The following is a 72,089-nucleotide window of genomic DNA, read 5'->3' on the forward strand; positions in this document are numbered from 1 at the left end:
CAGCGCTGACCTATTTCTGGCTTCCCGTACCCCCTCCTCCTTCTCTCCTCACACATCCCAAGTTCAGCCCAACTGGACTGGGTGCCATGTCTGGAATCTCCCTTCTCGTCTGTGACTTTCAGCACTGTTTCCTCCTGGGAGTGTGCAGCACCAACCTGCCCCTTGCCCCATCTGCCACCTTCACCTCATGAAACCTCCTCTCACTCCACTCCCAATGGAAGTAATTGCTCCATCTCTGGGACCCCCACGCAGTTTCTCGGTGACCCTGTTCTACATTGGGGGGATCTACATTAGGCCTTAGTGTTTTCTCCCCTGGTGGGGGTTGCAAACTTTCTCAAAAGCAGAATACAAAATCAACCTTTCTGTGTGCTTCCCACAGGCCCAGGATACTACCTCTTGCTCATCAATTCATTCTTTCTTTCATTGATACTTCCTTGAATGGAATTTTAGAATCTAATAGACCTAAGTATGAGTCCAAGCTCTATCACTTGCTAGTGGTATTACCGTGAGCAAAGTATTTAACCATTAAGAGCTCCTCAGTTTCCCATCTTTGAAAGGGGGATAACAACACCTATTTCGGTTCGGCACCCCATAGCACAGTGTTTACGGCATCAGCCACATATACACTGAGGCTGGCAGGTTCGAATCCAGCCTGGGCCAGCTAAACAACAATGACAACTACAACCAAAAAATAGCCGGGTATTGTGGCAGGTGCCTGTAGTCCCAGCTACTTGGGTGGCAGAGGCAAGAGAATCACTTAAGCCCAAGAGTTGGAGGTTGCTGTGAGCTGTGACACCACAGCACTCTACCCAGGGTGACATAGTGAGACGCTGTCTCAAAAAAATTAATAAATAATACCTATTTCACAAATTTATCATTGTGATTAATGAGAAAATATACAGTGTATGCTTAGTTCATTGCCTGGCACATAGTAAGTATTCAATTAATAAGCCAATACTGTTACTAATAATTATAATACGTATAGCTTCTGTGATGTCCCTGGAATTGTGATGAATGCTTAGGATACAGAGATAAATAAAACTAGACTTGTTATCTAGAGACTAGGAGGGACACAGACAATAAGGAAACAGCTGACCTTCACATGTGCACCGGACGATAAATACGATAATAAAGATATCCACATGTCCGGAAAGGGCGCTGCTCAGCCTCCCCAGAAGAGCGATGTGAGCAGCATTTGGAAAAACTAGTGAGAATGATCCAGGGGAATGGGGCAAACTGGAAAAGCCAGACAGAGGGCGCAGCACTAGCCCAGGAGCACAGAGACAAGTTGGAGCACCACTGCATCCCTCAAACAGCTGGTGCTCAATTACTGATTTGCCAAATAAGAAGAAACAGATTTTTTGGCACAGTCAATGGTATGTGACCTTGAGTGAGCCTCACCCCTGTCCTGGGCTCGGTGTCCTCAGGTGACTGGTGATGATTTCGAGAGATGGAAGTAACATCAGACCTTTGGATTAACTCCTCCCTTCCTCCAGCTCAGTCAGGCTGAGGCATGCTTCACCTGCTGTTTCAGAAGTGTGGCCCGCAGATGCTGGCACCACCCTCTTCACACCAGCCTTACGGGTACTGTCACACCCTCTCATGCTGGGAAATCTAGAGACTCCTTTTCCATTTCAGAGCTGAAATAAGGAGGCCAGAGATTCACAGGAGCTACCTGGCCTCAGAGTCCATTCAAAAAACACCAGGCATAGAACAGGAGCCATCATCGAATTTGAGGTAAAATTAAGCTTTTTCAGTGAGTACAAATAACAAATAAATTACACTTAGAGGCAATCATTTTGGGTTGGGTGTGGTGGCTCTCACCTATAATCCCAGTACATTGGAATGCTGAGGTTGGAGGATCCCTTGAGCTCAGGAGTTCAAGACCAGACTGAGCAAGAGCGAGACCCCATCTCCACAAAAAATAGAAAGATTAGCTGGGCATAGTGGTGCACACCTGTAGTCCCAGCTACTTTGGAGGCTGAGGCAGGAGGATTGCTTGAGCCCAGGAGTTTGAGGTTGCATGAGCTATGATGATGCCGCTGCACTCTACTCAGAGCAACAGAGTGAGACTCTACCCAAAAAAAAATAAAAATAAAAATAAATGATCATCTTGAAAGGAAAAACACTGAATTATGTGAAACTAGTCAACTTTGTCAATTAAGTATTAAATTATTTACTTACTTTTTTTTTTTTTAATACTCGTTCTATTTAATGGAAAAATTCTACCTAAATTATTTGCATCATGTTAACCCAAAATGATGTAACCAAAAGATCTGGCTCATTCATTCTATTTTTTCTTATTGTGCCAGTGTTGTATATGGTCCTAGAGACAAGGCAACAGACTAGGTCTCAATGACTACCGTCCACACTGTGATTCAGAAATGCAAAATAAACACTTTTTTTTTTTTTTTTTGAGAGGGAGTCTCACAATGTCGCCCTCCGTAGAGTGCTGTGGCTCACAGCAACCTCCAACTCTTGGGCTTAAGCGATTCTCTTGCCTCAGCCTCCCAAGTAGCTGGGACTACAGGCACCCGCCACAACACCCAGCTATTTTTTGGTTGTGTTGTGCCCAGGAGTTCCATAAAGACCACACTGCCAAATAAGCCAAATTTACAGCAGAGTTCTTTTCTTGAAGAGCCAGCTGGCGACTGCCTCTGTGTCCCAACAGGGGGTTTCTGAGAGCGACTTCGAGGGCTTAAGGGGCCAGGATTTTAAGGCTTGGTCTGCATCCTGGTTGGCACGCAGGCTGTCCAGGTACATTCAGGTGGGGTAGCAAGCAAGCATTGTACAGAAGCAGAATTTTGCAGTTAGTTAGCTATATATCATACATCTTTGTTTTAATATTTTCCCATATGTCTTAGTTCCAATATTCTTTCCACCTGGCATTGTTTAAAGGTCAGTCTGGGGATAGGTCGTTTCCCAGGGAGTTAGTCAAGCAAGAAGTTAGTGAGTACTTTCCCATCTATCCTGGGAGTGTACCAGACTTACTCCATTTTGTTGAGGGCTTGCAGCCCAGGAATTTGCCAGGAGTTAATTGGTTTTTTTTTTTTGAGACAGAGCCTCAAGCTGTTGCCCTGGGTAGAGTGCTGTGGCATCACAGCTCACACCAACCTCCAACTCCTGGGCTCAAGCGATTCTCCTGCCTCCACCTCCCAAGTAGCTGGGACTACAGGCGCCTGCCACAGTGCCTGGCTATTTTTTTTTTTTTTTTTTTTTTGGTTGCAGCTGTCCTTGTTGTTTGGCGGGCTGGGCTGGATTCAAACCCACCAGTTCAGGTGTATGCGGCTGGAGCCTTAGCCACTTGAGCCATAGGCGCTGAGCCAGAGTTAATTGGTATTTTTCTGCTTTAACTTAGGCCTAACAGTGGCAGTTGTCATTGATGTCTAGCAGGCCCAGGCTGAGTGGGAACCCACCAGCTTCCATGTATGTGACTGGCGCCCTACTCCCTGAGCTATGGGTACTGAGACAAAATTAGCATCTTAAACATCCAACTGCTGCAAGAAGGAAATGAGGTGAAGACAGAGGAGGACAGGTGTACTATTTTCCTATGCTGCCATAACAAATTACCACAAATTCGATGGCTTAACATAACATAAATTTGATTCAAATGATGGAAACTACATTTAAACCTATACAGGGCATCCATAAAGTTCATGTGCAATTTAAATGGATTAATAGTTTAATATTAAATTGATAATATTAATAAATTAATATCCATTTATATTATTAACGTATATTAATATTAAATAAATAAAATATTGATAAATTAATATTAAACCATTTTAAATTACACACAAACTTTATGGACACCGTGTATAAGAGGCCAGGTGCAGTGGCTCACACCTGTAATCCTAACACCCTGGGAGGGCAAGACGGGAGGAGCACTGAGGTCAAGAGTTGGAGACCAGCTTAAGCAAGAGCAAGATCCTGTCTCTACAAAACAGAAGTATTAGCCAGGTATGGTGGCATGCGCCTATAGTCCCAGCTACTTGGGAGGCTGAGGCAGGAGGATCGCTTGAGCCCAAGAGTTTGAGGTTGCTGTGAGCTGTGATCAGGCCACTGTCCTTGAAAAAGACATTCTGGGGGCGGCGCCTGTGGCTCAGTCGGTAAGGCGCCGGCCCCATATACCGAGGGTGGCGGGTTCAAACCCAGCCCCGGCCAAACTGCAACCAAAAAAAAAAACTAGCTGGGCGCTGTGGTGGGCGCCTGTAGTCCCAGCTACTCGGGAGGCTGAGGCAAGAGAATCGCTTAAGCCCAGGAGTTGGAGGTTGCTGTGAGCTGTGTGAGGCCATGGCACTCTACCAAGGGCCATAAAGTGAGACTCTGTCTCTACAAAAAAAAAAAGAAAGAAAAAGACATTCTGTTTATAGAGATCTTTCACGTTCTTTGTTAGATAAATTCTCAAATATTTCATCTTCTTTGGCACTACTGTGAATGGGATAGAGTCCTTAACTGTTTTTTCAACTTGACTGTTGTTGGTATATATAAAGGCTACCAATTTATGAATGTTGATTTTGTAACCTGAGACGCTGCTGTATTCCTTGATCACTTCTAAAAGTTTTGTAGTAGAGTCCCTAGTGTTTTCCAGATATACTATCATATCATCTGCGAAGAGCGAAAGTTCGATCTCTTCTGACCCTATATGGATACCCTTGATCGCCTTTTCTTCCCTAATTGCAGTGGCTAAAACTTCCATTACAATGTTAAAAAGCAATGGAGACAATGGGCAGCCTTGTCTGGTTCCTGATCTGAGTGGAAATGATTCCAATTTAACTCCATTCAATATGATATTGGCTGTGGGTTTGCTGTAGATGGCCTCTATCAGTTTAAGAAATGTCCCTTCTAGACCGATTTTCTTAAGTGTTCTGATCATGAAGGGATGCTGGATATTATCAAAAGCTTTTTCTGCATCGATTGAGAGAATCATATGGTCTTTGTTTTTCAATTTGTTTATGTGCTGGATTACATTTATAGATTTACGTATATTGAACCAGCCTTGAGATCCTGGGATAAAACCGACTTGGTCATGACGTATAATTTGTTTGATGTGTTGCTGGATTCTGTTTGTTAGGATCTTGTTGAATAAAGAGAACTATGAAACTCTAAGAAAAGAAATAGCTGAAAATATTAACAAATGGAAAAACATACCCTGCTCATGGCTGGGAAGAATCAACATTGTTAAAATGTCTATACTACCCAAAGCAATATATAATTTCAATGCAATCCCTATTAAAACTCCACTGTCATACTTTAAAGATCTTGAAAAAACAATACTTCGTTTTATATGGAATCAGAAAAAACCTTGAATAGCCAAGACATTACTCAGAAATAAAAACAAAGCAGGAGGAATTACGCTACCAGACCTCAGACTATACTACAAATCGATAGTGATCAAAACAGCATGGTATTGGCACAAAAACAGAGAAGTAGATGTCTGGAACAGAATAGAGAACCAAGAGATGAATCCAGCTACTTACCATTATTTAATCTTTGACAAGCCAATTAAAAACATTCAGTGGGGAAAAGATTCCCTATTTAACAAATGGTGCTGGGTGAACTGGCTGGCAACCTGTAGAAGACTGAAAGTGGACCCACACCTTTCACCATTAACTAAGATAGACTCTCACTGGATCAAAGATTTAAATTTAAGACATGAAACTATAAAAATACTAGAGGAGAGTGCAGGGAAAACCCTTGAAGAAATCGGGATGGGCGAGTATTTTATGAGGAGGACCCCCCAGGCAATTGAAGCAGCTTCAAAAATACACTATTGGGACTTGATCAAACTAAAAAGCTTCTGCACAGCCAAGAACACAGTAAGTAAAGCAAGAAAACAGCCCTCAAAATGGGAGAAGATATTTGCAGGTTATGTCTCTGACAAAGGTTTAATAACCAGAATCCACAGAGAACTCAAACGCATTAGCAAGAATAGAACAAGGGATCCCATCGTAGGCTGGGCAAGGGATTTGAAGAAAAACTTCTCTGAAGAAGACAGGTGCACGGCCTTCAGACATGAAAAAATGCTCATCTTTAATCATCAGAGAAATGCAAATCAAAACTACTTTGAGATACCATCTAACTCCAGTGAGACTAGCCCATATCACAAAATCCCAAGACCAGAGATGTTGGCGCGGATGTGGAGAAAAGGGAACACTTTTGCACTGCTGGTGGGAATGCACTGCTGGAGAACACTTAGAGATCTAAAAATAGATGTGCCATTCAATCCTGTAATCCCTCTCCTGGGCATATACCCAGAAGACCAAAAAGCACATCATAACAAAGATATTTGTACCAGAATGTTTATCGAAGCTCAATTCATAATTGCTAAGTCATGGAAGAAGCCCAAGTGCCCATCGATCCACGAATGGATTAATAAATTGTGGTACATGTACACCATGGAATACTATGCAGCCTTAAAGAAAGATGGAGACTTTATCTCTTTCATGTTTACATGGATGGAGCTGGAACATATTCTTCTTAGTAAAGTATCTCAAGAATGGAAGAAAAAGTACCCAATGTACTCAGCCCTACTATGAAACTAATTTAGGGTTTTCACATGAAAGCTATAACCCAGTTAAAACCTAAGAATAGGGGGAAGGGGAAAAGGGAGGGGAGAGAGGGGGGATGTGGGTAGAGGGAGGGGGATTGGTGGGATTACACCAGCGGTGCATCTTACAAGGGTATATGTGAAACTTGGTAAACGGTCTGTAAAGCTAGTGAATGATGCCCCATGATCATATCAATGTACACAGCTATGATTTAATAATAAAAAAAATTATGAATCACTAAAACTCAAAAAATAAATAAATAAATAAAGGCAATACTTGAAGAAATGTCAAAAAAAAGAAAAAGACATTCTGGCTCAGCACCTGTGGCTCAAGCGGCTAAGGCGCCAGCCACATACACCTGGGCTGGGTTCGAATCCAGCCCAGGCCCGCCAAACAACAATGACAGCTGCAACCAAAAAATAGCTGGGTGTTGTGGTGGGCGCCTGTAATCCCAGCTACTTGGGAGGCAGAGGCAGAAGAATTGCTTGAGCCCAGGAGTTGGAGGTTGCTATGAGCTGTGATGCCACAGCAGTCTACCCAGGGCGACAGCTTGAGGTTCTGTCTCAAAAAAAAAAAAAAAAAAGAAAGAAAGAAAGAAAAAGACATGCTAGCTAATGTAATATGGTCTCCTGGATGGACCTTTAAAACAGAAAATGTACATTAGAAAAAATCTATGAAATTCTGAATATACTATTATTAATAATAGGCATTATTGGTTAATTAATTAAAACAACATCCCATCCTAATGTAAGATATTTATAATTGGGGAAATTGCGTGGGAGAGGAAGATGGTACGAAGAAAATCTCTTGCATCGTCTACTCAACTTTACTATAAATATAAAATTGTGACAAAGAATATTTTTCTAAATTCACAGAAAAATCCTCAAGTCATTTCAAACTAAATTATTATAGCCTCTTTAGAAAGAAGTATGGAGAATCCTCAAAGAATTCAAAATAGACCTTCCATTTGAGCCCATAATCCCATTACCTTCTACCTAGAAGAAAAAAAACATTTTGTCATAAGAACATGTGCACTAGATTGTTTATTGCAGCTTAATTCACAATTACCAAGATACAGAATCAACTTAACTGCCCATCAACCCATGAATGAATTAATAAACTGTGGTGTGTGTATACCACGGAATACTATTCAGCCATAAAAAGATGGAGACTTTACATCTTTGGTATTAACCTGGATAGAGTTGGAGAACATTTTCTCTTTAGTAAAGTATCACGAGAATGGAAAAGCAAGTATCCAATGTATTCAATACTAATATGAAGCCAGTGGACAAACTAATACACACCCACACAACAGAAAAACTCAATTTAACTCAAGTTAGGAGGAGGAGGGAAAAGGGAGGGGGGCTGGTAAACGCTCACCTAATGGATACAATGTAAGGATATTTGGTACTCTCCTGGGTGAGGGTCACAACTCCAACAGGGACCTTACCTAACAAATGCAAACACTGTGACCTAATCATTGTATCCTCATATTAATCTGAAATTTTGAAAAAAAAATTAAGGGTAGAAGAAAAGGAAACATTTTTTAAAGAAAGTTAAACAGATCAATTATGGCTCAAAGGAGTAAGGCACCAGTCCCATATGCCGGAGGTGGTGGGTTCAAACCCAGCCCTGGCCAAAAAAAAAGGATCGATTAGAAAAGAAAAAAATAAAGTCTCTTGTCATAGACAACACAAATTTTCTTTTTCTTTTTTTCTTTTGGTATTTATTTAAACATTTACTTGGGTACCTTTAAGGAGATTCATCAAAGGATTACACGTAGAACAGTTAACCCCCCTCTGTCTTTTATTTCAGATTAATATGAGGGTACAAATGGGTAGGTTATGTTGTTTTTGTTTCTAAGGTAAACTTCAAGTTGTAGTTGAGCCCTTCACCCAGGAGTTGTGCAAACCCTCTCTGTCTTTTCTTTTATTTCAGATTAATATGAGGGTACAAATGGGTAGGTTATGTTGTTTTTGTTTCTAAGGTAAACTTCAAGTTGTAGTTGAGCCCTTCACCCAGGAGTTGTGCAAACCCTCTCTGTCTTTTCTTTTATTTCAGATTAATATGAGGGTACAAATGGGTAGGTTATGTTGTTTTTGTTTCTAAGGTAAACTTCAAGTTGTAGTTGAGCCCTTCATCCAGGAGTTGTCCTGTATACCCTTATACTGTGCACATTGAGTGACAACTTGCAAATCTTCCTCCCTCCTCCTGTTTTCCTTTCCCCTCCCCCTCACTTGAATATACTTGTGTTTTTCTTTTGTGTGGACAACACGATTTTCAACATATTAAATCTTGTAGAGGCCAAGAGTGGTGGGTCATGACTGTAACCTTAGCATCTGGGGAGGCCAAGGTTTGGAACGACACCTGAGGCCAGGAGTTTGAGATCAACCTGAGCAACACCGCAGGACCTTGCCTATATCAAAAATGAAAAAAAAAAAAAAAATTAGCCAGGCACGATGCATGCCTATAGTTCCCACTACTCAGGAGGCTGAGGCAGAAGGATCCTTTGAGGTCAGGAGTTTGAGGCTGCAGTGAGCTATGGTACCCCACAGCACTGTAGCCCAGGCAATAGAGTGAGACTGTATCTCAAAAAAAAAAAAAAAAAACAATCTGTCATGGAATCTACAAAAACATCCTAGAACTAATAAAATAGTTTAGCACGGTAATAGGGTACAAGATCAATGTACCAAAAAAATCAATTATATTAATAATTCTACATACGAGCAAAAGAATAATTAAAAATGAATTTACAGTATTACAAAAGCATCAAAAAATGCAATGTTAAGGTGTAAATCTAACAAAATCTGTACAGGTTGTGTATTCTGAAAATTATAAAACCCTGATGAAAAAAATCAAAGGACAGATGGAGAAATATATCACATTCATGGATGGGGAGACTCAATATCATTAAAAAGTAAATTTTTTTAATTCTTTATTAAATCATAACTGTATACATTAATGCATTTATGGGGTACAATGTGCTGATTTGATGTACAATATGGAATGCTTACATCTAACTGATTAACATAACCATCTCCTTGCTTACTTATTTATTGCAGTAAAAACATTCATACTCGGCTCAGCACCCATAGCACAGTGGTTACGGCGCCAGACACATACACCAAGGCTGGTGGGTTTGAACCCAGCCGGGATCAGCTTAACAACAATGACAACTGCAACAAAAAATAGCCGGGCATTGTGGCAGGAGCCTGTAGTCCCAGCTACTTGGGAGGCTGAGGGAAGAGAATCGCTTAAGCCTGAGAGTTTGGGGTTGCTGTGAGCTATGACACTACAGCACTCTACCAAAGGTGACAAAGTGAGACTCTAACTCAAAAAAAAAAAATTCATACTCAATTCTTAGTAGTTTAGAAATGTATCAAAAAAGGGCGGCGCCTGTGGCTCAGTGAGTAGGGCGCCGGCCCCATATGCCGAGGGTGGCGGGTTCAAACCCAGCCCCCGGCAAACTGCAACAGAAAAATAGCCGGGCGTTGTGGCGGGCGCCTGTAGTCCCAGCTGCTCGGGAGGCTGAGGCAAGAGAATCACGTAAGCCCAGGAGTTAGAGGTTGCTGTGAGCCGTGTGACGCCACGGCACTCTACCAAGGGCGGTACAGTGAGACTCTGTCTCTACAAAAAAAAAAAAAAAGAAATGTATCAAAAAAAGTAAATTCTCCCCAAATGTATCAACAGATTCAACACAACACAACCTCAATCAAAATCCCAGCAAGTGGCGGTGCCTGTGGCTCAAAGGAGTAGGGTGCCGGCTCCATATGCCGGAGGTGGTGGGTTCAAACCCACCCCTTGCCAAAAACTCTAAAAAAAAAAAATCCCAGCAAGTACAGAGTCCCCATATGCCCTCTCTCAGTTTCTCTTCCCTAGTTTCTCCTATTATTAACATGTTGTGTTTGTTGCAATTGTGGAACAAACATCAATACATTATTAATAAAATTAGTCCATAGTTTATATCAGGGTTCCCTTTTTATGCTGTACAGTTCCATGGGTTTTGCCAAGTAGGCAACGTCATGCATTTACCATGTCAGTATCAAACTGAAGAGTTTCACTGCCCTAGAATCACCCCCAGGCTTTACCATTCAACCCTCTACCCTGCCAACTCTTGCTCAACCACTAATCTTTTTACTTTCACCATAGTTTTGCCATCTCCAGAATGTCATATAGTTGGAATAATACGGAACGTCTCATGAAGGAATGAGCCTCTCAGCCTGGAGGACTAAACAGCAGAAGCAGGTTAACCACCTACCTAAGATTTCATATAGGTGATTCCTGCATTAGGTGAAAGATACAATTCAATGGCCTCTTGAGTCTAGACCAACTCTAAAAAATTCATGAAGTCCCAAGGACGACAAAAAGGAAACTGAATTCACCCCAGACTCTTCAGCTGGGCAAAATTTCAGAGACACTATAAAGTCTCACCAGCCTGAACTCTCTCCTCTGCCTAAAATTATATTCCCCTTCCACAAACACTTAAGTAATGTGCAATAGGTGAAGTATACTGTGCAGAGAAAATGCTGTTGGGGAGATAAAAAGACAAAGAGACAGAGTTCAATTCTGGCTACCTCATCCCCCAGATCTCAGGTTAAATGTCACTCCTGGGAATCCTCCTACCATCCTAAAATCCAGTTTGGGTACCCTTCCCAAGAATTTTTAGCCGACAAAGTAAACATACTCCCTTGCCTGGTCACTTCATTTGACTACGAAGTCTGTGAGGAGGAGTGTTTCCCATTGTTTCCCAGAGCCTGGCATGGTATTTGGTACACAACAGGTACTCGGTTAATATTTTCTGAATGAAATACTGAATGAATAAAAAAGTGATCTTCCTCGTGCGGCGCCTGTGGCTCAAGGAATAGCACTGGCCCCATATACCGGAGTTGGTGGGTTCAAACCTGGCCCGGGCCAGAAAACTGCAAAAAAATAAAAAAAGTGATCTCCATACTGTAGGACTCTGTCATCTATTTGTATAGATAAGCATATACACACAATAACCAACAAAGGTATAAATAAACATATGCACAAAAATAAGCAGCCAGAATATATAAAGAGTCCCCATGATTCAATAAGAAAAAGGTGACCTAACACAAGGAGTGTCAGAGGATATAAGCAGACAATACAAAAAGAAGAAGCCAAAGGGCCAATAATCATATTAAAAGATGCTCAACTTCAATAGTAATAAAAGAAATACACAAAGGCCACCCATATGCAAAAGAATGGTCAAAATAGCATACCTATCAGATTGACCAATCTGAAAAAGACCAAAAAAAGCTGGCATTAGAGAGGGTGTGATAAAGTGTGAGTTTTAGGCTTGTAGGGTGCTGGCCACATACACTGAGGCAGGCGGGTTCAAACCCTGCCAGGCCAGCTAAACAACGACAACAGCAACAAAAAAATAGCTGGGCATTGTGGAGGGCACCTGTAGTCCCAGCTACTTGGGAGGCTGAGGTAAGAGAATCGCTTAAGCCCAGGAGTTGGAGGTTCCTGTGAGCCGTGACACCATGGCACTCTACTGAGGGGGACATAGTGAGACTCTATCTCTAAAAAAAAAAAAAGTGTGAGTTTTGATGCACTATTGGTGGGAGTACAAATTAATACAAATACTTTGTGGGTTTTGGGTTTTGTTTTTGTTTTTTTGAGACAGAGTCTCACTATGTCACCATCAGTTGAGTGCCATGGTGTCACAGCTTACAGCAACCTCAAACTCTTGGGCTTGCGTGATTCTCTTGCCTCAGCCTCCCGAGTAGCTGGGATACAGGCGCCCGCCACAACACCCAGCCATTTTTTGGTTGCAGTTCAGCCGAGCCCGGGTTTGAACCCGCCACCCTCGGTATATGGGGCCGGCATCTTACTGACTGAGCCACAGGCGCTGCCCGATATGTGTGGTTTTATAAATACAGAAAGAAGCGTCATGGCTGCATACATATGTAGAAATGAAGTATAAAATAGCCACAGGAAAGATAAATGGCAACTTTACAACAATAGTTACTTCTGGAGAGGGAGGAAGAAAGATCGGAAAGAAGACTGTTAACTAAACCCGTACAGTTGAATTACTTTCTTTGAGACAGAGTCTCGCTATGTCGCCCTGGGTAGAGTGCTGTGACATCACAGCTCACAGCAACCTCAAACTCTTGGGCTTGAGTGATTCTCTTGCCTCAGCCTCCCAAGTAGCTGGGACTACAGGCGCCCGCCACAATGCCCAGCTATTTTTTGGTTCTAGTTCTCATTGTTGTTTGGCAGGCCTGGGCTGGATTTGAACCCGCCAGCTCTGGTGTATGTGGCTAGAACCCTCGCTGCTGAGCTACAGGTGCCAAGTCTGAATCACTTTTTAAAAAGGACCAAGAGATCTAAACCAAAAAGCACACACATCAGCAAGTGCACTACAGAGTGTGATGATAACATGTGAATAAGTAAAGGGTTGTGAAAACAGTAAAAGAGAGATTGATGGGCCTAAGAAGGTCCAGGGGGACTTTCCCTTGGAGAGAGAAGTTTAGAGCTGAGCCTTAAATCATGGACAGGATTTCCATAGGCAAAGACAGCATGAAGGAAAGGAGCCGAGACAGAGAGATGTGAACACAGAGGCAAATGGAAAAACCCAGGTCATCCCAGGCAGCTGAAGGGAGGGGTTAGGAAGAAAGCGGGTGTTGGGGTCCTCTGCAGATGAGGGAAGTATTATACACTTTTGTGCTTCAGAAGGTATTAAAGCAACCTAAAGACCAAACCCCACTTCATGGACCTACCCACATATGAGAGTATTTTTCTTTTTTTATTATTAGTTTTTTTTGTTGTTTGGCGGTTTTGCAGTTTTTGGCTGGGGCTGGGTTTGAACCCACCACCTCCAGCATATGAGGCTGGCGCTCTACCCCTTTGAGCCACAGGCGCCGCCCGAGAGAGAGTATTTTTCATGTTCCAAACTCTTAGTCATAATAGAACAGAAGGAAAGCAGCATCATCTAAGGAGAAAGAGGAATTCCAAGTTTTGGGCTCCTGGAGTTTTGCAAGAAAAAAGAAAGACTGAATTATGGCCTCCATTTTGCCTCTTTTTCAAGAATGTATAAGAAAGAACCTAGCCGGGCGTTGTGGCGGGCGCCTGTAGTCCCAGCTACTCAGGAGGCTGAGGCAAGAGAATCGCTTAAGCCCAGGAGTTGGAGGTTGCTGTGAGCTGTGTGAGGCCACGGCACTCTACCGAGGGCCATAAAGTGAGACTCTGTCTCTGCAAAAAAAAAAAGAAAGAACCTAAATTTTGGCGGAAAGTTCTGGAAAATCCGTAAGTATAAACTTAGGGTCAGAGTTTAGAGCCCCTATCATTTCTAGTGTAAATGCCAATCATCTTTTTTTTTTTTTTTTTTTTTGGAGACAGGGTCTCACTCTGTCTCCCTTGTTAGAGAGCTGTGGCATCATAGCTCACAGCAACCTCAAACTTCTGGGCTCAAGAGATCCTCCTGCCTCAGCGACCCAAGTAGCTAGGACTACAGGCACCATGCCTGGCTAATTATTCTGTTTTTAGTAGATAGTTTCCTTCTTGCTCAGGCTGCTTTTGAACTCCTGACCTCAAGCAATCACCTCACTTTCACAGAGTTCTAGGATTTACAGACATGAGCCACTACCCCCAGCCATACTGCCGATGGGGGTGGGGGTAGGGAAACCAAATTATTGGTAACTGTCTGAAAGCTAATAGAACTAGAAACAGGACAGTCAGATCTTTTTGAGTTGTGTAGCCACATGTTACAGTTCTATTTGCTGAGTGGCAATATGCAAATCTAGAAAATTTCATCAAGATAGACACTAAAAGCAAAGGAAGCTACAGTGCCCCCTTGTGGTGAGACGCAGCACTGCCCTGTCACACTTGGAGGTGGCTGGGTCTGAAATCACTGGATAGAGAGGGATCAGCAGAAGCTGAACTAAGAGCTAAGACAACACACATGATGAGGAATCAGGAGATCTTGTTCGGGGGTTATCTTGGCATACTAGAGGCCTCTCTTCTTCCTACCATACTTCAGGCAAGGTCTTTAGCCAAGATCTTCCGCTAAGAAAGCATGGGGGAAAATAAGACGAACAGTAGACTAATGTTCCAGGTAGTATTATTGCTTAATTATCTAGGAGCCTCAGACCTTTATTGAAAAATAAATTAGGGCAGCGCCTGTGGCTCAAGGAGTAGGGCGCCGGTCCCATATGCCAGAGGTGGCGGGTTCAAACCTAGCCCTGGCAAAAACCAAAAAAAAAAAAAAAAAGAAAAGAAAAATAAATTAATCTTTTTTTAAATGTAAAACTGCCCAATAGCTGAAGCAGGGATCAACAGTCACAGTGTGGAAGCAGCCCAAATGTCCCTCAACAGATGAATATGTATGCCAAGTGTGCTAGATACTTACAATGGAATACATTTCAGCCTCTAAAGAAATGGAAATTTTGACACATGCTGAAACATGGACAAACCTTGAGGATATCATGCTAAGTGAAATAAGCCAGTCACAAAAAGATAAATACTATATGATTCCAATTACACGAGGTAGTCAGAGTACACAAAATTACAGACACAGAAAGTGGAGTGGTGGTTGCCAAGGGCTGGGGGGGTAGGTTATAGGGAGTTATTGTTTAATGAGTAGAGAGTTTCAGTTTTACAAGATACAAAGAGTTATGGAGATGGACAGTGGCAATGGTTGTACATTACGAATGTATTTAACAACACCGAACAGGCCAGGTGGGCACAGGAACACACCTCTATAATCCTAGCATTTTGGGCGACCAAGGCAGGTGGATCACCTGAGCTCAGGAAGAGTCCTCCAGCCTGAGCAAGAGTGAGACCCTATCTCTACTAATAGAAAAACTAGCCTGGCGTTGTAGTGGGCACCTGTAGTCCCAACTAGTTGGGAGGCTGAGGCAGGAGGCTTTCTTGAGTCCGAGTTTGAGGTTGCTGTGAGCTATGATGCCACAGCACTCTACCTAGGGCTACAGAGGGAGACTTTGTCTCAAAAAAAAAAAAAAAAAACACCAAACTGTACACTTAAAAATGCTTAAGATGGTAAATTTTAAGTTACATGTATTTACTATTACAAAAACATTTTTCTTTTAAAAAGTACTTGAATAGCTTCAGTGGGACAGTCACTCTCCAGTTTTCCACAGTCCCCCCCCCTCCTTATTGTATTCCACCTGGTGCTCTCTCACATGGAGGTAGCCTGGGCCCCATAGGACAAGCCATGAAGGAGGGAGTCAGGCTAGTGGGACAGAAGACAGAGTGAGGGAGCAGTCCAGGTGAACAAATGCCCGGGAAAGAGAGAGATTATGGTATGTCCAAGGAATTGGGACGTCCAGGTGGCCAAAGTGTAGAAGGAAGTGAAAAGGTTTGACTCCTTTCTGTGACATCCAGATGGAGAAATTGACACCCAGATGGAACAGACTTGAAGTCACACAGCTTGCAAGTGACTAAACCCCAATCCCTCCTACCTCTCCAAAGACCAACTCTTTCCTTGCAATCCTTTCCTTTACCCATAAGTCCTCCTAATTTCTAGTGAAGCCCCAGGGAATGTCCAGGGATCTGGGCCCATTCACACCAACTGCCCATCGGGATTTGCTACTCCACAGTTTCTTCTGCTACTTCCTTGAGTGTGAGTCAGGGCTGAATTTATTAGCTGGCAAGTTTCAGGGGCTGGGTTGACAATCCTCCTCACCTGTACTTTCCTAAATTGTGTGATGTCAGGGAAATACCTTTCCCAGCCACAGAAGGAATTTCATCACTAGCCCTTCCTTCCTCTAGCTGAAGGCTCTGTCCTACCTTTAAATGCAAATACCCTTGGGAGGAAGCAACATTGTCACCTTTATCTGAGTGCATCTGGAAAGCCAGAACTGGAAGGCCAAGGCCACTATCTTTTGTTACTGATGAGAAACGTGAGCCCAGAGTGAAGGGACTGGCCCATGATTAATACAAAGCCAGGGGTGGAACCCTGGTAACCTGATTTCTGATCCGGGGCTCTTTCCACTGTTTCTCATTAGGTCCTGTCCTACGAACGTTCTCCTGGAGGAATAAAGGAGAGAAAGACAAGGGAACATCACAAAACTGGGGAAAGGCATCAGGAAAAAAAAAAAAAGGCATAGAAGGCAACTTGCTTGGCTTCATAAATGTTCAACTCTGATTTAGTTCATTCTTTGGTTCAACACATATTAATTGAGGGTCTTCTATGTTCCGGGCACTGTGCTGGATGCTGAGGGTAGTCCCTCCCCTGGGAGGACTTCCAGGCCTCCAGCTGACCTGCTTCCTACCACCCCAACCCACCACCCCCTTTGCTAAGCCAATCAGCAAGCTCACCCTTTGCTAAGCCAATCAATCAGCAAGCTCATTTTTCTTTCACAGGGCACTTATGTTTATTATTTCATTATTTCGCACCAAAAAAAAATAATAAAACATGACAAAGATATTATCACTCACTTTACAGATGAAGACACTAAAGCTCACTCTTTCCTTGATCCAAGCAGCCTCACTGGTCTCTCCCTCAAACCACCTTCCACCCCAACTCTTGGGTGGTCTGAAAAAGGAGGAGAAAGAAAGGATCTCATCATCTCCTCCCCAAAATCTCTCTCCTTCCCCAGCTCACAAATAATTCTGAGGCAAGAAGGGCAACTTATCGTCTCTAAAGCAAATTGGGAGTCTGGTGCCCGAGGGTAGGTGCCCTTAGTGAATGAACAATCAGTGAAATTCTGCTGGAGGGTAGAAGAAATTGGCACCCACTATTTGGGTAAAAGACCAGTCTGTATAGAAACACAGTAATGTCATGGGCACAGAAAAAGTTTCTTTCACATCTCCCATTTCACCTTCAACTCGCTCCGTGATGATGTCCTCTGTAGAGGCAGAAACCAGCATTCAAAGACAGGTAGTGTCTTGTAGAACTATAGCCTCAATCCCCAGGACCACAGACCAATACTGGTCCATGGCCTGTTAGGAACTGGGTTGCAGGAGAGGGAGGGGCTTCATCTGTATTTACAGCCTCTCCCCATTACTGGCATCACCGCTGAAGCTCCACCCCCGTCCGATCAGCCAGGGCATTAGATTCTCCTAGGAGCGCATAAACTGCTGTAAACTGTTCATGTGAGGGGTCAGGCTGGGTGCTCCTTGTAAAACTCCAATGCCTGAGTGTCTAAGGTGCAGCTGAGGCAGTGAAGCTAACCCTGGGATGGTGTAGTTGCAGGAAAACAAGCTCCAGATTCCCATTGATTCAGCATTATGTGAGTTGTATAATTATTTCATTATATAGTACAATGAAATGATAATAGAAATAAAGGGCAAAATAAATGTAATGCACTTGAATCATCCCCAATCCATCACCCACCCCACCCCACCCCTATTCGTGGAAAAATTGTCTTCCATGAAACCAATCCCTGGTGCCAGAAAGGTTGGGGGCTGCTATTGTAGAAGATCACACAGCAAGGAGGGTCAGGGGGCCAGGCTGAAGCCCCCACCTTCCGATGCTGTTTCCACTATATTGTACTGACTTCTCTGGAGCCATAGGCAACGTGATGAATCTTTGGCCAGACCCTCCCAACTCCCCCTCAGAGCAGCCAACAGGCTTGGAGGTAGGAATGGTATCTAATTGAGGCTGCCGGAGGTAAAGACCCCAAGCCAGGGACCAGAGAAAACCCTGTCTTAGGACTGTCCTTATTCGTGAACATCTTTCCCAGACCTCTTGAATTCCTTTCATACTTGTTCAAGAATCCCCATCTAGGCAGTGTCTAAACTTGCACTGAACCTGCTTTATTTTCTGACTATCACACCACGTTGGAATAATGTTCTCTTTGCTCAGTAAAAGGAGATGGTTTGCTGGCTTTGTGTTTCTCTGAAAACTGCACTTTCTAATTCTGATACACACTGTAATATGGGTGAACCCAGAAAATACTCAACATTATGTGAGATACCTAAAACAGGGAAATTCATAGGGATGGAAAGTAGAATACTTTCTGGTGGGTGGCTCATGCCTATAATCCCAGCATTCTGGGAAGCTGAGATGGGTGGCTTGCTTAAACTCAGGAGTTCAAGACCCCATCTCTACTACAAACACAAAAACTAGACAAGAGTGGTGGCAGGTGCCTATCGTCCGAGCTACTTGGGAGGCTGAGACAGGAGGATCTCTTAAGAACAGGAACTTGAGGTTGCTGTGAACTACGATGCCGCAGCACTCTATCCAGGACACAGAGTGAGACTCTGTCTCAAAAAAAGGATACAGGCAGCTCCTGGGTTACAGACAACCCAACTTATGACAGTCTATGGACTCTCAAGGCTCCCAATAAGGATAATTAAGTACTTAATAATTAGAAGCTGGCTCAGCACCTGCAGCTCAGCGGCTAGAGTACCAGCTGCATACACCGGAGCTGGTGGGCTCAAATCCAGCCTGGGCCTACCAAACAAAAATGAGAACTATAACCAAAAAATAGCTGGGTGTTGTGGTGGGCACCTGTAGTCCCAGCTACCTGGGAGGCTGAGGCAAGAGAATCACTTAAGCCCAAGAGTCTGAGGTTGCTGTGAGCTGTGACGTAATAGCACTCTACCAAGGGCGACATACTGAGACTCTGTCTCAAAAATAAATAAATACACAAATACATAAAAATAATTCAGAAGCTAGTGTCATCTGCACATATAAGCAAACCCACGTAGCCCAAGCAGCTCGCTGGTGCAGCATCTTCAAGCCAGCGGCTGGCCTCATAGATAGATAAAAGCAGCTGATAGAAACACAGGAACACAAAGAATGAGAAGACTCAAAAGGCCCAGAGCCATGAAAGTTTACAGCAAAAGGATTAGCTGAAACCCTTCATCTCATCGCAGCAGGAGTTACTAAGCTCTGAGGAGCAAGATCCCCACATTGAGCGCTTTACACAGGTTTACCGTGCGGCCAGTGAGAACATCAGCTGCTACAAGGCCATCATCTACGATGAAAATGAGAAAAGGGCTGTGCGAACAACCCTAGATATCTCACCTCAAGGATAAGCTCTTGTCCTCCAGAAGCAGAATCGAATCCTGATTCAGAATTAAACCCCGGTGGGGAGGGAGGGGGAGGGGGGTAGAGGGAGGGGGATTGAAAGGATCACACATGTGGTGCATCTTACAAAGGTACATGTGAGCCTTGGCAAATGTGGAATGTAAATGTCTTGGCAAAGTAACTAGGAAAATGCCAGGAGGGCTATGTCAACTAATGAGATGAAAATGTGTCAAATATTCTATGAAACAAGTGTATGGTGCCCCATGATCATATTGATGTACACAGCTATGATTTAATAAAAAAAAAAAAAAAGAATCAAACCCTGATTCTGCAGCACCCACTGTGTCCTCTCCAGCACCTTCTCTGTTTTCATCTTCCAATTAATGTCAGCCTATTTTCTTGCTTCGAAAATGCTCCTAAAAGGCTCAAGCAGCTAAAGTGCCAGCCACATACAACTGAGCTGGCAGGTTCGAATCCAGCCCAGACCTGCCAAACAATGACAACTGCAACCAAAAAATAGCTGGGCATTGTTGCAGGTGCCTGTGGTCCCAGCTCCTTGGGAGGCTGGGGCAAGAGAATGACTTAAGCTCAGGAGGTGGAGGTTGCAGTGAGCTGTGATGCCACGGCACTCTACCCAGGGTGACAGCTTGAGGCTCTGTCTCAAAAAATATATATATATATATTATATATATATAAAATAAAATTTAAAAAAATTAAAAAATAAAAATAAATGCTCCTAAAAAAAAAAAATGCTCCTTTCAGGCATTCTCAAAGAACTCAAATTAGACCTCCCATTTGAATCTGCTATCCCATAGCTAGGCATCTACTCAGAAAGGAAAAAAAATCATTTTATCATAAGGACATTTGCACTGGATTGTTTATCACAACTCAATTTACAATCGCCAAGATGTGGAAACAACCGAAATGCCCATCAACCCAGGAATGGATTAACAAACTGTTGTATATGTATACTATGGAATCCTATTCAGCCATTAAAAAGATAGAAACTTTACACCTTTTGTATTAACCTAGATGGGGTTGGAGTATATTCTTTTTAGTAAAGCATCACAAGAATCCAATGTACTGAATTCTAATATGAAGGCAGTAGACTAATACATACCCACATAAAAGAAATACCCAGATCAATTCAAGCTGGGGGAGAGGGGAGGAGGGAGGGAGATGGGTGTGGTCCCACTTAATGGGCACAATGTTAGGGGGTACGGCATATCTCTTGGGGAAGGGACACAATTATAAGAGAGACTCTACCTAAAAAAAATGCTCCTTTCAGTAAGCAAGACATTGAATCAACATTAGGTGAGTGTTAACCTTTAATATTCTTTTTTTTTTATTTCTCCTATCTCTTATCTAAATATTTTGTATGAGTTTGTTTTTATGCTCTGCTTGTTTGAATTAAAAGAAAGAGCACTCACAGTTTAATTCAAAGGGAGAGGAGAGAAGGGGTTCAGTAAGCTCCCACCTAACAGATACAGTGTAGGGGTGCACCTCACACCTCCTAGGGTGAATGACTCAAATGTAACTTGGACTTTTCCTAACAAACGCAAAAAATGTCACCTAACTGTATGTATCCTCACATTAATCTGAAATAATAAAAAGAAAGAACACAATCGTTTCCATAACTCATTAATATAGTACAGGGGTATTAGTAGTTCAGTATTACATTGTATTATTTATTATTACCACATATGAGCCATCATATTATGCTTACTATTATTTCCGTTCTCTCTCTTCCTATTTCACATCTGTGTTCATCTCTGTGGGGATGCTGAGCACCTTGATTTCTTCTCTTTGTGTTCAACCCCTCAACTTCAATTGCTCCAAGTTCACTTCAGTCCAATTGTTCTCCTTCTGGACTGGAGCCTTTGGCGAAAGCTGTCTCTAGTCAACCATCTTGCTGGGGATGGATTGTTATTATTATTACCGTGTTTGTGCTGTTTATCAGGGATTTGATACCTACAAATCCAAGCCAAGCACATTCTCAAGAACATATCTCATCCATAACCTGGGAAACAAAAAAAAAAAAAAAAATACATAACCTGGAAAAAAAGTTGTAGTTGTTACCCAGGACTGTGGAATGGGGAGTAAGAGAGAGTTCAATTATTTAATGGATACAGAGTTTCTGTTTGGGATAACAAAAAAGTTCTGGAAATAGGTATTGACGATAGTGGCACAACTCCATGAAGGTATTTAATGCCACTCAAATGATCTGAATAGATATATCTCAAAAGCAGGCATTCAAATGCTCAACATCACTAAGCATTAGGGAAACGCAAATCAAAACCACGATCCTCTCACCCCAGTTAGGATGGTGATCACCAAAAAGACAAAAAATAAAAATAACAAATGCTGGCCAGGATGTAGAGAAAGGGAAATGCTAGTACACTGCTGGTGGAAATGTGAATTAGTACAGCCACAGCAGAAAACAGGACGGAGGTTCCTTAAAGAACTAAAAATTGGGGCGGTGCCTGTGGCTCAGTGAGTGGGGTGCTGGCCCGGTATGCCGAGGCCCCAGCCCCGGCCAAACTGCAACAAAAAAATAGCCGGGCGTTGTGGCAGGCGCCTGTAATCCCAGCTGCTTGGGAGGCTGAGGCAGGAGAATCGCCCAAGAGTTAGAGGTTGCTGTGAGCCATGTGAAGTCATGGCACTTTACCCGAGGGCGGTACAGTGAGACTCTGTCTCTACAAAAAAAAAAAGAACTAAAAATTGCCACACCAGCTCAGCTAGCACTCCAGCTTGAGCAACAGAGCCATAGCCTGTCTCTAAAAATATAAATAAATAATAATACAGGCAGATACGATCTCAGTGGTTAAGAACAAAGGTTTTATAGTCAGAACACAGCTGCTACACTCCAAGTTTGCTTCTGTGACCTTGGCAAGCTATATCAAAAGGCTTCTAAACTCCAATGTATACGCAATCCCCTGGGGACACTTCCACCACAGAAACAATTGGGGTGCAAATACCTGTTTCATAGAGTTGTTAGGAAGAGTGGGTGAGACACTTTTTGTAAAGTGCTTAACACGATTCCAAGCATTTAGAGAGCACTTAATAAATGGAAACTGATACCCCCTCCCCTTTTTTTTTCTTTTCTTAGCCTCTATCCTTCCACATTTAAGAGTCATCTGAGGGTTTGGTGGAATTTGATTTTTGACTTACAGTTTTGTTTTGTTTTTTGTTTGTGGCTGTTGTGGGGGGTGGGGTTGCTGCCTGTGCACAGTTAGGTACATAAAAGTCTTTGCCCATGCAGCAAGTTCCTTGCACGGTTGTTTGTGTTCCCAGGAACAAGCAGACCGCTGTGGATGCACAGGCCACGGGAGGCACGTGTCTACATGTGGCAGCTGAGCTGGTGTGGCAATTTTCCTCAGAAGACTGTATTGTCAATGAATTCATTCAGACGTCATTTTCTCTTATAGTATCAACTAAGGTGAGTGAGTGGGGAGATAATTAAAGATTAAGTGGTCAAAGGGAAAGACTGTGTTTTTTATTGAAGTCTCTTATCCTACCTAAAGGTTCTAGATAGTGTGGAGAAATGTAATGACTGGTCATAAAAATCCAGGTCTATGAATTCCTGTGGATCGCCAGGCTGCACACGTCACGAGGTCTCCCAGGTCCCCACCCAGTCTTCCCAGTCAGAGGTAGGAAGGCTGATCTTGGGAGTAGCCCTCATCTTGGGAAACCTTTTGTGCTGTCCTTCCAGGGAGATTCTCTACACATGGCTAAGGCCTAGGAGGCAGGACCTCTGAGTTCTGACCAGCCTCTGAGGCTGGCTTACTTCACCATGCCAGGACTCCAGGGCCACATCTGCAGGGGATGCAGCGTGGCGTGATGTTGAAGAGCACAGGCAGTGAAGTCAGCCAACCCTGGCTTAACTCCCAGTGCCTCTACCTCCCAACTGGTAAATGTGGGATTCAGTCACTACTTCTTTCCAAGTTTCTATTTCCTCAACCAAAAAGCATGGAATGTTTTTTCATTTTTGTTGTTTTTGTTTTTAAAACATGAATTCAGGTGCCCATGGCCACATACACCGAGAGTGGCAGAGTCAAATCCTGCCCAGGCCAGCTAAACAACAATACAACAACTACATAAAAAAAATAGTCAGGTGTTGTGGCAGATGTCTGTAGTCCCAGCTACTTGGGAGGCTGAGGGAAGAGAATTGCTTAAGCCCAAGAGTTTGAGGTTGCTGTGAGCTGTGACACCACAGAACTCAGAGGGTGACATAGTGAGAGTCTGTCTCTTAAATTTTTAAAAAACATGAATTTTAAAAAAAAATGTCTTTCTTTCTTTCTTGGAGAAACCAGAAAAAAATAAACAATTAGGATCAGGCACAGTGGCTCACTGCTATAATCCTAGCACTCTTGGAGGTGGAGGCAGGAGGATTGCTTGAGGTCAGGAGTTCCAGACCAGCCTGAGTAAAGTGAGAGCCTAGTTCTACTAAAAATAGAAAACTTATCTGGGTGTGGTATCAGGAACCTGTGGAAAGTTACCTGGAAAGCTGAGGCAGGAAGATTGCTCGAACCCAGGAGATTGAGGTTACTGTGAACTAGGCTGACACCAGGGCACTTCAGCATAGAGCAACAGTGCTAGCATCAGTCTCAAAAAACAAATATTAAAAAATTAAAAATAAATGCCTATCTCACCAGATTACTAATTAAGAGAATTAAGAACTTGCGGGTGGCACCTGTGGCTTAGTGAGTAGGGCGCCAGCCCCATATACCGAGGGTGGCGGGTTCAAACCCAGCCCCAGCCAAACTGCACCAAAAAAATAGCCAGGCGCTGTGGCAGACGCCTGTAGTCCCAGCTACTTGGGAGGCTGAGGGAAGAGAATCACTTAAGCCCAAGAGCTGGAGGTTGCTGTGAGCTGTGATGCCACAGCACTCTACCAAGGATGACAAAGTGAGACTCTGTCTCTAAAAAAAAAAAAAAGAGAGGGCGGCGCCTGTGGCTCAAGGAGTAGGGCGCCGGTCCCATATGCCAGAGGTGGCCGGTTCAAACCTAGCCCCGGCCAAAAACCAAAAAAAAAAAAAAAGAGAGAGAGAGAGAATTAAGAACTTGCATTGAAAGTCCTTTGCACACTACCTAGCATAAAGTTATACTTAATTTAAAAAAAAATAGCCGGTATTGAGTAGTGCCTGTGGCTCAAGGGGGTAGGGCGCTGGCCCCATATGCTGGAGGTGGGGGGTTCAAACCCAGCCCCAGCCAAAAACTGAAAAAAAAAAAAAAAAAACCGCCAGTACTTATTGAATATGCCATAGGAAGTCCCATTTAATCCCCACAACAACCAGGAGTGGTAGATACCATTATTATCCCATTTTACAAATAAGGACATTGAGGCGCTCGTTCAAATTCATACAGCTAGGACAAGAGGAATTTGAATCCAGACACTTTCACTCCTACCTTATCATTGTCATTTTTGTTACCAATAAAAATCATAACATAGAAAGGATTCCAGTGTCTTCCTCTGACTGTGGAGGGAGCTTCTCTGCTCTCAGAGTCCCCTCAGATCCCTTTTTTTTTTTTTTTGAGACAGAGTCTCACTATGTCACCCTCAGTAGTGTGATGTGGCGTCACAGCTCACAGCAAGCTCAGACTCTTAAGCTGAAGTGATTCTCTTGCCTCAGCCTCCCAAGGAGCTGAGACTACAGGCACCCACCACAACGCCCAGCTAGTTTTTGGTTTCAGTTGTCATTACTGTTTAGCAGGCCCTGGCCAGGCTCAAACCTGCCAGCCTCAGTGTATATGACTGGCACCCTACTCACTGAGCTATGGGCACCGAGCTCCCTCACATCTCTTTTTTTTTTTTTTTTTGAGACAGAGTCTCACTATGTCACCCTCAGTAGTGTGCCGTGGCGCCACAGTTCACAGCAACCTCAAACTCCTGGGCTCATATGATTCTCTTGCCTCAGCCTCCCAAGTAGCTGAGGCACCCACCACAACGCCCAGCTAATTTTTGGTTTCAGTCGTCATCACAGTTTAGCAGGCCCAGGTCGGGCTCAAACCCGCCAGCTTCCATGTATGTGGCTGGCACCCTACTCACTGAGCTAAGGGTGCAGAGCCCCTCAAATCCCTTTAATGTCAATGTGCATCCTTTTCTCCTGCTTCACTTCCAGGCTTTTGCTACATTCATTTATTCATTCAACAAACACACATTGAACATCAACACTGTGCCAGGCATTATACTTCCCCTTGAGGATAGAGCATTGAACAAAAAGCCAAGGTCCCTACCTTCAGGGAAGGGCAGTGTGGCCAGAACAATGAACTGGAGGAAACATTGGATGGGAGAGCCCATCCCTCTCTAGAGCTCCAGACCTATAGTTCACAAGCTGACCGCACAACCTCCCAGGGTGGTCCGCAGACCCCTTAAATGTCCTATGCCCAAAACAGAAGACATTACTTTCTCCCCCAAAACCCCTCCTCTTCCCTGACCACTCCCGCACAACCCACACCCAGTTAGTTACCAAAGGAAAGACCCGTTAGACATCTTGACTGTGTCCCCCCCTCTCAACTGCCATGACCCCTACCCCAGTTCAAACCAGTCACCTAAGCTATTGGGCTGACCCCCTAAGTGCTCTCCCTACCTCCAGACTCTTCATTTCAACACCCCCTCAGGCTGCTGCCAGCGAGATCTTCCCAAAATAAACATGTGAACATAGGACTCCCCCAGTGGAACCTTTGTGGAACCTTCATGGTTCCTTTTTGACACGGGATGAAGTCTGCATTCCTTGGCCTGGCTCGGCGCCCATAGCTCAGTGAGTAGGGCTCTGGCCACATACACCAAAGCTGGTGGGTTCCAGGCCGGCCTGGGCCTGCTAACAACAACGACAACTGCAACCAAAAAATAGCCGGGCATTGTGGCAGGCACCTGTAGTCCCAGCTATTTGGGAGGCTGAGGCAAAAGACTCGCTTAAGCCCAGGAGTTGGAGGTTGCTGTGAGCTGTGATTCTACAGCACTCTACCCAGGGCAACATAATGAGACTCAGTCTCAAAAAAAAAAAAAAATATTCCTTGGCCTGGCATATAACATCCTTCACAGTGAGGTCTGAAGGTCTGTATCTTCAGCCTCTTCTCCCACTAGCTGTCCACAAGTCTCACTCAGACACTCTAACCAGGGCAACAGAGTGAAACTCTGTCTCTAAAATAATAAAATAAAATGAAATAAAATAAAATAAAAATATACCAATACATGCACACACATACATGCAGTATACATATAAATAATAACACATACACACACATAGACACTAGTGCGAGGGCATTGCAAATGTACACACATCTACGCACAAAATACGCTTAGGGGGACTGGCAGGGACTTTAGGTGTCAATATGGCCATCTAAGGTAGAAAGAGGGAAGATGGAACTGTGGGGTTTATGTCTTCTGTTATTGCTCTCTGTATTTTCTAGTTCATCTTTAGGAAGATGATATTGCTCTTTTAAGAAGAAAAACCATTTGTCTAATTCTAAAACCAAGCTCAAAACCTCCAGACTGGCTACCTTTACCTTTTTCTTGCACTGAATGCCTTCATGCCTTCTTCCCCAGTTAAGACTGAGTCTCAGGAAAGGGTTTATCCCCCATTTATACTGAGTTACCATGAGCCGAAGCACAGTTTACTAGAAATGTTCCCCTTGCCAGAAGCAAAACAGCATTTTTTCGTGTGTCTGTGGTTTTTGGTCAGGGCTGGGTTTGAACCCACCACCTCCGGCATATGGGACCGGTGCCCTACTCCTTGAGCCACAGGCACCACCTGAAGCAAAATAGCATTTTGAAATGGATCAATGTCCAGAGCTGTGGGCCTGAAGCCCTGCTAGTGGAATGGTAGCTATCAGCTAGTGAGGAGGGACACAGAGAGCCTCTGGTCAGCCCTTGATGTCCCTGGGGCGCAGGAACCACAAACTCTCAGTCCCTCTGTCTTCTATTGGCTTCAGTTTTGCCTCTGGAGAAGTGTCAAGCTTGATCCGGGTGACCTCCGAGGGACCCCTAAGCTCTGCTCTGGGCTACTCTGGATCTTCTTGTTGTTTTACATGTAGGGGTCAAACAGATTAACCATTGATTAGACTGGGTCAGTTCCAGGAAGGACTCAAAAATTAACCTGGTTACTCTTGTTTTCCCATTTAATCTTTACCGTCTGTAACCCTGGTGAGGCATTGCTCCTTTTCTGCCTCCCGGGCCGTGTGCCAGGCCCACACCCTTCCACTCTGAGTACACCATACCCCTCAACTTCCCCTCTTCCCAGCTAAATCCAGCCAATACTCAGTTCCTCTGAGGAACATTTTCTGACTCCCACAGCACCAAGACCACATCCTCCTTAACACCTCACTGTGTGATGCTATATCTCAGTATAAGGCTGACTGCCTGGGGTCACCCTGTCCCATGGGTCTTTTTTTCTTTCTTTCTTTCTTTTCTTTTTTTTTTTTTTAAGAGAGAGAGTCTCGCTTTGTCACCCTTGATAGAGTGCCAGAGCATCACAGCTCACAGCATCCTCAAGCTCTTGGGCTTAAAAAGCGATTCTCTTGCCTCAACCTCCCAAGTAGCTGGGACTACAGGCGCCCACCACAACACCCGGCTAATTTCTTGTTGCAATTGTCATTGTTGTTTAGCAGGCCCAGGCCAGGTTCAAACCTGCCAGCCTCTGTGTATATGGCTGGCATCGTAACTATGCCAGCCTCCTGTGGGTCTTCTTTCCCCTTGGAAGTAAAAACAATGCTGTGTTCAATATTTTATCCTATGAATATCACAGGGCTTGGCACAAGTTCATTGTCAATGATGCTGGAATATCTGAAATCCTTTTTGCCCAACTAAAAAATAAGCCCTGAAAAAAAAAAAAAAATATATATATATATAAGCCCTGGCCACTAGGAAACGTTCCTTTTTTTTTGCAGTTTTTGGCCGGAGCTAGGCTTGAACCCACCACCTCCTATATGGGGCTGGTGCCCTACTCCTTTGAGCCACAGGTGCTGCCCTAGGAAACTTTCTTAACTCTTCAAAGCACTTGTGGCTCTCTCAGCTCCTAGGATCCTCACAGGACCTCTGTGAGACGGGCAACCCCAGGACAAATGGGAATCCAGAGCCTGTGGAAGTGAATCAATTTGCTCAAGTCCATATGACAAGTTGGTGGTAAAGCCCAAAATTGATGCCAGAGTTCTTGCCTCTCAGTCCCAAGCTGTGGGGTGTGTAGCACACAGAGAAACTGTAGCCTCACTCTCTTTTTTAGAAAGCACAGCCTGGAGCTGCCACCATACCAACATGTGAACACACACACTTCATAAATACCTATCTTTGCACTGGCTCCAGCCTGCTTGGGGGCTTCACCCCCTTAAAATCTAAGGGCTATTTTCTTCCCCCATTATCATTCTTTATAGAAACAGCCCAGGGGAGTTCCCAGACAGCCTTTTTTTGTTTTAGAGACAGAGTCTCACTACGTCACACTCAGTAGAGTGCTGTAGCGTCATAACTCACAGCAACCTCCAATTCTTGGGCTTAAGCGATCCTCTTGCCTCAGCCACCCAAGCAGCTAGGACTACAGGTGCCCACGACAACACCTGGTTAATTTTTCTATTTTTAGTAGAGACGGGGAAATCACTCTTGCAGGCTGGTCTCCAACTCCTGAGCTCAAACGATCCACCTGCCTTGGCCTCCCAGAGCCCTGGGATTATAGGCTTGAGCCACCGGCCTGGCCCCCAGTACATTTTCTTGAAGAGATTGCAAGAGATCAGGAGACTCTGAACTTGGTCCAGCCTGCTCTGATGGGCTTTCCTACGTTCCTTCCCGCCTCCTCCTGTGCACACGCAGGGAGGAGAGAGGGGTGAAAGCTCAGGAGTGTGTATTAGTTAGCTAGCACCGTCATAACAAAATACCACTGGTTTCACAGGTTTTCTGTAAACAACAGAAACTATTTTCCCACAGTTCTGGAGGCTAGAAGTTGAAAATCAAGGCTGGCAGGTTTGGCTTCTCCTTTGGTTTCTCTGCATGGCTTGCAGGTGGCTCCCTCCTCCCCTGTCCTCACGTTGCCTCTCATGCAGCCTCCCATGTGGTCTCTCACATGGCCTCTCACGTGGCCTCTCACGCGGCTCTCATGTGCTCTCATGGTCTCCCACGTGGCGTCTCACAGTGCATGCATCCTTGGTGTCTCCTTGCGTGTCCAAATCTCCTCTCCCCTAAGGACACCAGTCAGATTGGATTCGGGGCCACCCACAGAAAGTCACTTAACCCTAATTATCTTTAAAGGCCTTATCTCCAAATAGAGTCACATTCTGAGGTACCGTAAGTTAGGACTTCAACTTCAAATGAATTTTAGCTAGGGACACAATTCGATCTGTAAGAGAGTACATGCAAGCATCCCCACACACAGAGAAGTCATCTTCACAGTCAAAGATCTTTTGTTACCTCTTTTCTTTTGGGGGGAGGGTGGGGGGGACAGAGTCTCACCCTGTCACCCTGGGTAGAATGCCATGGTGTCATAGTTCTCAGCAACCTCAAACTCCTGGGTTCAAGCGATCCTCATGCCCCAGCTTTCCAAGCAGCTGGGACTACAGGTGCCTGTCATAATACTAAGCTACTTTTTCTGTTTTTAGTAGAGACAGGGTCTTGTCCCTGCTCAGGCTGGTCTGGAACTCCTGAGCTCAAGCAATCCACCCGCCTTAGCCTCCCAAAGTGCAAGGGTTACAGGCGTGAGGCACCAAGCCTGGCTCTGAAATATCATCTTTGCCCTGTTTGACATCTGTAGAATCCTACTCTCTCATCATACCCATGCAACACCGCTGGGTGTTCTGCAGAGCTATTTAGGAGCCTGTAAAGTTACATACACATTCCTATGCAGGTGACTACTGGGTGCTGGTGCCTAGGGACAGGAACATTTATGCTATCGTGTCTGCACACGTGTGTGTGTGTGTTTGTTGTGTAGGTATAATATGAACATGCACGTGTTTACCCACCAGTGACCTCCTGCCGATGTGTATGTGTGCAGATGAATATGGGGGTGGGCATAAATACTTGTTCAGTCACTGATCACACATCAGTTCAACATAGATGAATTGATGTTGCAGGCACTATGCAAGGTTCTGGGGGTGCATAAGACATAATATACAGGTGGATGTTCACCAGGGCACATGAGTGGTAGACAAGTTTTAGTACTATATGCACGTCTATGAAATCTTTACACACACATATATATGGTTTTTGTTTGTTTGTTTTCAGTTTTTGGACAGGGCTGGGTTTGAACCCACCACCTCCAGCATATGGGGCCAGCGCCCTACTCCTTTGAGCCACAGGCACCACCCACACACATATATATGTGTACATTACAGCCTCCATCGAGCTAGGAGAGCTTCTGATTGCATCTTTAGCAATTATTGATGCTAAGAGATGCTGCTGTGGTCTCTCCCCAAACCCCAAGGATCAGATTCAAGCAGCCCCCATGAAAGCCACAGGCAATACTAGCATTCTCTGCCCACTGCTCTCCTAGGGTGCAAGGCTAAAGTGCTGGGTCCCTCATCCCAGCCACCCCACCCTCCCCACCCACAGGGAGGTGAGGCAGCACTTCTCGATAACAGGGCACCAAGAGTCCAGGCCACTGGAAACCACCTGAAATTCACATGGTTTTATGGTTTCACAATTAATGTTTGGCCTTGGGTTATTTCTAGGAGGTAAGCCAGAAAAGGTAGCAGAGAGATAGGGTCAGGTGAGATAAGGTGCCAGGTCACCTGCAGGAGGCACATGCCTTGGCGGCTGCCCCTGGCACCACAATAACTACAAAGTTCCAGACCCTGCCAAAGGAGGGAGGCATCAAACAGGGAAATCCAGGGCTTCTGGGAAGCTGGTGGAAAAGAGCCCTCTGTAAAATGCTCCCCAGGATCCAGGAAGCCCCTCTGCCGACAGCCCCTGTGCTTAGGTCACCTCCCGGACGTGAGGCGCTCACCACCTCCCAGATGCTCCCTTAAAATAGTCTCTTTTATACTGGGACAAAACTCTGCCTCCCTCCATTCACTGATCCTATTTCCCCCTCTCAAAAAAGAAAAAAAGAATCTCACTGGGAATCATTTTCCTTTGATTAAAATCTCCAAAAGATCCTGTTTCTTCACAGTTTTTTTTTGGCCGGGGCTGGGTTTGAACCCTCCACCTCCAGCATCTGGGACCAGCACCCTACTCCTTGAGCCACAGGTGCCACCCAAAAGATCCTGTTTCTAATGCTAATATATAACTGGGGGGAAAAAACACATTACTTTATAGCTTATTTGAGTGTGTTTCTTCCCCCACTGAAATCAGTACAAACAACTCAGATCACTGTTCACCAGGGCTTGGGGCAAAAGAGGATTGGAGAGTGACTGCTTAACGGGCATGAGATTTCTTTCTGAAAAAAACATTTTGATAAAAATGTTTTTTTTTCATTTTTTTTATTTTTAATTTCAGTTTTCTTGTTCATTCTTCTTTGTTTGAAGTACTCTTTTTTGTGTTGATTTTCTTCTTCCTCTGGCAGTGCTGGCTGTTTTTCATGTTGTTAGTAGAGACGGGGTCTTACTCTGGCTCACTGCTGCTCATACTGGTCTTGAACCCCTGAGCTCAGACAATCCACCCACCTCGGGGACTGGGACTACAGTGCTGGGACTACAGGCGTGAGCCACCACGCCCGGCCTTGATAAAAATGTTTTGCAGGGTGGTGCCCGTAGCTCAGTCGAAAAGGCCACTGGCCACATACACCCAGGGCGGCAGGTTTGAACCCAGCCCAGGTCTGCTAAAGTAACAATGACAACTGCAACCAAAAAAATAGCTGGACATTGTGGCAGGCACCTGTAGTCCCAGCTAATTGGGAGGCTGAGGCAAGAGAATCACTTAAGCCCAAGAGTTGGAGGTTGCTGTGAGCTGTGATGCGACAGCACTCTACCCAGGGCAACAGCTTGAGACTCTGCCTCACCAAAAAAAATGTTTTGCAACTGGGCAGCGCCTGTGGCTCAGTGGGCTCATATACTGAGGGTGGCAGGTTCGAACCCAGCCCCAGCCAAATTGCAACAAAAAAATAGCTGGGCATTCTGGTGGGCGCCTGTAGTCCCAGCTACTCTGGAGGCTGAGGCAAGAGAATCACTTAAGTCCAGGAGCTGGAGTTTGCTGTGAGCTGTGATGCCATGGCACTCTACCGAGGGCAAAAGAGTGAAACTCTGGGCTGCGCCTGTGACTCAGTGAGTAGGGCGCCGGCCCCATATGCCGAGGGTGGCGGGTTCAAACCCAGCCCCCGCCAAACTGCAACAAAAAAATAGCCCGGCATTGTGGCGGGTTCCTGTAGTCCCAGTTGCTCGGGAGGCTGAGGCAAGAGAATCGCGTAAGCCCAAGAGTTAGAGGTTGCTGTGAGCCGTGTGACGCCACGGTGCTCTACCCGAGGACAGTACAGTGAGACTCTGTCTCTACAAAAAAAAAAAAAAAAAGAATGAGATTCTGTCTCAAAAAAAGAGTGAGACTCTGTTGCTAAAAAAAAATAAAAAATGCTTTGCAACTAAGGAGAAGTAATGGTTATATAGTATCGTAAATGTACTAAATGACATGTACACTTACTTTAAAATAATTTTTGGGGGCGCTCCCTGCCGCCTCCCCGTGTTCGCAGCCGGGCACCAGCCGTCAGGTCTCCACAGGGAGCCCATGTCTGTGCCATGCGGGGGCTCCTGGCAGCAGCGGGAAGGTGATTTATTTGGCACAGAAGTCTTTAAAGAATGGCAGAAGCAGTTTTGATTGATCTCTCTGGTTTAAAGTTGAACTCTCAAAAGAACTGCAATCAGGCATTAAATGCTGTCCGGTACCACCATGCTGCCAAGGCCAAGTCCCTTTGTATAATGTGTTGTGGTAACATCAGCTGTGAAAGGGATGGTGAACATAATAATTATATTTTTATACATGGATTTACTACAAGAACAGGTGGAATATCTTATATACCAACTCTTAGCTCATTCAATCTCTTTAGTAGTTCCAAACGGAGAGATACCAAGGTAGTTGTTCAAGAAAATCTGCATAGGTTGGCAAATACTGCAGGATTTAATATGGAGAAATTTTACCGAATAAAGACTGATCATGCCACTGATGTCTGGATTATGGGAAGGAAGGAGCCTGAATCTTAGGATGGAATAACCACAAATCAGAAAGGCGTCACAATAGCGGCTCTTGGTGCTTGATTGTACACGGATAGTTTTTGCAGATCCTGTCAAAAAAGCATGTGGAGTTGCTCACTCTGGTTGCAAAGGTACTTTGTTAGGTGTTGCTATGGCTACAGTGAATGCTATGATAGCAGAATATGGCTGCAGTTTGGAAGACATTGTTTTTTTGTTTGTTTTGTTTTGTTTTTGTAGAAACAGAGTTTCACTTTATTGCCCTCCATAGAGTGCTGTGGCGTCATACAGATCACAGCAACCTCCAACTCCTGGGCTTAGGCGATTCTCCTGCCTCAGCCTCCTGAGTAGCTGGGACTACAGGCGCCCGCCACAACGCCCGGCTATTTTTTGGTTGCAGTTTGGCTGGGGCTGGGTTTGAACCCACCACCCTCGGTATATGGGGCCGGCGCCCTGCTCACTGAGCCACAGGCGCCACCCTAGAAGACATTGTTGTGGTACTTGGACCATCAGTAGGACCTTGCTGTTTGACTCTTCCAAAGGAATCAGCAAAGCCGTTTCATAATATTCATCCTGTGTGTGTATGACTATTTGACTTACCAGATCACTATGTTGACGTCCGTAAAGCTACCAGGATTCTCCTAGAACCGGGAGGAATTCTTCCACAGAATATTCAGGACCAGAACCAAGACCTTAACCCCTGTACATCCTGTCATCCTGACAAGTTTTTCTCTCATGTCTGAGATGGTCTTAATTTTGGTACACAGATTGGGTTCATTTCAATTAGAGAATGAGATGCTTGGGGCGGCGCCTGTGGCTCAGTCGGTAAGGCGCCAGCCCCATATGCCGAGGGTGGCGGGTTCAAACCCAGCCCCGGCCAAACTGCAACCAAAAAATAGCTGGGCGTTGTGGCGGGCGCCTGTAGTCCCAGCTGCTCGGGAGGCTGAGGCAAGAGAATCGCTTAAGCCCAGGAGTTGGAGGTTGCTGTGAGCTGTGTGAGGCCACGGCACTCTACCGAGGGCCATAAAGTGAGACTCTGTCTCTACAAAAAAAAAAAAAAAAAAAGGCTCAGTTGAGAATGAGATGCTTGACTGGATTCTTGCTATAATGTTTCCTGCCTCCTTCCAAACTGCAAGAGAGAAATTTAGCTGTTTGATTTATTTAAAATCAAAAGGATTACATTGGATAATTCATCTGTAGGGGATATTTTTACTACTATCCAAAGCCAAATTATTTTCATTTAATTCTAATAATAACTGACAGAATCAATAGGCTACAGTTTTACAGTATATATTTTACAGTAATGAAGACTATTTTTAAGGTTTGTTCTGTTTATGACATAATCAGGAACAGGTTTGTTCTGTGCAGTATTTATTGAATATCCTGTATTTGTCAGGCATTTTTTTAGGCATAGATGAATCAAAATGAATGACTTTTTCCCTTTGAATCTAATGTAGTGGAAGAGATAAACACTTCTACAACTTTAATTTTAACAGCAGCGGAAGAGTACAGAAGGAGTGGGGGTTAATTTTACCCAGAAGACAAGGTAAAGAAGTTATTACAGAGAAAATCCCCTATCACATGGGCCCAAAAGATCTATAGGCTTTTTACAGATGAGGAACAACCGTAAAAGGTAGAGGGAACGCTATGAATTAAGGCGTGAAACGTGAAGTGCATAACATGTTCTAGAGAAAGAAAGTGTAGGCAGGAGTTAGGACAAGAAATACAGGTTGGAAACAGATCGGTAAAGGGCTTAAATGGCACGTCAAAGAGTTTGGAGTTTATTTTCCAGGCAATGAGTAGGCATAAAATAGAGAAGAAAGGGAGTGTATTCATTTCCCTGACATCATACTTAACAGGATAGATTCAAATTGTGTGAGATCAAAGCAGAAAGATTAGATAAGAGGTGGTCAAAATATTTCAAAAAAGAAATATAGTGAAGATCCAGTGAAGGCTGTGAAAGTTACAATGGAGAAGAAAGGAAGTGGATTAGAGGGACATTTCAGAGGTAGAATTAATAATCCTATTACTAGATAATAGAAGTCAAAGAAGACGTCATTGATGACTGTAAGATTTCTGCTTGGCTAACTGCCTGTAGTGGCAATAAAGAGAGGAGGAGGTGGGCGGCACCTGTGGCTCAAGGAGTAGGGTGCCGGTCCCATATGCCGGAGGTGGCGGGTTCAAACCCAGCCCCGGCCAAAAAAAAAAAAACAAAAAAAAAAGAGAGGAGGAGGAGATTTGAGGTAAGGGAGAAGCATCATGAGTTCCACTTTGCACAGAATGAAGTGCATTCAGGTGGAAATGTTTGGTCAATAATTAGAAATACAGACCAAGAAATTAGAGAGCCTGAGACAAAGTCACAGATTTGGAAGTTGGCTATGCAGATATTATGCTTTTTCTATTGGAGCAGGCTGGATAATCTAGGCAGAAATTACAGTAAGGAAAGAAAATTAGAGTAAGAGAAAAGAAAATCTAAGGGCAAAACTTTATGAAATACCTGCATTTGAAGAATAAGCTGACCTAGTAAAAAAATTAGCCACAGGTGGCGCCTGTGGCTCAAAGGAGTAGGGCACCGGCCCCATATGCCTGAGGTGGTGGGTTCAAACCCAGCCCTGGCCAAAAACTGCAAAAAAAAAAAAAATTAGTCAATCGAAGAATAAAACAGGACATAGTCATTCTGCAGAAGTTAGCACAGGTGTAGGAAGTATTAAAGAGAAATCTTCAGGAACTGAAGTGAGAACTGAAAGGAAACTAGTGGCTTTAACCATATTGACGCTGTTCTTACACAGTGGTGGCAGAGTCAGATTTCAGTGCATTGAGGAAGAAAGTGTATAAATATCAACTCTTCTTCAAAAGTATTTACTAGAGAAGAGAAAAATATGGGGACCATATCTTAAAGGAAGCAGATGGGATTTTTTTGTTTTTCTGTTTTTTGATTTTTTGATGAATGGTTTTGAGTATGTTTGTAGGCCAAAAAGGAGAGTTAAGCTACTTTTCATTTAGGAAAAATGGTATATATTTTTAAATGTCAGTTGCACATTGCATCTTGAAAATTTCTTATTTCATACATATGTACATACATTTCCTATTTGTATAAGCAATAAAATAACAGCAAATAACTTTTTTTTCATATTTACAGAGGACTTTCATGTATCTTACCTCATGTTTCAGTACTCTAAAAGACTTAGGTCAGGTGTTACCCCTTTTTCAGATGAGAAAACTGAGCCTCACTGAGGCGGAATTCACATAACTTGTGATGAAGTCAGATTTGAATGCACATGTTGTGACTCCAGATCTCCTTTCAGATTTTACAGTTGATAAAAACTATTTAAATTATTAAAATAATAATAATAATTTTTTTGCTTGATACTTTATTAGTACAAGGTTTGACAATTAAGTCTGTGAACTTGCCACCATGCCCTTACATTGGCAGGACTGTATAAAAGCTCAGGAAAGTTTCATATCCTTGGTAGATCAGCGCCTCACAGTTGTGATCGTGTCACATTTGGTGGTGTCTGACTGAGTGGTGCTCATTGCTGTTGTTTCATGCTTTTGTGTGCTGTTTTGAATGTTGTTGGGGCTTGAATTAGAGTACATTTCCATGTTTAACTTGGCAAGAATGGAAGTGAAATCAGGGACATGTTAGTCCAAGATTGTGGGTATAATTCCATGATTCCATGAGGCAGTGTTCAAATGGCTAAGTGTTTATCACTGATGAAGAGAGGTCAGGGTGGCCAGTAGCAAGCAGAACTGACAAAAACATTGCAGAAATTTGTCAAATTGTGTGTGAAAATCATCCGCTGACTGTGAGAAGCACAGCAGACCAAGTAAACATCAATAGAGAAACAGAAAAACCTTAACTGAAAATCTCAATATGAGAAGTGTGTGAAAAAGGTCCTGAATGAGCTCACTAATGAACAAAAGTAACCAATGAACAAAAAGCAAAGGAGAGTCAAAGTTTAAGAATACTTTTTGCAGAGGCAAGACAATGTTTGGGGCTGTGTTTTCATTGGTGATGAAATATGGGTGTACTAATATGCTCCTGGAATAAAGCATTAAAGTGCACAGTGGAAGTCAGATAATTCTCCACAATCAAAAAAAGTTCTGTCAATCCAACTCAAGAGTCAAACAATGTTGCTAACCTTTTTTTATATCAAGGGATTGTTCATTATGAATTTGTACCAACAGGACAAGATTACTATTTGGAAGTGTTGAAAAGGCTACATGAAAAAGTTAGACAAAAATGACCTGAAGCACTCACCAAGAACTCGTGGGCCTTGCATCACAACAATGCACCAGCTCACACAGCACCATCTGTGAGGGAGTTTTTAGCCAGTAAACCAATAACTGCATTGGAACACCCTCCTACCCACTCACCTAATCTGACTCCCCCAGTGACTTTTTTCTTTACCCAAAGATAAAGGAAATACTGAAAGGAAGATATTTTGATGACATTCAGGACATCCAGGGTAATACGATGGCCAGCTCTGATGGCCATTCCAGAAAAAGAGTTCCAAAATTGCTTTGAAAGGTGGACTAGGTGCTGGCATCAGTGCATAACTTCCTAAGGGGGGTAGTTCAAAGGTGACTGCAATGATATTCAGCAATGAGGTATGTAGCACTTTTTTTAGAATGAGTTCTCAAACTTAATGTCACTCTGCTGGGGTCCTCAAACTACAGCCCATGGGCCACATGAGGCAGTGTGATTGTATTTGTTCCTGTTTTATTTTTCTACTTCAAAATAAGATATGTGCAGTGTGCATAGGAATTTGTTCATAGTTTTTTTTGTTTTTTTTTTTTAACTATAGTCCAGCCCTCCAACAGTCTGAGGGACAGTGAACTGGCCCCCTATTTAAAATGTTTGAGGACCCCTAGGGTCATTGCCTTCCCCACCAAAGTAGACACTAGGCCTCTGCCCTACAAACTCGGGGAGTCACAACTGGGGACCTTCATTAACCCAGCCAACCACAGGGGCAGAGCACTCCCCCCTTGCTTCCCTCCTCTCCCCCTCAGCAACTCTCTGACTAGTAAGGCCATGGTGCCCCCAGAAACCCTCGGAGGAGTCAGAGCAGGAAATCAGGGCAGAAGGCCAGCTCCTTAGCACGGACCTTCCCTTGAGCTCACTAAGTCCTTTCTTCATGGGTTCTCACAGCCAATATTTACCACTCTGCCAAAGCACTGGTATAGCAGAAAAGCCCCCACTTCTCTGCTATTAAAGGAGCAGAGAGGTGAGGGAGAGTCTCTCTGCTCCCCACTCCCATGGCCTACTATGGGCCAGCACAGCACAAAGCATTTGACATAATTATCAACTTGAATCTGGCTAATAACCATAGGAGGTAGATTTTTTTATATATATTTACGTTTCAATTAAAATATTGTCTCCTAGAGGCCTCTCCTGACTATTCATTCTGAAGGACCCAACGCCTACCCCTATGCTCAAGTATTATACATTTCCCTCTTACTGTCTCCGTAATTCATCACCAGTGAATATGTAGTTTATTCGGTAACGTATATAAACACAGTCACGTCTAACTGCTCTAGAATATTCTCAATGACATGTTTTCCTACTACTGTTGTTTAAGGCACAATACAGACATGCTAAGCAACATTTCTGGTCTCAAAAATGATGGAAAGTAAATAACTGAGACAAAGAAAAAATACCTGGAGAAGTGGAAAGGAAGTTAAGCCCCATCAGGTGAAATCAACAGTAAACCCTGTCTCCAAAGCCTGAGAACTAAAGAAACCTGAGTTGGGAGGCTGAGGCTGGCGGATCTCTTGAGCTCAAGAATTGCAGACCAGCCTAAGCAAGAACAAGGCCTGGTCTCTAAAAAATAGCCGAGTGCAGCGGCACCCACAGCTCAGTTGGTAGGGTGCCGGCCACATGCATGGGGACTGGTGGGTTCAAACCTGACCTAGGCCTGCTAAACAAACAAAAAAAAAAAAATAAAAATAGCTGGGTGTTGTGGGGGGGCGCCTGTAGTCCCAGCTACTAGGGAGGCTGAGGCAAGAGAATTGCTTAAGCCCAAGAGTTTGAGGTTGCTGTGAGCTATGACATCACGCACCCTACAAAGGGTGAAAAAGTGAGACTCTATCCAAATAAATAAATAAATAAAAGAATGAAGCTGGACCCCCAGCTCACACCATATGTAAAGATTAACTAAAAATGGATGGAAAAAAACTAAATGTAAGGGCTAAAACTATAAAACTCTTAGAAGAAAATATAAATATAAATCTTTGTGCTTTCTTAGATATGACATCTAAAACATAAATAAAGAAGTTGCCGTGAACTGTAACTTCACAGCACTCTACCCAGGGCGACAACTTGAGACTCTGTCTCAAAAAAAAAATAAGAATAAAGCACTGATACCTACCACAACACGGATGCACCTCAGAAACGTTACGCTTAGAGAAAGAAGCCAGATGCAAAAGGCTACGTGCTGTATGAGTCCACTTACAGAAAATATCCAGAATAGGTAAATCCACAGAGTGAAAATATATTAGTGAAAGTATTTTCAGGGGCTGGGAGGAAGGGGAATAGGGAGTGACTGCTAATGGGTAGAGGTTTCTTTTTGGACAATGAAAACATCTGAAAATAGATAGTAGTAATGGTTATACAACCTCGTAAATGTACTGGAAATCACTGAAACGTACACTTCAAAATGGCCAGTTTTTTATGGGTATGTGAATTGTCTCTAGTTTTAAAAACTAAAGTTTTTTTTTTTTTTGAGACAAAGTCTCAAGCTGTCACCCTGGTGTGTGCATCACAGCTCACAGCAACCTCAAATTCTTGGACTTAAGCAATTCTCTTGCCTCAGTCTCCCAAGTAGCTGGGACTACAGGTGCCTGCCACAACGCCCAGCTGTTTTTGGGTTATAGTTGTCATTATTGTTTGGCAGGCCCAAGCTGGATTCGAATCCGCCAGCTCTGGTGTATGTGGCTGGTGCCCTAGCCACTGAGCGATGGGCGCCAAGCCTAAAAACTAAAATTTGATTGTGGTGATGACTGCATAATTCTGTGAATATACTAAACACTGTCACATTGTATACTTTAAATGAATGGGTGAATTGCATAGTATGTGAAGTATCTCAATAAAGCTATTATGGGGGTATGGGGCAAATGTAGGATAAGGGTTCAAATTCAGGTCTTTCCATTTCCAAAATGAATACTTTTAACCCTATACCACCCTGCCTCATTCACCAGCTCACGGACCCCCGAGGGCCTCTTTATCACCTTCCTTTCCTGATACAAGCACCTTTTCCTCTCCTGCTCCATCCTCTGAGCACCAAAAGCTCCAGGCAAGTGGATTCTTCTTTCTAAGTTCAGAGCTATGCACATCAGTCCCTGCTCAAAAATTCACAGGTGCCTACAATCTAAAGTCCAATCTCCTTAACCTGGAAATCAAGGCCTCTCAAGATCTGACACCAAAATGGTTTTCTGTGACCATGTTCCACATGGCCAACATCCTAGCCAAAGAAATCTCCCTGCCCTTCCCTGAATCATGTCCTTTTCTGTTGTTCCATGGACCTGCAAAACCCTCTCTCCATCCCTCCACTGCATGGCCAAATCCCACTTTTCCACTTTCATGCCACCTGGCACCTCCTCTGAGTTCAAAGTTACACACACCCACACACAGGTGTTAATTACACTTCCTCTAAGCTCTCACGAGTTTCTATGGATTTATAGTTCTGCACACTCTCCCCGCATTAAAGTATTTGGGCATTACACAATAAACAGCCCAAAGTATCCAGCACACCACCAGGCACACAGGGGTGCTCACAAGAGTTGCACCAAACCAACAGATGTGAATTCAGTCTCACCCAAATCATCTCACCAAACCAACAGATGTGAATTCAGTCTCACCCAAATCATCTCACAGCTCTTTCTTCCCTAATGACAGTTTTCCTGCCAGCCAGAAACACTACAGGCAAATTGAATAAGATGCTCAGAATGATAATGAATGAAAGTGGATTACAGCCGCAATTTATTTCATATAAATTAACCTCTGTGAGATTTATTGCCTTGGTTGTGGTGACAACCCACCTGTTGATTAGCATCCACTGCTCAGCCCAAGGGGTGGAAATGTTCCCCTGGCAGGGTGATGTCAGCCGGGGGTGATATGAAGATGAAAACTCAGGAGCTGAGGTACCAGCAACTTCCTGAATGGTTCATCCTGTCACCACATTGGGACCCTTCCTGCATGTCCTCAACTGCAATTTTGACAGCCACAGAGCTGGGAAGTCCTGGGGGTGTGCCACAGTTGGGCTCTAACAAGGACCCAGGACAGGGAGCCAGAGAGACCCAGGCCAACAACCTCTGCTCTGGGCTTCCTCCAGGGGTTTTCCCTGGTCCTTTGGAGATGTCCTTCGATTTCCTAACCACTGCTGCCCCCCGGTGCCCCAACCCACCAGCCCTACTCCCTAAGCACTTTAGCAAGTCTGGGCTATCCGTGAGGCTGAGACCTGGCAACAGAGTGAGACTTTACCACTAAAAAAAAAGCTAGCATAAATGTTATTTTAAATTTTCTAGCAGCCACATTAAAAAAGAGATAAAAGCAAACAGAAAACATTATTTGCAATAATATATTTTATCAAGCCAAATACAGGGAGAACATGAAGTTCATGTGCAATTTAAATTAGTTTAACACTACTTTGAGATATCATCTAACTCCAGTGAGACTAGCCTATATCACAAAATTTCAAGACCAGAGATGTTGGCGTGGATGCGGAGAAAAGGGAACACTTTTGCACTGCTGGTGGGAATGCAAATTATTACATTCATTTTGGAAAGACAAATGGAGAACACTTAGAGATCTAAAAACAGAACTGCCATTCAATCCTGTAATCCCTCTACTGGGCATATACCCAGAAGACCCAAAACCACATCATAACAAAGATATTTGCACCAGAATGTTTATTGCAGCCCAGTTCATAATTGCTAAGTCATGGAAAAAGCCCAAGTGCCCATCGATCCATGAATGGATTAATAAATTGTGGTATATGTACACCATGGAATATTATGCAGCCTTAAAGAAAGATGGAGACTTTACCTCTTTTATGTTTACATGGATGGAACTGGAAAATATTCTTCTTAGCAAAGTATCTCAAGAATGGGAAAAAAATGGAAAAAAAAGTACCCAATGTACTCAGCTCTACTATGAAACTAATTTAGAGCTTTCACATGAAAACTATAACCCAGTTACAACCTAAGAATAGGGGGAAGGGGGAAAGGGAGGGGAGGGAGGGGGGATGTGGGTAGAGGGAGGGGGACAGGCGGGATCACACCTGCAGTGCATCTTACAAGGATATATGTGAAACTTAGTAAATGTAGAATGTAAATGTCTTAGCACAATAACTAAAAAAATGCCAGGAAGGCTATGTCAACCAGTGTGATGAAAATGTGTCAAACGGTTTATGAAGCTAATGTATGATGCCCCATGATCATATCAATGTACACAGTTATGATTTAATTTAAAAATAAATTAGTTTAACATAGTAAATTGCGCACGAACTTTATGTCCACCCTGCATATCCAAAATATTAGCATTCAGTACATAATGAATATAAAAATTAGTAATGAGATATTCTACATTCTTCTTCCATGCTTATTCTTTGAAATCTGATGTGCATTTTACACTTGCAGCACACCTGAATTTAAACAAGCCACATGTCACGTGCCCAACAGCCACAGCCACAGCCACAGCCACACATGGCTAGTGGCTACTGCACTGGACACCTTACCTCTTGTGCCTCAAACAGCACTTCCCTTGGGGACAAAGCCAACACTGCCCACACCCTGAGCCAAATATTCTCTCTAGCCCAGACCTCACCGCTGAGCTCTGGACTTAGGAACCTGCCTGCCTGTCATCTCCCAGGCAGGTAGGTTCTGCAGTTTTCCCAAAACAGCATTCTTCTTTTCCTCCCCAAAACCTGTCTTCCACAACCCACTCCAACTCAGTCAATGGTATGGCAAGCCACCCAGTTGCTAGAACTAAAACCCCAAAGGATTATGTTCTTCCTTCATCCAAACTGTCCCTAAGTTCTGTCAATTCAGCCCACAGGTGTGTCTGTTCCACCTACCTCCATCTTCACGTCCATCACCCTAGTGAAGGCAACATCACCTCACCTGGACTACTGGGAGATTCCAACTACTTCCACTCCAACCTTCCCACCCCTCACTCCACACCCACACAGAGCAGCCAGAGGCATCAGACCATCCCCCTACCCTCATCCCTCCACCAGCTTCCTGATGCCTTCCAACAAAATCCAAACTCCTTACCTAGCTTTTCCACGCCCTTTATTACCTGTTCACCGCACTGTCCATCACTCTCACCAAGCCACGTGCCTCAAACCCACTAAACTCCTTCCCACTTCCTGCTCCCTCTATCCGGAACGTTCTCCCTCCCATCCTTGTCATCATTCAGGTCTCTGAGTGGCCTTCCCCATCACCTTTTCCGCTCTAGTCCCTTCATCCTTAGGCATTTCCTGTCCCATAACCTTGTGTTCATTTTCTTCATAACATTCATAGCTCCCTGAAATTATTCAACTGGTTATTTGTCTCCATGAGAGGATGGACTTCTCTCATATTATCCATCTCTGCTTTTCTAGCAACTAGAACAGAATAATATCCAGCACATACTAGCATGAGAATGGGCGAGTGAGTGAATGAATGCTGCTCTCTCTGTCTGGAATCCTCTCTCCACCCCATGGTTGGCTCTTTGCCTTTTGGATCTTAGGTGAAGTGTCCCCTGCTCAGACAGCCTTCCCAGACTGCTGTTTTACCCTCTCAGCATCCTCCTTGCTACCCTCCTAGCACATACCGCAGTTTTTACTTTAGCCAACAATTCATTTACCCTGTTTTGTCTTCTCCCACTGCCCTATCGCCACTGCTAGATTTCTAGACTCTGTGCTTCAAAAACAGGGAGAATGTCTGTACAGTTCACTACTGTCACCCATTTCCCTACAAGGCCTGGCATGTGATAGATGTGCAAGAAATACTTACTGAATGAATAACCAACTCTTCCTGGGACCTCCCAGCCCTGCCCAGGAGAGCAGTCCCTGGGGGGCATCCTACCGGATCTCTACAAAAAGCCAGATCACTCTCTGGCTTCCAAGAGTGAACTGTTGAGACCACCTGGGCATGATGTGAGCTGGGTAGCTGGCTTCAAAAAAAAGGGTGATGAATGGGCTTGGCATCCATAGCACAGTGGTTACGGTGCCAGCCACATACACCAAGGCTTGTGGGTTCAAACCTAGCCTGGGCCAGCTAAACAACAATGACAACTGCAACAAAAAATAGTCGGGCGTTGTGGTGGGCCCCTGTAATCCCAGCTACTTGGGAGGCTGAGTCAAGAGAATCACTTAAGCCCAAAAGTTTCAGGTTGCGGTGAGCTGTGATGCCTCAGCACTCTACCAAAGGTAAGAAAGTGAGACTGTCTCAAAAAACAAAAAAAGTGATGAATGGGGCAGAAAGAGGAAGGACTGTGTCCCCAAGGGTGTGCCTGAGATGGCCCACTGCTCTCTCTCTTCCAGGGTCATCAGAACCCTCTTCCCAACAAGGGTACCAAGAACCCACCTCGGTTGGTCTAAGGGTAAGTTTCTGACCCTGAGATCCAACTACCACTCTCCCCAGGACCCATCCCCATACTCACTGGCTGGGCACACAGCCAGGCACAACAAGGCTCCCATTGACCAGGCCAAAAACAGAGTCTATTCTTCATCCCCATAGTGCGGCTGGACAGAGTTCCTCAGTGTCCTTAGGAGAGATTCTCCCCTTGGGAGTTTTCCTTCCACTGCAGAAACCCAGAGAGAATCAGGGACTTGCCCAAGGTCACACAGCCAAGGCCAGAACCTGCAGGTGGATGTAACAGGCACAGTGTCCTTGGGAGCCCAGGGGTCTTGGTCTTTTTCTTCTTCCATCCTGCGCATCCCACCTCAGGAAAGCCACAAGAAGCCTGGTTATGGCTTTCGCCCACGTGGGCCTACACCTCCATGGTCTCACTTCCAACTGCACAGCTCCAGGCAGGCAGGAGAGTGGGTAGTAGACTATCAGAGTGATTCCCTGTCTCAGGGACATGCATGACAGCACTAAGGCCCAGAACGATTAGGCTCAGGGATGTCACCTCCGCTCAGGCCCCACCATGCGGAGCCCCCTGGAAGGGACAGGACCAGCTCCCCACCATGCCAGCCCTGGCCTGGAAAGAGGCCAAATCCACACCTTCTCCCAGAGCTGCCTCCTGTCCGCACAGCAAGGTAGGGTGGTGCTTGATGTGGCAGCATCTCCCAGCCAGCTCAGGACTGTGTCAGCACCACCGTCCACTCCTCCCCTCACCAACCAGCAGTGTGCAGGGCCAGCATACCAGGGCATGGTGACAAGGGCACCACAATGGCCAGCTGACTACCTAGCAAGAAACTCAAGGACTAAGGGACTGTTGGAGAAAGTGTGTGACACATGGGCTGGGTGACTCGGTGGACTGACCTGCTGACTCCATTGATAGAGAAGATTGACTGACAGTCTGACTAGACTTAAGATTTCCCAGGTCTTGGGGATTCAAGGAATGAAGCCAGGGACCACAGATCAGTGATAAGATAGCATTTTGGGGACAGAAAGGAAAACAGAAGGAGTAAAAAAGCACCAGAGCTTCTGGACAGAAGGACTAAAAAGCCCTAGAGCTTTTCTGGCAGAGGGAAAGACCCAAGTGGGGAGACTCCTTTGTCTAGGGGTATAAGGTCTTGTGAATTACATTTGACCAGGACTTAGTAGCTGGAAGCACTTTTTCCATGTTAATGAGTGTTATTGACCAAAGAATGAATGCTATCCCCCCAGCTAAAGGTCAGGGTGTTCTCTTTATGAAATTGCCGAGGCCTAGGAAAACTGGGGTCCCTGTCCAGCCTTGAATGGGGGAACCCCGTATCAGGTGGATCTGCATGGGGCCACCGCGGGTGGTTGGTGGCCACCAGCCTCTCTGCTTCCCACCCCTTTCGAACGGGCTCACTCTGCCGCCTCCCTAACCACCGAAGAGATTCGAACCAGGGGCAGCGCCTGTGGCTCAGTGAGTAGGGCGCCGGCCGCATATACCGAGGGTGGCAGGTTCAAACCCAGCCTCGGCCAAACTGCAACAAAAAAATAGCCAGGCATTGTGGTGGGCGCCTGTAGTCCCAGCTGCTTAGGAGGCTGAGGCAAGAGAATCGCCTAAGCCCAAGAGTTAAAGGTTGCTGTGAGCTGTGACGCCACAGCACTCTACCCGAGGGCAGTACAGTGAGACTCTGTCTCTACCAAAAAAAAAAAAAAAGAGAGAGATTCTAACCAGAGCGCGCGGAGCGGTGCTGGCAAGGTTCCCTAGGGATCGCTCGAATCCCCGCGGGGCTCCACTACGCCACCTCGTGGCTGCGCCTGGAAGGAAGCTAATGGGCGTGGTTTGTGAGTGTGGGTGTGGTTTGTGGGCGGGGCGGAGAGCTCCAGCATCACCCCCCCCCCATTCCCCGCCTCCCTTGTCGGCCCCCTGAGCCGCTGCTTCCTCCCCAGTCTGAGTGGAAGGGTCCCCTGAGTTGCCCTGCAGACCTGTCCAAAAGCCTGATGGGGTGAGGGAAACTCCTGGCTTCCCCTTAGACCCCCTGGCAGCCTGGTCATCCAGATGGCTCCAGGAACCCGCTGAGGGGCGGGGGTGGGGCGACGGCAAGTGCAGGCGGGAGAGGATAGGGAGACCCTCCGGGCGCCAGGCTGGCCGCAGAGCGTGGCAAGGGCCTGAGTGAGCAGATCAGGACCAACGCTGATGGAATTTGCATCACAGTATTTCTGTTACTAGACCCAGAACCACTCCTCACTCCTACTTGGTCCTCCCCACCCTCCACCCCCATCCCGCGGGTTCACCTGCAAACTCACCTGCCTTCCAGAAGGTCGGTCTGGAGTATGGTAAACCCCGGCAAGCCCCGTAGGTGGCAGCAAAGGCCTGGGAAAAGTGGTGCCAGAAAGGCGCCTCCCTTCCACCATAAGCACTGAAAGGCCAGGAGAGATGGAACCACCTCCCAGAGGAGAGAAACATCCTTGCACCGCAAGGTGGCTTGAACCCCGAAGTGATATTTTCCAACACAGGTGCACTCATCTCTGCCATCCAGACCAGGTGACTGCAGAAGCCTCCTCACCTCTCTGAGGCTCAGTTTCCTTACCTCTAAGATTAGAGACAAGAAGGGTACCTGCTTCACAGGAGATTTTGAGGATTTACTGTGATGCTGCATGGAAGTCATTTAGCACAGTGCCCACCCCAGGGCTACCAGGATCATACCCGGCTGGCATCTGAGTGTGGTATCCTTTTTAATTTGTCAAATCAGCTAGGCTACAGCCCCCAGTTATTCAGTCAAACACTAATCTAGATGTTTGGAGGAAGGCATTTTGTATAAAATATAAAAATACCCTCAATAATCAGGGTGAGCCTTAAATCAGAGCAGCAGCTTCCATGAAGAAATTCTGTCTGTGGACAACAGCTTCAGCTCTTGGCAAGAGCTCCAGGCTGCACTGCTCAGCCAGCTCAATTGCACAAATCAATTGCTTGCCACAAATCACTTAATATGTATCTGCCTACTGTTACATTTTCTCTAGTTGAACCTAATACAGGGAGGAAGCAGAGAGACAGTGTGTCGAAGGCAGAGAGAAAGAGTGTGTGTGTGTGTGTGTGTGTGTGTGTGTGTGTGTGTGTGTGTGTGTGTGTGTGTTTGGGGTCACGGGGAGCCTAATCCTCAAGTTTCTTCATTCCTTTTTAAGATCCAGGCAGTTAGTGACTTTGGGGGTCCAGTAGTTGGAGCAAAACCATGCAAAAGCATGGTTGTTTACAGACTATGAGATATTGATAGTGGGGCCCTTTCCACCAGCCCTGCCCTCCAGGCCACAGCTTCATGGATGCAACCTGCTAGTTCCCAGGCTTTCCAAGGGAGGCCAGGCTCATCTTCTTCCCCACTGAGCTCCCCTGCAATGGGTGTAGCATTGGGAACCAGGGCTACAAAGTATGCTGTCTCCCTGGAAACCAGCTGATGAGGAGGAGGCTTCTCCCCTAGCAACCAGCACATCCCATGTCCCTGTACCCTGACTCTCCTGTCCCTACCCCTCAGGCGCGTGTGTCATACACAAACCTGCACCTCCAAACTCACCCCTCTTGCCCTTCTGCCCTAATGCTAACAATCACTCACATTTATAGATTACATTCTGCACTGGAGCACCATGCCAAGGCCTTCACTCAGCCTGCTTAGCCTCACCACAAACCTGTGAGGTGGGAATTGCTGCTGAACCACCTGCATTTGACAGAGAAGGAAGCGGAGGCACAGGGCCAGCTCTTCAATTTCTCCTCCTCCTAGGGAGACCAGCTTTGGGTAGAACCCTAAGGTAGGCCAAGAACACCCACCCATGGTGGAAAGAAAGCAGCTCTCTTGGTGAGGCTGTGCTGGGCTGGGGGGTCTCGTCCCTTCTCAGACCTCTGCTTTGCTCTTCTGCACACACAATGCTAGTGAGCAAGGAGGTGGCAGCCTGAAGCACTTGGGGCTTTACAGGCACTTGGCTTCTCTTCCTCCTTACATCATGGAACTGTGGAGCCTGGTGAAGCATCATCTGGTGGGAAGAGAGTGGGTGCATGAGTCAGCAAGCCTGCGTTTGAGGCCTGGTGCTGCCACTTGCAAACTATGAGGCCTCCAGCAAGTTCTGGAACCCGAGACGTGGTTTCTTCATCTGTAAGATGGGCCAGGGAAGAGCCCCTTCACAGGGCTCCCATGGGGACAGGAATGGGGCTGGCACACACTGCTTTCTCCACATTTATTAAGGGGTGGTGAGAGTGAAGGACTCATGTTACAAACACAAGAAACTGTCACTATTACTGAATAGACACGACCCACACACACACACACACACAGTCTCCTCAAACCCAAAAACCTGATCCTCCCAGGTGCAGCAAGCAAGGAGCTCTTGTATAAGACTGACCCTGACCGTCTGAGTCTCCCTACATGCTGCACCCTGGGCACCTCTGTGGCTTACCTGGGTCCCAGCACTGCCCCCCTTCCTCACCTGAGAGAATAGCAGCATCACTCCCCCAGCCCAAGTCACTCCTACCAGAAACCTGGGTGTCGGCCCCAGTTCTTTCTTGCTGTCATCCTCATAACCAGCAAATCCTGCCAGCTCTTCCTCCCAAATACATATCCACTGTGTCCCTCCATCTCACAGCCACCACCCAGGTCCCCACCACCCAGGCTCCATCCTGGACAAACTGTTCTCCCACTTGCCCCACACAATAGCCAAGGGTTGCTTTTTTGTATTATTTGTTTCTAGAGACAAGTTTCTTCTCTGTTGCCTAGGCTGGAGTCCAGTGCCATGACCATCCACAGATAGCTCACTGCAGATTCAAACTCCTGGGCTCAAGTGATCCTCCTTCCTCAGCTTCCCAAAATGCTGGCATGAGCCACCATCCTTGGCCCAGGATGAGATTTTTTTTTAAAATGCAGACAGTATCGTGTCTCCTACTGCTCCAAACACTTCTATAGGGGGTGGCGCCTGTGGCTCAGTGAGTAGGGCTCCGGCCCCATATACCGAGGGTGGCGGGTTCAAACCTGACCCCGGCCAACCTGCAACAAAAAAATAGCCAAACGTTGTGGCAGGCGCCTGTAATCCCAGCTACTGGAGAGGCTGAGACAGGAGAATCGCCTAAGCCCAGCAGTTGGAGGTTGCTGTGAGCTGAGACGCCACAGCACTCTACCAAGGGCGTTAAAGTGAGACTCTTGTCTCTAAAAAAAAAAAAACACTTCTTTGGGGCTTCCCAGTGCTCAGAAGACTTATGCCAAAGCCTCAGAGTCCAAAGCCCTGTAAGGCCTATTCCCTGCCACCCTGCCCTCTCCGCTCATCTCAAATTCCTGTCCTGTCCCTCCCGCTCTGTACTTGGTTGCCTGGCTTCCTTTCCCATCCTGCTACTCTTCATATTCTCTTTGCACGTGCTGTTCCCTCTGCCTAAGCTGTCTTCTCCCTTAGTCCACCCTACTGCTTCATTAACTCCCCTCCATAAGAAGGGCTTATGGACCCTCCAGCCTGAGCTGCTTCCAGTAACTTTAGTTTTGTTTTTGTTTTTTTTTTGAGACAGAGCCTCAAGCTGTTGCCCTGGCTAGAGAGCTGTGGCATCACAGCTCACAGCAACCTCCAACTCCTGGGCTCAAGCAATTCTCCTGCCTATGCCTTCCAAGTAGCTGGGACTACAGACGCCCGCCATAACACCTGGCTATTTTTTGGTTGCAGCCATCATTGTTGTTTGGTGGGCTGGGCTGGATTCGAACCTGCCAGCTCAGGTGTATGTGGCTGGCACCTTAGCCGCTTGAGCCACAGACGCTAGCCTGCTTCCAGTACCTTTTGTTAAACATGTCCCTGGAGCTTGGTGCCTTCTTTTAAGCACTGTGTTCAGTCATTATCACAGATTGCACTTGGGTAACTGTGGGATACTGTCACCCCATGGCGCACACAGACAACTGTGAGCTCCAGGTTCACAGGGAATAGGACTGGTTTTACTCACCACGGTACCCCCCCCAAATCCATACACAGGGAGAGCTGAATCAATGCTATTGAATGAACTGTTGGTGAGGGAATAAGGCCAGGCCTCTGCCTGATTATGGCCAAGGGGCCATGCTCCCTGGTTTGCATGGGGAGGACCAGGGTTCACCTGTCATCCTTGCATAATAATAGTGCCCCTGTTCACCGTCCAGTATCCCAATCTGACATATGATCAGCCCAGTTATTAGAAAGAAGGGGTTTGCCCCAGAGCTTTTGCTCTTTCCCACACTTGCATTGATTTTCCATTTTTCCTCCAACAAGCTCAAAGCTTTTTCTTCTTCTGAGATATCTTTCTTCTTTTATTAATTCTCCCTGAATTCCCTCTAAGCCCTAGAAATACATAAGAGTTTTCTTTGCCCATTTCACTGCAGAAGTGTTCTCCTGGAGGATGGCCATGGTGATCAAATGACATCACTGCCCTGGAAACAGTTCCCTAGGAGATGAGTGATGTCACTTCCAGGAGATGATTCCCATGGTAACCATCTTGGTAGAACTGGGGGGTGGCCAGGAAAGTGAAGGGGGTGGAGAGCAGATACACAAGGGACAAATATGAAGGGCGGAAGGAAAGACGGGGGGAGGGTGCAGGGGAAAAAATGACAGGAAGAGGATAGGAACCATCCCGGAGAAGTTGAAAATAACACAGCATCACAGAATCTCAGCAAAGGAAAGGTCCCTGGAGACCCCCAAAAGCAATGACCTGACTTCATTTTTACAGAGGTTACTGAGAGGACTTGGTCAAGATCACCAGAATACAGGTGATGTTAGAACCAAACCTGAGGCTTTCGTGACTCTCCAGTTTTTTGCTTGGCCCATCAGTAGATCGGGCAGGGAAATAAAGTAAGTTCTGGCCTCAGAGCAATCGATTATTCATGAATTCAAGGAATCCTTCTTGTGGGCTGTGTGCTAGGACTGGAGAGGAACCTGAGCAACATTTTCAGTTTCTTTACATATTTTTATTGTCTTTCCCCCCTGCTACAGTGCTGGCACCCTACCAATAAAGTCCATGTCTGTGTAATTTGGGTTTGTTTTTGCTTTTTTGAGACAGAGTCTCACTATGTCGCCCTTGGTAGAGTGCCACGGCATCACAGCTCACAGCAACCTCAAACTTTTGGGCTTAAGTGGTTCTCTTGCCTCAGCCTCTCAAGTAGTTGGGACTAGAGGTGTCCACCACAACACCCAGCTATTTTGTTGTTGTTATTGTTGTCATTGTTGCGGCACCTGTGGCTCAAGGAGTAGGGCGCCGGTCCCATATGCCGGAGGTGGCGGGTTCAAACCCAGCCCCGGCCAAAAATCACACAGACAAAAAAAAAGAAACATTGCTGATTCTAAAAGACCCCAGTCATTGTTATTCAGCAGGCCCAGGCCAGGTTCAAACCTGCCAGCCTCAGTGTATGTGGCCGGTGCCCTAACCACTGAGTACGGGCGCTGAGCCCATATCTATGTGATTTGTGAGGGGCACTCAGCTACCCACCCGGTGTCTCCCACCAGGTCATGGCTCAATGCGTTTGTTGAAGACCGATAAATGCCATTGTGTGCTACAGACCCCCAGTGTCAGATCCCAAAGAGGGGCTCAGATTAACTGGAAGGGAGGACGTAGAATTTCATAAAAGGAATTTGAATAGGGCAAGAGAAGAAAGCCCAAAGGGAGAAGGGAGAGAAAGCTGGAGCAAAAGTGAGAGAACAGACTGAACAATTTGGCCGCTGGAGAGGATCTCACCTGTTGATGCTCCCACCACCTCTTCAGCTTTATGCAGTGCCTGTGGGCACCTCACTTTATGAAGTAAAGGAGCTCCAAGGCTTAGGAGAAAGAAAAGGCATTAAGGATCAGATTACAAGATATGCCTGGGGATGGGGAGGGGCAGCAAAAAGACCAACCAGGCAAACATAAAGGAGAAGGTAACGCAGTGAAGTCTGGCCAGCAAGGGAGGACGTCTCATCCATAAAGACCTGGAATGTCAGGCTTTCAGGCCTGCCTGAAGGCAATTGGGCATTATAAAAAGAACAAGGAGCTTGAAGCCCTACATCGGGGGTCTTCAAACTGCGGCTGGCCCGGGGGCCACATGAGGCGGTGTGATTGTATTTGTTCCCCTTTTGTGTTTTTACTTCAAAATAAGATATGTGCAGTGTGCGTAGGAATTTGTTCATAGTTTTGTTTTTTTTTTAACTATAGTCCAGCCCTAAAATGGTCTAAGGGACAGTGAACTGGCCCCGTTTAAAAAGTTTGAGGACCCCTGCCCTACACAAAGACATAGTCTGCCACTGCCCAGCTATGGGACCACAGGAAAGTTGCTTCTCTCAGAGCCTCTACATCGGAGCTGCGCAAGACTACTCGCTCTGAATTTTAAAATGTTATGTAAAGCCCCAGTTACGAGGGGTGACTGACCTTCAGAAGAGCCTTGGCAAGTTATCTCCCTGCCCTTTCTGATACAGCTTCTGCCCTCCAGAATGGCATGGGAGTAGAACTTTGGGAAATGAACCTGACAATGGATTCCTTCAAGCTTTAGCTCGTCCAAACTTTTGGAGCCCCTGCTTTGCTAGACCCCACAGGGACCTACAGTCCAGTGGGGAGAGGGAAGAGATCCTCAGGGTAACTTACAATAATAATGCAAAGACTGATCCAAAGTCACCCAGCAGTTCAAGAGAAAGAAGAGGCATCCAGCCAGATCAGAGACAGCATTTCATTAGGCTTTTTTTGTTTTTGTTTTTGTTTTTGTTTTTTTGAGACAGGATTTCACTATGTTGCCCAGGTTGGTTTTAAACTCCTGGAATGTCAGCCTCCCCAAGCAGCTGAGGTGACAGGCATGAGCTACCACAACTGGCTTCATCAGGCCTTGAAGAATCTGATTTTAAAAGGATAGAGACCAGAGGCAGAGAGGCTAGCTATTGTTAACTTTTCTAGGATTCCTTTTCTCTAGATGGGGATCAATATATCCATTGGGTAGCATAAAGAGCCTCAAAGAAAACTTGGTCTTGCTTTGTCACCAAGGCTGGAGCGCAGTAACAAAATCATAGCTCCCTGCAGCCTCCTGTGCTATAAGACCCTCTGATGTCAGCCCCCCAAACAGCTAGGATTACAACCATATGCCACCATATCCAGCTACTATTTTTGTTTCTTAGAGACAGGGTCTTACTATGTTGTCCAGGCTATTCTTGAACTCCTGGCCTCAAGCAATCCTCCCACCTCAGCCTCCCAAAGGGCTGGGATCACAGCCACCACATTCAGCCTAAACCAGGCTGAGTTCTGATTTCAGCTTCACTTCCATTTTTGTTTGTTTTTTTTTTTTTTTTTTTGTAGAGACAGAGTCATTTTGCTGCCCTTGGTAGAGTGCCACGACGTCACAGGACTCACAGCAACCTCCAGCTCTTGGGCTTCGCGATTCTTCTGCCTCAGCCTCCCGAGCAGCTGGGACTACAGGCGCCCGCCACAACACCCAGTTATTTTTTCGTTGCAGTTCAGCCGTGGCTGGGTTTGAACCCGCCACCCTCCGCCCTACTCACTGAGCCACAGATGCCACCCTTCTTACTGGCTATGTACATTATACCACAAGTCTGATACCTGGATTTGTCATCTGTTAAAAAATGTTAACAGACCCATCTTTCAAAGTTGCTGTGAAGATTCAGAGACATAAAGTGCTCAGAACATAGTATTTGACTTTTTCTTTGGTTGCTGTTGTTTTTTAGAGCGGCAGTTCTCGCTCTATCCTCTAGTAGCAGTCACAGCTCTATGAAGCCTTGAACAAGCGTATGCCAACATTCTCGTCGGTATGTGAAAATGGTTTTTATCGGGCGGCGCCTGTGGCTCAGTCGGTAAGGCGCCGGCCCCATATACCGAGGGTGGCAGGTTCAAACCCAGCCCCGGCCAAACTGCAACCAAAAAATAGCCGGGCGTTGTGGCGGGCGCCTGTAGTCCCAGCTACTCGGGAGGCTGAGGCAAGAGAATTACTTAAGCCCAGGAGTTGGAGGTTGCTGTGAGCTGTGTGACGCCATGGCACTCTACCGAGGGCGGTACAGTGAGACTCTATCTCTACAAAAAAAAAAAAAAAAAAAAAGAAAATGGTTTTTATCAGCCAACTTACCGACTGGGTTACATAAGGAAAGATGATTTAAGTCCACCCATATCTGAATCACAGTGTTTGTGCTTGCCTGATAGTTGGAAGGGTCTTCTGAGAACTAAGGACTCTTTTCAGTCTCTTACGAGCCAACAGCCTCTATAAAGGCATGTGGGAAGGAGGTGTGGAAGGCCTGACAGTCCACTTTACCTTCTAAGCCAAGAGGAATCCTGAGCTCCCCATCAGGTGATTTCAGATGGCCAAGTATTTACCCAGCAATAGCTCCATTATCAAGATTCCTGTAAGAAACGGACTTTACGCAGGGTTTGAGGACCTACCAGAAATCAATAGCACCAATAAATTTTAACATCTAGGTCTACTTTCTTCAATTCTAATTGAAAACGCTAAAAGCACTGAGAGTGTTCCCAGAGTGGGATGTGTGACATTCATTTTTTTTTTCTAGTCTCAACCCAAAGAGCATGGCACAGTGAAAGAATCATGGACGAGACACAGGATATGAACGCTGTTCTAGGTTCTGTCACTAATTTTGTTAGGATCTGGAAAAGCTATTTCATTTCCCCTGCCACTACATTAAGAAGACCCTTTAACTACTTTAGAAAATTTATCTTGATTGGAAAAGCTTTAAAATACTAAATGTAAACTGGGAAGAAAAACAAAATCACTTTTATCAGGCAGAAGAGAAGCCTTCCAGGCTTACCAAAAATGTGATTTATTGCTTGCTCCCTCTTATGTCCTGTCAAAGAACATTTATCATTGATTGGGCTAATTCTAACCGCTGTGTGTCTATACTTCACCGTACCCCATTGCCAAAGAAGGTGACTTCCGCACACTGAGAACCACGAATTGAACTAAAATGTATGATCCAAATCCCACACTTAAAAAAGGAGAGATCTGAGCCTCAAGAGTGGCATGACTTGCCAGGGCTCCCCAGGGCCTTGGCAGCATGGCTGTGCTGGAGCCCCCCAAACGCAGTTAGAATCCTGAAACGCGCAGTCCCAACTAGAATCCAGTCTTGGGCAGAGGCTGTCCTCTGTAGCTTAGCAGTTGTGTGAACTTTAGGGGTCCACAACCTTGCCCTTCAGCTTTCTAATTTGTACAGACACTTGTTAAGGCAGTGGTTATGATACGAAAATGGGAGTGCTTTACCAACTGTCAAGGACATTTCAAATGTTAAGAGCAATTTCTGGCTCGGTGCCCATAGCACAGTGGTTACCATACACCGAAGGTGGTGGATTCAAACTCGGCCCAGGCCAGCTAACCAACTCAACAAAAAATAGCCAGACACGGGGGCCTGTAGTCCCAGCTACTTGGGAGGCTGAGGCAAAAGAATTGCTTAAGCCCAAGAGTTTGAGGTTGCTGTGAGCTGTGATTACAGCACTCTACTGAGGGCGACATAGTGAGACTGACTCAGAAAAAAAAAAAAAAAAAGCAGCTTCTGTGTCTACATGTTTATCAAAACCAAGTGTCTTAGCCAAATAAAGCTTGTAGCTTTAAAATAACTGACCTACCAATTGAGGTAAAAACCTAATTTTAGCTTAAAATTAGATCAACTTAAAACAGGTTTCCTAAGCGTATTTATTGGTATGTGGAGGGAGTCATACCTTCTTCAGAATGAGAAAATAGGTTAAACTTCCATGCTTAAGAGTATGCACTCCACAATATAAAGTCAAGGACAGATGGCATCATGGCCATTTTCTTTTAATGCCAAACTTTACTTAAAAATAAGGTGTTTAAGACCTCTGTATTTGTGCTCGCTTCAGCAGCACATATACTAAAATTGGAACGACATAGAGAAAGATTAGCATGGCCTCTGCACAAGGATGAGACGCAAATTCATGAAGCGTTCAGTATTTTTTTTTTAAAAAGTGTTTAAATAGCCGGGCGTTGTGGTGGGCGCCTGTAGTCCCAGCTACTCGGGAGGCTGAGGCAAGAGAATCGCTTAAGCCCAGGAGTTGGAGGTTGCTGTGAGCTGTGTGATGCCATGGCACTCTACCGAGGGCCATAAAGTGAAACTCTGTCTCTACAAAAAAAAAAAAAAAAAGTTTAAGATCTCTGTATAACTGAACCAATTCCCTTAACATGCTCATTCTTCGGTAAATTGATGGTACCACACTTGATGTGAAAAAAAAATTGCAAGGGGCTGGAAACGACATCACTCAAGGCCTTGGGGGACACTATGGGGTCGACCAAATTGTGGGGTAGTGTTTAAGGGTAGTGTAGTGTTTCTTCTTCCAACTCTCGGGATGGGGTCTATTTTAAAGAATACTTAAAGCATTTTTTTTTTTTTTTTTGAGACAGAGTCTCAAGCTGTCACCCTGGGTAGAGCGTGGAGTGCTGTTGCGTCACAGCTCACATCAACCTCAACTTTTCTTTTTTTTTTTTTTTTTGTAGAGACAGAGTCTCACTTTATGGCCCTCGGTAGAGTGCCATGGCATCACACAGCTCACAGCAACCTCCAACTCCTGGGCTTAAGCGATTCTCTTGCCTCAGCCTCCCGAGTAGCTGGGACTACAGGCGCCCGCCACAACGCCCAGCTATTTTTTGGTTGCAGTTTGGCCAGGGCCGGGTTTGAACCTGCCACCCTCGGAATATGGGGCCGGCGCCCTACCGACTGAGCCACAGGCGCCGCCCTTCTTTGTTTTTTTTTTTTTTTTTTTTTTTTTTTTATTTTTTTTTTATTTTTTTTTTTTTGTAGAGACAGAGTCTCACTTTATGGCCCTCGGTAGAGTGCCGTGGCCTCACACAGCTCACAGCAACCTCCAACTCCTGGGCTTAAGCGATTCTCTTGCCTCAGCCTCCCAAGTAGCTGGGACTACAGGCGTGCACCACAACGCCCGGCTATTTTTTTGGTTGCAGTTTGGCCGGGGCCGGGTTTGAACCTGCCACCCTCGGTATATGGGGCCGGCACCCTACTGACTGAGCCACAGGCGCCGCCCTGTTTTTTTTTTTGTTTTTTTTTTTTTTTTTTTTAAGACAGAGCCTCAAGCTGCTGCCTTGGGTAGAGTGCTGTTACATCACAGCTCACAGCAACCTCCAACTCCTGGGCTCAAGCGATTCTCCTGCCTCTGCCTCCCAAGTAGCTGGGACTACAGGCGCCCGCATCAACGCCCAGCTATTTTTTGGTTGCAGCCGTCATTATTGTTTGGTGGGCCCCAAGCTGGATTCGAACCTGCCAGCTCAGGTGTATGTGGCTGGCGCCTTAGCCCTTGAGCCACAGGCACCGAGCTGCCTAAACCTTTCTTAACAATAATCACTAAAGAGGCTCAGTGCCTGTAGCTCAGTGGATAGAATGCCAGCCACATACACCAGAGCTGGTGAGTTCAAATCCAGCCCAGGGCCTGCCAAACAACAACTACAACCAAAAAATAGCTGGGCTTTGGGGCAGGCACCTGTAATCCCAGCTGCTTGGGAGGCTAAGGCAAGAAAATTGCTTAAGCCCAAGTTTGAGGTTGCTGTGAGCTGTGACGCCACAGCACTCTACCCAGGGCGACGGCCTGAGACTCTTCACTAAAGATTACTTCAGGGATCAGGCTGTGCCCCTTTTTAGTACATCTACTACGGGAAGAATATTAAGAAAATGTGAGGACATTTATAAACTCAGTATATTTCCCTCCAGTGTTAAACATCAACCAACATTCCAGGGTGGGTTAAGCAACACCCTCCCCCCAAGTTAAACACAGACCGCAACCTTTCAGGAGTGCTCTATTGTGGAAGACTGCATTTTGTTCTGCTAGGCTCATTTACAAGCATTGGTTCGTTACCAAGATGGGTTGGAGAGATTGTGTCAGCTGGGTTCATAGCAAACTACTACTTAAAATCTATGAGTTTTAACTGTGTACTGCAAAATATGGAATCAGAGGGCAGTAAAACTTAAATACCGTGCTACAAATACTTCAGCGTTTGAAGGACTCAAACCAGAATGGTGACAAATTAAAACAGCTCCTTGAGAGAGGAAAAATCAAGACCATACACATAGAAATAACATCCCCAAAGCAGCATTTATTTACCCATTGAATTCCAAAACATTTATTTTAGAAGTCTGGCATTTCATAATCACCCATCTTGATTGACATGGGCTGACACACATGGTGCTGTCAGATACACAAGGACAATAGCCAAAGAGTTACAAAAAATAAATCCATGATTCTTAAACAATCGCAACCAAAAAAAAAGTTACAAGTATCAAAACTTTAGATGCATTGCATTGAAAAGAAGGTCTGTGCACATCATAATTTAAAGAGGCAAAACAAGGCGCTACTGAAACCTCACGTTAACAGTTTATTATAAAGCTGATGGAAAGGAGCAAGTTGTCTCTCTGTATCAGCTTCCCTTAACAGTTTTCCATTAGCTGAAGAAAAGAGGTGGGAGGGGTGAATTCATTTTTGCATGCACAAGATGGACTGCTTAACAAAACACTATCAGGTTGTTTTAAATGATCTTTTAAATATCAACTGTAGCCTGTGTTGGCTAATTCTCCTTTCTAATCTCCCCCGTTACTTTCACCTGGATTTCCCTAATCAGCAGGCATAGTGAAATGCCTCATTCACTTCTCTGCACAATTCAAAAAGGGAGCTCCTGTGGGCTCAAAGCAACCATCAGTCCAGCAATGCCCATGAAGATTTATCTGAAACTGCTTTCCAAGGGACAGGAGAGCAGATCTGAGTAGCTGTGCTGCCAATACAGATAGGTTTAGCACTAGATATTTAGTGATTGTGGCAAGGAAGAATTGGTGATGATGGGGTGGTGGGTGAAGGAAGGGTGAGGGACCCGAAGGCTCTTCAGTTGCCTTCTCCTGCTTCTTCATCCTGCTGGTCGCTTGTCCAGAGGGTAAGGTTGTCTCGCAGCAATTGCATGATGAGTGTGGAGTCCTTATAGGAATCCTCGTTTAGAGTGTCCAGCTCAGCTATCGCATCATCGAAGGCTTGTTTGGCTAAGAGGCAGGCTTGCTCAGGTGCATTCTGGATCTCATAGTAGAACACAGAGAAGTTGAGGGCCAGGCCCAGCCGGATGGGATGTGTTGGCTGCATTTGCTCTTTGCTGATTTCAAAGGCTTCCTTGTAGGCAGCTTCAGAAGCTTCCACCACACTGTTTTTCTTCTCCCCAGAAGCTACCTCTGCCAAGTAGCGGTAGTAATCACCCTTCATTTTCAGGTAAAACACCTTGCTCTCGTACTGGAAATCATTGCAGTTCTTGATGAGGAACTTGTCGAGCAGAGCCAGGACATCATTGCAAACGGTCTCCAGCTCCTTCTCAATCTTCTCCCGGTAAGCTTTAACTTTCTCCAATTTCTTTTCATTTCCATCAGCCATGGTTTTCTGCTCAATGCTGCTAATGACCCTCCAGGAAGATCGCCTGGCACCAACCACATTCTTATAGGCCACAGAGAGGAGATTTCGATCTTCATTGGAGAGAGGTTCATTCAACTCTGTCACCTGCAAAACCCGAAAAGAAAAATATTGAGAGCAAAATCGAAAAATCTTGGAAAGAACATTTTCTTCCATATAATCAACAATCCTTCTCAAACACAGAATTAGGGGGGGCGGCTCCCTATACCAGAGGTGGCAGGTTCAAACCCAGTCCCAGCCAAAAAAAAACTGCAACAACGACAACTAAAAAACAAAATTGGGCGGTGCCTTGTGGCTCAGTGAGTAGGGCGCCGGCCCCATATGCCGAGGGTGGCGTGTTCAAACCCAGCCCCGGCCAAACTGCAACAACAACAACAAAAAAAATAGCCGGGTGTTGTGGCGGGCGCCTGTAGTCCCAGCTGCTCGGGAGGCTGAGGCAAGAGAATCGCATAAGCCCAAGAGTTAGAGGTTGCTGTGAGCCATGTAACACCATGGCACTCTACCGAGGGCAGTACAGTGAGACTCTGTCTCTACAAAATAAAAAAAATTATGAACAAGTTACTAGAGAATAACCACCACTCATGGACAAAACCAACACAGACAAGGATCCTATCAAAAGGAAGACACTAGTCTAGTAGAAGAGGTAAATACTTAGAACTCAAAACAGGAAGTGATAGGAGCTGGAGAAATTCATAATTCAAGTCTTAATGATGTTGCTTTCCTACCGGTAGAGGAATGCAGATGTCAAGAAAAGACTGGTAGTATGAGGTGGCTGTATGTCATGGTGGGGAAGGAAACCTTGAGGCTCAGCTATTCTGCAAAAAATACTCTGAACAAGACTGTGCAATCCCTTTGTCAAATAGTCAAAGACAAGAGACTGGAATACCGTTCCTGGATTCTACTTCCAGCTTTATACTCTTGAGAGAACCAATCACTCCTCAAATACATATTATGGACAGGAGCTTCAGATAATATCAAACATCACACAGATCTAATGGCCAGAGCCTTGTTCTGTGTGGTCACACATGGAATTCCACTGTTAGTCCCCCAAGCCAGAAGGAATAATGCATTAGTGGAAGGAAGCACAGCTACTCAGTATCAGATTTACTCTAATTATCTGACAGGAAACCCTGCCTGACCACCAAGGATGGAAGCATCGATCATCCCAGATCAAAGAGTTAAAATTTCATAAGCTCTAGATCAGTGGTTCTCAACCTTCCTAATGCCGTGACCCTTTAATACAGTTCTTCATGTTGTGGTGATCCCCAACCATATAATTATTTAGCAATGTGGGCAGCACCTGTGGCTCAGTGGGCAGGGTGCCGGCCCCATATACTGAGGGTGGTGGGTTCAAACCCAGCTTGGGCCAAACCGGGCCAAACTACAAAAAAAAAAAAAAAAAATAGCCGGGTGTTGTGATGGGCATCTAGTCACAGCTACTCAGGAAGCTGAGGCAAGAGAATTGCCTAAGCACAGGAGTTGGAGGTTGCTATGAGCTGTGATGCCACGGCACTCTACCGGGGTAGATAAAATAAGACTCGGTCTCTACAAAAAAATAAAAAGTTATTTAGCAACAAAAATAATTTTATGGTTGGGGGTCACCGCAACATGAGGAACTGTATTAAAGGATTGCGGCATTAGGAAGGTTGAGAACCACTGCTCTAGATTCTCCTAGTTCTCCATGCCAACTGCAAGTGCACTAGCTATGTAGTTAGTAGAAACAGCACTAGACTTTTTTTTTTTTGAGACAGCCTCAAGCTATCGCCCTGGGTAGTGTCCTGGCATTACAGCTCACAGCAACCTCCAACTCCCAGGCTTAAGCCATTCTTTTGTCTCAGGTTCCCAAGTAGCTGGGACTACAAGCACCCACCACAACGTCTGGCTATTTTTTGGTTCTAGTTGTCATTGTTGTTTGGCAGGCCCAGACTGGGTTCAAACCTGCCAGCTCCAGTGTATATGGCTGGCACCTTAGCCGCTGAGCTGAATGGTTGAAAGATCTGTGGTGTCCTAATCCCAGGTACCTGTGAATGTGACCTTATTTGGAAATAGGGTCTTTGCTTTATGTAATTAATTAAGATGCAATCATCCTGGGTGAGGGTGTGCCCTAAACCCAGTGGCTGGTACCCTTATAAGGAGATTTGGAGAATCACACACAGGGAGACACTATGCAACAATGGGGGCAGCCCAAGGAATACCAAAAGGTGCCAGAAGCCACTAGAAGCTAAGAGAGAGCCTCTGGAAGGAGAATGGCCCTGCCAACACCTCAATTTCCGACTTCCACCCTCCAGAACTATGAGAAAATACATTTCTGTGATTTTAAGTTACCTGGTTTGTGGTTACTGGTTCAGCATCCCTAGATGATATACAGAAGTACAATCAGAAAACCCTGGTCTGGGCACAAGCAAAGCCACTAATTTGCTAAGTTGACCTAGCACATTTCACAAGCCTTCAAAAGAGCCTGTATCTTCTTCCACAAAATAGAAGCATTCCTTAATATGACCTACTGGTGAACGCCTTTAATTGTAAAAAAGGAAACAAACTAAAGCACTTTAGGAAACCATAAAATACTAAACAGAAAAGGTTTTACTTAAACCAAACTATAAGGACAGAACCTCCACCAGTGAAGGGAAAAAGCCAAGGTCAACAGCGAAAGTTAACGACAGCATATTCAGACAAACTTAAAATGAACTGAGATGGCTGGGCTGTGCAGAAACAAATTTTATTTTACCTTTTTTTTTTTTGAGACTGAGTGTCAGTCAACCTGGGTAAAGTGCTGTGGCATCATAATAGCTCACAGCAACCTCAAACTCTTGGGATCAAGAGATCCTTTTGGTTCAGCCTCCCAAGTAGCTGGGACTATAGGCATCCTCCACAATACCCAGCTAATTTTTCTATTTTTAGTAGACATGGGGTCACACTTTGCTCAGGCTGGTCCCAAATTCCTAGGCTCAAGCAATCCACCCACCTCGGCCTCCCACAGTGCTAGGATTATAGGCCACTGCACCTGGCCTTATTTTATTTATTAAAAAAAAAAAAAACAAGGCAGCGCCTACGGCTCAAGGAGTAGGGTGCTGGCCCCATATACTGGGGGTGGCAGGTTTGAGCCTAGCCTTGGCCAAAACTGTAAAAAAAAAAAAATGATGGTTTATTGGGGGGAACTGGTGGTTTAAGAACATAAGCAATAAGTGTACTCATTATTATATATAAAAATCAGAGAACTTGTTTTGGGGTTTTTTTCCTCCAAGATAAGGGATCCAACAAGTTCTTAACAAAGTAAAACAAGCAATCTCTCAAACCCCAGACAAAATAGAAACACCAGTTGCCTCCCTTAATTTCCCCATTTCCTCCTGTTCCCAGGACCCATACTCTATTTCTGTAAATCCTTAACCCAGGGTTATGTCTCCCCTCCTCTGCCTACTCACATCAACCAAACCCCACTTCTTTTTTAGGTATGGTCCTTGACTAATTCCCCAGGAGGGCTGCCTCCACTCCAGTCAAGCCAAATTTCTCATTTTTTCCTCATACATAAAAATGAGTAGTCTCCGTCCTTCTCTCTGTGATCTGGCCGTCTACCACTAATCCAAAATCCATGCTCCCTTCAAATCCAGTTGAAGAACCTCTAACTCCACTGGTTTTTTTCTCCCAGTGACTTTAAACATTCACATTTTCTTACTGCAAATACAAAAAGACTTTGGAAATATTTAATAACTTAGTCTCTTAAGGAAGCAACCTTTCTAAGAAAGTTGACATGCTCTAATGAGAGAGAATGTCTTTTTTTTTTTTTTTTGTAGAGACAGAGTCTCACTTTATGGCCCTCGGTAGAGTGCCGTGGCCTCACACAGCTCACAGCAACCTCCAACTCCTGGGCTTAAGCAATTCTCTTGCCTCAGCCTCCCGAGTAGCTGGGACTACAGGCGGGAAGCAACCTTTCTTTTTGTGGTTTTTGGCCAGGGCTAAGTTTGAACCTGCCACCTCTGGCATATGGGACCAAGTTTGAACCTGCCACCTCTGGCATATGGGACAGGGGCCCTACTCCTTGAGCCACAGGCGCCGCCAAGGGAAGCAACCTTTCTAAATCAAAATTCCATCCCAAATACTCTGACAAAATTCAGAATGTGTGAATCCTCTAGAATAACTCACTTTTCTAGGGCAACATTCAATAAAACCATGAGGCAAACAACTGAATTTGGAGCACTCCTTGATTTTAGTAATTAAACCTGACTGCCGCCATCTGATATTAAATGCAAATGGTATCTAGGAGTCCCAGCATACTTCATCCTGGGAGCAACAAGCTGCTTTTGTAAGACTACTGCAAAGATACGCCAAGGTAACTTCCCAGGGTATGACATTAAAATTCAGTGTGTAGCTGAAATCCATTTAGTATCATACTGTGTGTACAAGAGGCAGTGTAATTTCTGAAACCTAAAACATCTGGAGTTTAGTCTGAGCTAGCTGTGTGACCTTAAACAAACACAACCTTTCTGGACATCAAAAGCAAAATAAGGAGGATGAGCCCAAATGATGGAAACCAGCATCGTATGATTCCATTTTTCCTGAGCACAAGTGAAAGGTGTGGTAAGGCACGAGGCTGAGGTTAACTCTAGTAACGTAAATGAAGTACCGGTGGGGTGTACCTCAGAGTTTCTAGAATTCATGGTAGCCTATCCTTTCTCCAACAGGAATAAACTGCCAAAAAAGGCTCTGGGCAATATTTAGTGACACCTTTATTAGAAAAATCATTTACTAGGAGTATTAGTATTTATTTATTTTTTTTTTCCAAATTTTTTTTTATTGAAAATGAAAGAACATTTAGAACAGTTGGGGTAGGAGAGATGTCAGGGATATTCTGACCTCTCTCATCAATTTTTCAGTTTCTTTTCTGCATTCTTCTTTATTTTGTACCATTTCTGATGCCTGGTTTTAACTAGTTGCAGCATGATTGAGAAGACTTAGGAAAAACAAAAACAGCATAAATACTATTGTGACTGGTGTTTTTAAAAATCACCAGGCAGTTTGAAATGAAATAATATGTCGTGTATAAGTCCCCCATGCAATTGAGTGTGTTTTGATTTACAGACCCATTCCAGCAGCACAGCAGGTTGAGGAGGTTAGAAGTCAAGGAAATTAAATGTTATTAGCATTCCACTGTTGTCAGGATGTACAAACTGAATATATGTCTTTTCAAATACACTTTGAAAAAATTTACACTTTCTGAGATTCTAGGCCCTGAGAATCACCCCAACAATCTGCATCTTGTTGTTTTCCTTTTTTCTTCTTTTCTCTTTGATCTTTTTATTTTTTTTTATTGTTAAATCATAGCTGTGTACATTTGTGCAATCAAGGGGTACAATGTGCTGGTTTCATATACAATCTGAAATATTCTCATCAAACTGTTCAACGTAGCCTTCATGGCATTTTCTTAGTTATAGTATGTAGACATTTGTATTCTGCCTTTAGTAAGTTTTGCCTGTACCCATTCTAAGATGCACCGTAGGTGTGGCCCCACCCATTACCCTCCCTCCACCCTGAGGGGGGGGAGTATTAGTATTTATGTAACAATCATCTGGTTGCCTGCCAGTCTGAATGAATCACTATCAACATCAGCTGAGGGTGACTAACATAACTAAGCAAGTAAATATTGTTCTTAGAACCCCAGCCAGAGCCTAACTAGGAAATAACTGGATACATTTAAATGTAGTTTTAAAACTCCTGGTACTCAGTTAACAAAAGAAACTTACAGAATGAACATAGCTTTATTATTTGATCAGATAACTAACAAAAATTTAATTTTCCCCAGACTGGAAAATTACAGACCCAAGTAAAATCAGATGACCCATTAAAACAAAAAACATTCAAGGCTCGGCACCCATAGCACAGTGGTTATGTGTGCCAGCCACATACACCGAGGGTGGCAGGTTCAAACCTGGCACAGGCCAGCTAAACAACGACAACTGCAACAAAAAATAGCCGGGCATTGTGGCGGACGCCTGTAGTCCTAGCTACTTGGGAGGCTGGGGCAAGAGAATCGTGTAAGCCCCTAAGTTTGAGGTTGCTATGAGCTATGATGCCATAGCACTCTACCAAGGGCAACACAGTGAGACTGTGTCTCAAAAAAAAAAAAAAAAATTTATGACCAGTCTTTTTTTTTTTTTTTTGAGACAGTCTCAAGCTGTCGCCCTGGGTAGAGTGCCGTGGCATCGCAGCTCATAGCAACCTCCAGCTCTTGGGCTTAAGCGATTCTCTTGCCTCAGTCTCCCAAGTAGCTGGGACTACAGGCGCCCACCACAACGCCCGTCTATTTTTTGGTTATAGTTGTCACTGTTGCTTTTTTGGCAGGCCCAGGCTGGATTTGAACCCTCCAGCTCTGGTGTATGTGGCAGGTGCCTTAGCCACTTGAGCTACAGGTGCCGAGTCATGACCAGTCTTAATTAGTGGTATTTATTAAGAATCTCAGGCAGGGCGGTGCCTGTGGCTCAAGGAGTCAGACGCTGGCCCCATATACCAGAGGTGGTGGGTTCAAACCCAGCCCCGGCCGAAAACTGAAAAATAAAGAAAGATAAAAATCCCTCCCACCTTTCTTTAAAAAAAAAAAATAAAGAATCTCAGGCAGTACCCATAGCTCAGTGGGTAGGGCACGGGCCACATATACCAAGGCTGGCAGGTTCAATCCCAGCCTGGACCAGCTGAAAAAAAAAAAAAAAGAAAAAAGAATCTCCATTAACGTTAGCAACCACTTCCAAGCACTTCAAATACCAAAACACAGGAGCCAGGAGAACTGATGAAAAGTACTAAGAGAGGGCGGTGCTTGAGGCTCAGTGAGTAGGGCACCGGCCCCATATGCCGAGGGTGGCGGGTTCAAACCCAGCCCCGGCCAAACTGCAACAAAAAAATAGCCGGGCGTTGTGGCGGGCGCCTGTAGTCCCAGCTGCTCGGGAGGCTGAGGCAAGAGAATCGCGTAAGCCCAAGAGTTAGAGGTTGCTGTGAGCCGTGTGATGCCACGGCACTCTACCCGAGGGCGGTACAGTGAGACTCCGTCTCTACAAAAAATAGCTGGGCATTGTAGCGGGCACCTGTAGTCCCAGAAACTCAGGAGGCTGAGGCAAGAGAATCGCCTAAGCCCAAGAGCTGGAGGTTGCTGTGACGCCATGGCACTCTACCGAGGGCATTAAAGTTAGACTCTGTCTCTAAAAAAAAAAGTACTAAGAAGGGTGGTGCCTGAGGCTCAGTGAGTAGGGCATCGGCCCCATATGCCGAGGGTGGCAGGTTCAAACGCAGCCCCGGCCAAACTGCAACAAAAAATAGCCGGGCGTTGTGGCGGGCGCCTGTAGTCCCAGCTGCTTGGGAGGCTGAGGCAAGAGAATCGCGTAAGCCCAAGAGTTAGAGGTTGCTGTGAGCCGTGTGATGTCATGGCACTCTACCTGAGGATGGTACAGTGAGACTCTGTCTCTACAAAAAAAAAAAAAAAGTACTAAGAGAAGCAGACACTGGGAGGCACACAGGACACACTATTAGTTCCAACAGCTTCACAGCAAATCAGTTGGATGATCATCATTTAGGGAGATGACATACATTTATTGCATCTCTACAATCATAGGTTTCCAAATAATTTTTCTTTTCTTTTAAGATGAGGTCTTGCTATATTTAGCCCAGGCTGGCCTGGAACTGGGACTAATACCACCACTAAACTTGGCTCCAAATAGTTTCTAATTAGGAACATGAAGCAAAGACAAAACATAAAATTTTAGAGATAGCCCTAGACAAGTTCTCAACCTTCTTTCCACTCTAGAGCCACAACACTCATTTCTCCACACAGCTGCCCTCAGAGTGCAGCTCTAGGCACTAAGTCTTCACATGGCTACAACCCACCTGAGGGACTTCACCACCTCTGCTCACAGCCTATGCCTTCCTGATCTCCTGCCCAGCTCCCCACCCTCATCTAATCCTACTTACACCCTTCCCGTGTATACTCCTTTCCACTTTTTTTTTTCTTTTTTTAGAAACAGAGTCTCACTTTGTAAGGTGCTGTGGCGTCACAGCTCACAGAAACCTCCAGCTCTTGGGCTTAGGCGATTCTCTTGCCTCAGTCTCCTGAGTAGCTGTCCTTTCCACTTCTTTTAAGGACTGGACTCCCTGCCAGCCATTTATGATGTCTCATTCCCAGTCTCGGGTCACTCCACAAATTTCCTTTGCTCTGGGACTACACAGCATTACTAAATGTCACAAATGACTTGTCCTGCTAATTCATTTATCTTCCTATGACACCATTTGCTTACTCAAAAATCCCTAAGGGCCTCCTTCTGCTACTCACAAGGCAATAAACTATGTGTTTGTGAGTAAAAATAGATCCACTGCCAAAAATAGCACAGGGACTACTTAGGAAAATTCAGAAGTCCTTAATCTGGGAAATAACCAGCACCAAAACTAATACTGGGCAAACACTACACACAAGCTACTGGCCCATCCTGTATAGTTATCCACACTTCAATGCTATCAACAGGCTTCCTTTTAAGAGTTCATAACAAAAGAAAACTATTCTCACAAACAATTAAGTAAACATAACCACATCATAAAATCTTTAAGCTTCTTTGGCAGAACCTGTGTTTTTTAAAAAAAAAAAAAATTGACCTAGAGAGATGAAAGAGCTTTTTGGCTCTTTCCCAAGTTAATGGCCTGACCCCAAGCTGGCAAAGCACCCAACATCAGACCACTCACTCCCTACAGGCCACGAAACATCCCAAACCAGAGCCCAGGCAAGCCCTCTACCCTCACCAGGAAAAGGCTGCAGTTCTATAAACCACACAAAATAGGCTGAACTTCAAGCTCAGAGCAGACAATTTTAGGTAATGTTCACTCTAAGCTAAATATTACTCAAATAGGGCAGTGCCTGTGGCTCAAAGGAGTAGGGCACTGGCCCCATATGCTGGAGGTGGCGGGTTCAAACCCAGCCCCAGCCAAAAACTGCAAAAAAAAAAAAAAAAATTACTCAAATAAAATATCTATTCTTGTATGATTAAGAGACTGCCTTTGCCTGGCTTTTGACATAATTGAACATTTTCATAGGGATTGGTAGGGATTAAATACAACTATCTGAATGGCATGACAGCATGCTACTGTACCTGGAAGGCACCAGGATGGAAGGCTTCAGAAGCCGTGCCAGGTTCAGATCATGAAGTGCCAACACCCACTGCTGCAGAAGGGAATGTCGCTGCAGCAGAGCAGAGTAGGAAAGAGCACCAAAATGCTGGGGCAGATGACAAGCTGACTCTGCTTGGACACTAGGAGGAATTTTACCAGCAACCCAAAGACAGAAATATGGGGGCCTATGAGCTTTAAAATTACAGGCAATATGGACAAATAATTGGTACCAAGGATATGAAACAATGTCTTAAAATACCCCCAAGTGAAATGTAATGCAGTCCTGTACTTAATTCACCGCAGGAAGTCAAATTCAACAACAACAACAAACCCTCTGGCCTTCACAGCTATCAAAATCCAAATCTGTGAGTTTCCCTCTTTTGCTTCTCTGCAGTAGCTAAAACCCATAAGCGGTAGATTGTTTTTACTCAAACTTGACAAAAAAGACTTGCATCCAAAAGATAAAATTTAGTAAGCCCACTTGTATAAAGTGCTTGGAATTTAGTCACCAATGTTAACAATGGTTAATATACCAAAATATACACAAGACATAATTATCCTTTACCCTCACAGGGCTATTATTATACAGTGTTTAGTTAAAGTGAGACCTCTAAATTCAAGAGTTCAACTCTTGGCTTCACAACTTACTAGCTGCTTGACCATGAGAAAAATAACCTCTTTTAAAAGTTTCATTTGTAAAATGGAGTTAATCCAGGTTGTCATAAAGAATAAATGAGTCCTGGAAAACATTTAGGAGTTTAAAGGGGAAAAAAATGTTTAATTAAAAAAAAAAAAGAAGATTACAAGGGCCGGGCACCGAGGCTCATGCCTATAATCCTAGTACTCTGGAAGGCTGAGGAGGGTGGATTGCCTGAGCTCTTGAGTGCAAGACCAGTCTGAGCAAGAGCAGACCCATCTCTAAAAAACAGCTGGGTGTTGTAGCGGGCGCCTGTAGTCCTGGCTACTAGGGAGGCTGAGGCAATGAATTGCCTCAGCCCAAGAATTTGAGGTTGCTGTGAGCTATGAAGCCACAGAACTCTACCCAGGGCACCAAAGTGAGACTCTCAAAAAAGAAAAAAAAAAAAAGATTACAATGAGAACATACACGTAGAATGACAGCTACATTTAATTAGTACCTAATAAGTAAAATAAAAACTTCATACTTGGGCGGTACCTGTGGCTCAGTGAGTAGGGTGCCAGCCCCATATACAGAGGGTGGCAGGTTCAAACCCAGCCCCAGCCAAACTGCAACAACAAAAAAAAAGTAGCCGGGCGTTGTGGTGGGCGCCTGTAGTCCCAGCTACTTGGGAGGCTGAGGTAAGAGAATCGCCTAAGCCTACCGAAGGTGATAAAGTGAGACTCTTATCTCTTAAAAAAAAAAAAAACTTCATACTTACTGAACTTAACAAGAACACATACGGCATCCCCACTTCCAAACCACATTTCTGGATATGTGTGACAATACAGTCCACCACTAATATAAAATCCGAGAAAAAGATGAAAACATACATTTTCGGTTTAAGGGAGCCAATCCTTAATTGTGGAAAAATCTCTTCAGGGGATAGTTCAGGAACCCAAACCCATATGAGGAGCCACAACTCCTACATCATTGCAACAAAGCTATGTGAGCTGTTTTGCCACCTGAAGTACCTTGTAACACACTGACTGCCACACTAGAAAAAAGTATTTTTCCTTGGGACCATGGTGTTTTATTAGATCAAGCACATTAACTGCTATCTGAGCTGTATTTAACTTATGCTAGTTTGGGGCCTGGTGCCTCATGAAGCATAGATAACTCGTCTCTTGACCTAATAAAACCCCATGACCCCAGGAAGAAAACTTTTTTCTAGTGTGGCAGTCAATGTGCAAGACCTCTGAGTTATATGTGTTTCCTGAGGCCCTGAGCTCAAAACTAGCATGAGTTAGGTGGCGCCTGTAGCTCAGTGGGTAGGGTGCCGGCCACATACACCCAGGCTGGTGGGTTCAAACCTGGCCAAGGCCAGCTAAACAGCAATGCCAAGGCAAGAGAATCGCTTAAGTCCAAGAGTTTGAGGTTGCTGTGAGCTGTGATGCCACAGCACTCTACCAAGGGCAACATAATGAGACTGTCTCAAAAAAAAAAAACAAAAAAAACTAGCATGAGTTAAATACAACTCATAAGGAGTTAATTTGTTAATCCAGACTATTACAATAATCTAGAAAGGCTTTCTTCCTACCTCATATAATAAATGACTGAGATAATTACATTTCAAGTGACCAGTCAGTGGGAAATAGGATTCCCTTATTTTTACATATTTCAAACTGTAGTATCAGCATGGTTCTAAAGATTTAATACTACCCACACTTGAATACACTGCAAAATCAC

General features: G+C 44.9%; 1 protein-coding gene, 1 non-coding gene and 1 pseudogene across 2 annotated transcripts in view; 2 read left to right on the top strand and 1 right to left on the bottom strand.

The window, feature by feature from the left end:
* The first annotated feature begins 18,061 nt into the window (after positions 1–18,061).
* Positions 18,062–34,403, top strand: LOC128584466 (purine nucleoside phosphorylase LACC1-like; annotated as a pseudogene).
* A 22,588-nt stretch (positions 34,404–56,991) lies between these two features.
* Positions 56,992–57,099, top strand: LOC128585137 (U6 spliceosomal RNA). The gene has a single exon (XR_008379882.1). It is a non-coding gene; the product is annotated as a U6 spliceosomal RNA (small nuclear RNA).
* A 2,124-nt stretch (positions 57,100–59,223) lies between these two features.
* Positions 59,224–72,089, bottom strand: part of YWHAH (tyrosine 3-monooxygenase/tryptophan 5-monooxygenase activation protein eta) — a 16,606-nt gene continuing 3,740 nt past the window's right edge. The window contains exon 2 of the mRNA XM_053587764.1: positions 59,224–60,676. Coding sequence (XP_053443739.1) covers positions 60,023–60,676 — 654 coding nt within the window. The 3' untranslated portion in view covers positions 59,224–60,022. The remainder of the gene's footprint in view (positions 60,677–72,089) is intronic.

This window comes from Nycticebus coucang, chromosome 4 (genome assembly GCF_027406575.1).
Source record: "Nycticebus coucang isolate mNycCou1 chromosome 4, mNycCou1.pri, whole genome shotgun sequence".
Lineage (NCBI taxonomy): Eukaryota > Metazoa > Chordata > Mammalia > Primates > Lorisidae > Nycticebus > Nycticebus coucang.